Raw genomic sequence first — 72,089 nt, forward strand, 5'->3', positions numbered from 1 at the left:
TTTCGTGGGTTGCTTCTTTGTTTTTTTAACTGTTTCCTTTCTGTGCAGAAGCTTATGATCTTAATGAAGTCCCAAAAGTTTATTTTTTCTTTTGTTTCCTTTACCTTTGGAGACATATTTTGAAAGAAGTTGCTGTGACCAGTGTCGAAGAGGTTACTGCCTATGTTATCCTCTAGGATTCTAATGGATTCCTGTCTCACATTGAGGTCTTTTATGCATTTCAAGTTTATATTTGTGTATGGCATAAGAGAATGGTTGAGTTTCATTCTTCTACATGTAGCTGTCCAATTTTCCTAGCACCATTTATTGAAGAAACTGTCTTTTTTTCCACACTGTATATTTTTTCCTTCTTTGTCAAAGATTATTTGACCTTAGAGTTGAGAGTCCATATCTGGGCTCTCAACTCTGTTCCACTGGCCTATGTGTCTGTTTTTGTGCCAGTACCATGCTGTCTTGGTGACCATATCTTTGAAGTAAAGCTTAAAATCAGGCAACATGATGCCTCTAGTTTTGTTTTTCTCTTTCAACATTTCCTTAGCAATTTGGGGTCTTTTCTGATTCCATATAAATTTTAGGATTGTTTGCTCCAGCTCTTTGAAAAATACCAGTGGAATTTGGATTGTAATGGCATTGAAAGTATAGATTGATCGAGGCAGTATAGACATTTTAACAATGTTTATTTTTCTGATCCATGAGCATGGAATGGTCTTCCATCTTTTGTGTCTTCTCCAAATTTTTTCATGAGTATTCTGTAGTTCCCCAAGTACAGATCCTTTTCCTCTTTGGTTAGGTTTATTCCCAGGTATCTTATTGTTCTTGGTGCTATAGTAAATGGAATCAATTCTCTAATTTCCCTTTCTGTATTTTCATTGTTAGTGTATAAGAAAGTCACTGATTTCTGTACATTGACTTTGTATCCTGCCACATTACTGAATTGCTGTATGAATTCTAGTAGTTTGGGGGTGGAGTCTTTTGGGTTTTCCATATAAAGTATCATGTCTTCTGTGAAGAGAGATAGTTTGACTTCTTTATTGCCAATCTGAATATATTTTATTTCTCTTTGTTGTCTGATTGCTGTTGCTAGGACCTCTAATACTATGTTGAGCAAGAGTGGTGAGAGTGGGCATCCTTTTGTGTTCCTGTTCTCAAAGGGAAGGCTGCAAGATTTTCCCATTAAGGATGATATCTGCAGGGTGCCTGGGTGGCTCAGTGGGTTAAAGCCTCTGTCTTCGGCTCAGGTCATGATCCCAGGGTCCTGGGGTCGAGCCCCGCATCAGGCTCTCTGCTCGGCAGGGAGCCTGCTTCCTCCTCTCTCTCTCTCTGCCTGCCTCTCTGCCTGGTTGTGATTTCTCTCTGTCAAATAAATAAAATATGAAAAAAAGGATTATATCCGCTGTGTGTTTTTCATAGATAGATTTTATGAAGTTGAGGAATGTTCCCTCTATCCCTATACTTCAAAGCATTTTAATCAGGAATGGAAACTGTATTTTGTTAAATAATTTTTCTGCATTAATTGAGAGGACCATGTGGCTCTTCTGTTTTCTCTTCTTGATTTGTTCTATCATATTGATTGATTTGCAAATGTTGAACCACCCTTGCATCCCAGGGATAAATCCCACCTGGTCATGGTGAAAAATCTTTTTAATGTACTGTTGGCTCCTAGTAGCAAGGATCTTGTTGAGAATCTTGGCATCCATATTCATCAGGGATATTGGTCTGAAATTTTCATTTTTGGTGGGGTCTTTTCCTGGCTTGAGGATCAGGGGACCCATTGCTCAGACTCTTCATAAAGAGTCTGGAAGTTTTCCTTCTGCTTCAACTTTTTGAAACAGCTTTAGGAGAATAGGTATTATTTCTTCTTTGAAAGGGTAAACCTCTTATACTGCTGGGGAGAAAACAAGCTGTTACAGCCAATTGGAAAAACAATATGGAGGTTCAACAAAATATTAAAATACAGGTACCTTAAGACACAGTAATTGCAATTCTAGGTTTTTATCCAAAGGTAAAAAACATAGTGATACGAAAGGGCACGTGAACCACAATGTTCATAGCAGCAGTGTCCAGTATAGCTAAAATATGGAAAGAGTGCATATGTCCATTGACACAGGAATGGGTAAAGACGATGTGACAGATTGTATATCTATATCTATATCTATATCTATGTCTATATCTATATCTATCTATATCAAAAAAAGTAAATTTTAACATTTGCACCAATGTGGATATAAGTAAAGGGGACTAAAGGGAACTAAATAAGTGAAATAAAGAAAGACAATTATCATATGATTTCACTCATAATTGAAATGTAAGAAACAAAACAGAGGATCATTGGAGAAGTCAAGGAAAAATTAAACAAGATGAAATCATACAGGAAGACAAACCATAAGCAGTCCTTAACTATAGGAAACAAACTGAGGGTTGTTGGGGGGGGGGTAAGAGGATAGGCAACTGGGTGCTTTGCGTTAAGGAAGGTACTTAATGTAATGAGCACTGGGTGTTATATGCAACTGATGAATCACTAAACTCAGACTCTTAAACTAATAGTACATTATAGGTTAATTAATTGATTTCAAATAACAAAGAATCAGGAAAATAAAACCTTGAAAGAGAAAGAACTTACTGTCACTAACACTAGGGTTACTCAATTGCTGATATTACAGGATAGATATTTTTAGGCAACAATCATAAAATCCATCTGTTAAGCAGCTATAAATACTCTTGGAACAAATGGAAAAGAAAGAAATGTAGAACTGAATAGAACTCATCAAAACAAACCAATACAAATACAGAAATGAAAAATATAATAGATGAAATTAATAAAGGAATCTCTCTGAACAATCTTAAAAATAGGTAACACTTATTTATTACTTCTTTGTTTATTGAAAGCACAAATGAGCTACCTTCCTTCTGTGTAATACCCAACACCATGAATAGTCTCCTGAGGTTGTCACCAAGGGGCGCTATGCACCTTCTTAGTACTGGCAAGTCCTGAAACCAACTGAAATGGTTCCTCCTGACTGGTCCCTGTGCACCTGTTAACTGCTTGAGTGAAAGGTGATAGCAGCTGCTTCCTCCCAGAGGACAAACTCAGAGCTCTTGACCACCCAGACTTCCTCTTGTAGGGGGGAAGCTATTAGCTGGGCTGAGGACCTAGAATCAAAGGGCATTATGGAGTCATATTTACATAATGCACTGCCAAACACACCCCTTTCCCCAAAAGCTCAGGAGGAGTTTAAGGACACATCCCATAAACCAGTAGACAGCTGTAAGGTCGGGGATCTGTGGAAAATCCATACCATGGCTGGACTCCTCTATTCCAGCTCCCCTCTTCACCCATTGCTCAGTTTCATGGAGATTTCAGAGGTCAACCTTTGGAAGGATCCCTCTGACTTTATTCTCCATTCCTTACATTATATTAGAGACACATTCTCAGGCTATGGTGACTTGGGGGATCTCACTGACTGTGTTCCCCAGGAGGGAGAATGACTCTCACCTGTTGCTCTAGCGCTGGAGCAGTTACAAATGTTCACTAGCCATACTGCCAGCAGAAGCCTGCTCAAGTCCCCAGGACATTGATTTAGGATATAAGCAATAAACACTCCTGGACTCCCACCAGGTTTTCAGGTTCCCTCTTTGGGAGCAAAGCTCCCCTCACCATTCATGTGCTTTAGCCTGAGGACAAGGCTGAACACCACAGGTGGCTACCCTCAGAGTGGTGTCTCCTGTAGTAACAGACCCAGATGAGAAAAAAAGATAAAACTTTTTTCACCAAGTGTGGGTAAAGTGTGATCATGTGATATTGGTATCCCATGACCAGACACCTGACTTCTCAGGATACACTAAATATTAACAATCCATTTAGAGATGAGGATAAGATAGGTCTGAACTGATTAACATTCATGTTTGAGTCTTAAAGTGGAGAAGAAATATGAATGTCATGGCAGGAACTGGTACACAAAAGCATAATTCAGTTATTTTGTATTAGAGAAGCAACACTATCTGCTAAATCAGAGCTAAGAATTTTTTTTTTTAAAGATTTATTTATTTGACAGATAGAGATTACAAGTAGGCAAGTAGGCAGAACGGCAGGCAGAGAGAGAGAGAGGAGGAAGCAGGCTCCCAGCCAAGCAGAGAGCCCAATGCGGGGCTCGATCCCAGGACCCTGGGATCATGACCTGAGCCGAAGGCAGAGGCTTTAACCCGCTGAGCCACCCAGGCGCCCCCAGAGCTAAGAATTTAAGTCAAATACATTTCCTCAGAAAAAAATCTCCAATATTCTTTGGCAGTTCATTTTGTGTCTTATAAAGTTTTTTTTTTAATTAGTTTCCATTTCAATGCAAAACAAGTATATTGCATACTTTGTAAGACAAATGAACAAATATAATTTTTTGGTATTGATTATTCTCTAAAGGTCTACATGAAAAATGTCAACCCAAAGAAGGTATGTCGAAGTTCTAAAACACAGGACTCAATAATATGACTTTATTTGAAAATAGGATTGCTGTAGATGTAATTAGTTAAGTTGCTAGCCTCATAATCCAATGTGACTGGTGTCCTTATAACTTTTCATCCATATAGAGATGAGAAGTCTCCATTGGAAGAAGGATCAGTGATTGAAGTTTGAGCTGCAAGCCAGGGAAGGCTACAAATTGTCCTCAAACCTCTGAAAGCATGAAGGAAGGGACAAGGAAGGACTCCCTTACTAGTTTCAGAGGGGACCAGTCCCTACCTTTTGGATTTTGGACTTCTAGCCTCTAGAGGAGGAATATCATACATTACTACTGTTAAGGTACCTAGTTTGTGTGTTTTGTTATGGTAGCACTAGGACAGCAATACACCTAATGTCAATGTACATAAATATGGAAGTGTCCATAAGTGAAGAAATACAGATTGAAAATGAAATTATTTTTCATTTATAAAATTGGCAAATATTGTTTCAGACTGATGTATTACGTGCTATCTTGTATGGAGTAATAGGAAATTTCACAACAGTCATATACATTGATGGTGAAATGAAAAATTGGTGAATCAATTTTGAAACTTAATTTTCAAAGCTTTTTAATCAAATATTAAATAAATAAATGGTTTGAGTCATTATTATATTTTACAAACAATTATTAAAGAAAATTACAGAACTAAGACACTTAATGAATATATAAGTATGTTGTCAGAATAGTTGATAATGACAAATAACTGAAACTGATATGAATGTTTATCATTGGAAATGTGGTTAAATTATTGTAAATCATCCTGTGGAATAAATGAACTATGAATCCAAGTCATAGAAACCTGCATGTACTTTTGAGCAAAGATCACAGATTATATTTTATGTGGATATCCTGGTCATGGTCTAGTGAAACATGAAGACAAGACCTCATAATGTAGTAATTTTATATATATATATATATATATATAGAGAGAGAGAGAGAGAGAGAGAGAAAGTGAGAGAGAGAGCGATACTTCAACACATCCTTTAAAGTATTCAGGAAGGAAGTGGAAGTGGAACAGAAGAGTGGGTTTTCAGTGGATGACATCATATTAATTTTATGGAACACTTAGACAAATGTAACTAAATATCAATTCTTGTACTGAGATAATTTACAAAAATTAGATTTACAAAATTTTAAATATATCACAGAGTTAATACAAAATAATTCTCATAAGAATAAAACAATTATTAAAGGGTAAATTAGTATCCACATAAGTTATCAAGGACAAAAGACATGTTGTCCCCGACAGCACAACATTCTTTTGGCAAAGACAAACATGAAGACAAGACAGGCACTGTGGGGGCTGGAGAAGCTAAGAGGAAACCCTGACAACAAGAGCAATAACCAAGTAAGTCAATCTATATGGGTAACCCAATAGAACTATTGCCAGGAGGGCACGAATGAACTTCTCTGGAAAAATTCAAGCATTGAGCTTAAATCAAGTAAATTAGGTTCCAGTAGTGAAACCAGGGACAAGGAAGAATCAAAGTCAGATAATTAGATAATTCTGAAATACTGCTTAACATAAATATTTCACTTAGCTGTCTATCTGGAGGGTGTTGATGACCTGGAAATGAATGAACTTCTCTGGAAAACTTCAAGCCTTGAGCTTAAATCAAGTAAATTAGGTCTCAGTAGTGAAACCAGGGATAAGGAAGAAGCAAAGTCGGATAATCAGATAATTATGAAACATTGCTTAACATATATATTTCAATTAGGTGTCTACCTGAGGGTGTTGATGAACTGGAAAAATGAATAGCTGAACCTAAGAGAACTGACCTGAACATTCTCCTGTCCTTAGTGTTGACATCAGAAAGGTCCACCTGGGAGAGTGTAGATGGCGGGGAAGTAGGACGAGGTGCCGTTTCAACCTGTACACTAAAGTGAGCTGATTACCTACCAAAGAACTCTGACCACCCATGAAATCAGCCTGAGATCAGAATTATACACTTCTGGATCTCTACAGGAGCAGAAGACACCAGTGGCAGGTAAAGCAGAGTGGGAACATCAGACTGACAGTGGAAGATAAACAAAAGTGGGAGGGAGCCACCAGAGGTGACCGATTGGAAAGTAATACCCCAATACGAGAGTGCCCTGCATCTGGGGACCAGCATTAACTTGGAGTCTGGTTGAAAGCCCTCAAAAAAAAAAAAAAAAAAGGAACAAAGGATTGTGGGGGAAATAGTGGGAATCGGGGCAGTTAGGGACAGGGACCTAACTCCCCGGACCCAGGACAGCCTCTCCTGGCGCTAAGCCAGAGAGAGTCTGGCAGAGAAATCAGGTCTCAGTCCCTGAGCTGCCAGTGCGCATGAGCCACCAGCGCACCAGAGAATGAGTGGGGTCCGGCTCCCATGAGGGGCTGGGAGCCTGGCCAGATGGCAATCCTGAAACTCGCGCCTCCCACACCCTCCCCTGGGAGAGGTGCTCATAGGTGCTAGCCTAGAGCTCTGGCATCCAGAAAAACCAGACATTCCCAGCCTGGGACAGCAGGAAAATCTCAGTGTGTGATCTCTGCTTAGAACATCTCTGGCAGTCTGGAGCTGCCCAGACAGCCGCTGCTGCCCTGGTATTGGGTACAACGAGGAGCTCCTGCATCCCCAGGGACCGTGACTCAGAATCTACTCTGCCAGCAGCTCTGCAGAGCATTCTGAGGCTTCTCTCTGAGAGGGAGGTCTGGGTGAAATTTTCTCTCCTCTAAACCTCCAAAAACCATCAAAAGCTGTCAAGACGAGAGAAAACAGATGAAAGAACATAAAAACCTCCAGAGAACAAAAGCCTGAAAAAAAAAAAAAAAACGGTTTCCTCAGAGCCCACCACCTTGAGGGGGCCAGGAGGACCTAACTCAGGGAACATCATTGTCTGAAAACCCATGTGGCAGGCCCCTCCCCCAGAAAAACAACCAGGAAGGAAGAAAAAAAAAAAAAGAAGACGATGAGAGAACAACACAACTACTTCATAAATACAACTTTTATTTTTAACTCTTTAACAATATTCTGCTTCTTTTTTTTTACATACATACAGATAATTTTTTTTATTTAATTAATTTATTTATTTTTATTTGCTTATTTACAGCGTAACAGTGTTCATTGTTTTGGCATCACACCCAGTGCTCCATGCAGTACGTGCCCTCCCTATTACCCACCACCTGGTTCCTCAACCTCCCACCCCACCCCACCCCCTCCCACCGCCCCTTCATAACCCTCTGGTTGTTTTTCAGAGTCCATAGTCTCTCATGGTTCATCTCCCCTTCCAGTTTCCCTCAACTCCCTCTCCTCTCCATCTCCCCATGTCCTCCATGTTATTTGTTATGCTCCACAAATAAGTGAGACCATATGATACTTGACTCTCTCTGCTTGACTTATTTCGCTCAGCATAATTTCTTCCAGTCCTGTCCATGTTGCTACAAAAGTTGGGTATTCGTCCTTTCTGATGGAGGCATAATACTCCATTGTGTATATGGACCACATCTTCCTTATCCATTCATCCGTTGAAGGGCATCTTGGTTCTTTCCACAGTTTGGCGACTGTAGCCATTGCTGCAATAAACATTGGGGTACAAATGGCCCTTCTTTTCACTACATCTGTATCTTTGGGGTAAATACCCAGCAGTGCAATTGCAGGGTCATAGGGAAGCTCTATTTTTAATTTCTTCAGGAATCTTCACACTGTTCTCCAAAGTGGCTGCACTAACTTGCATTCCCACCAACAGTGTAAGAGGGTTCCCCTTTCTCCACATCCTCTCCAGCACACGTTGTTTCCTGTCTTGCTAATTTTGGCTATTCTAACTGGTGTTAGGTGGTATCTCAATGTGGTTTTAATTTGAATCTCCCTGATGGCTAGTGATGATGAACATTTTTTCATGTGTCTGATAGCCATTTGTATGTCTTCGTTGGAGAAGTGTCTGTTCATATCTTCTGCCCATTTTTTGATATGATTATCTGTTTTGTGTGTGTTGAGTTTGAGAAGTTCTTTGTAGATCCTGGATATCAACCTTTTGTCTGTACTGTCATTTGCAAATATCTTCTCCCATTCCGTGGGTTGCCTCTTTGTTTTGTTGACTGTTTCCTTTGCTGTGCAGAAGCTTTTGATCTTGATGAAGTCCCAAAAGTTCATTTTTGCTTTTGTTTCCTTGGCCTTTGGAGACTTATCTTGAAAGAAGTTGCTGTGGCTGATATCGAAGAGGTTACTGCCTATGTTCTCCTCTAGGATTCTGATAGATTCCTGTCTCACGTTGAGGTCTTTTATCCATTTCGAGTTTATCTTTGTGTACGGTGTAAGAGAATGGTCGAGTTTCATTCTTCTACATATCGCTGTCCATTTTTCCCAGCACCATTTATTGAAGAGACTGTCTTTTTTCCATTGAATATTTTTTCCTGTTTTGTCGAAGATTATTTGACCATAGAGTTGAGGGTCCATATCTGGGCTCTCCACTCTGTTCCACTGGTTTATGTGTCTGTTTTTATGCCAGTACCACGCTGTCTTGGTGATCACAGCTTTGTAGTAAAGCTTGAAATCGGGTAACGTGATGCCGCCAGTTTTCTTTTTGTTTTTCAACATTTCCTTAGCAATTCGGGGTCTCTTCTGACTCCATAAAAATTTTAGGATTATTTGCTCCAGCTCTTTGAAAAATATCGGTGGAATTTTGATCGGAATGGCATTAAAAGTATAGATTGCTCTAGGCAGTATAGACATTTTAACAATGTTTATTCTTCCAATCCAAGAGCATGGAACAGTCTTCCATCTTTTTGTGTCTTCTTCAATTTCTTTCATGAGTGTTCTGTAGTTCCTCGAGTACAGGTCCTTTACTTCTTTGGTTAGGTTTATGCCCAGGTATCTTATGGTTCTTGGTGCTATAGTAAATGGAATCGATTCTCTAATTTCCCTTTCTGTATTTTCATTGTTAGTGTATAAGAAAGCCACTGATTTCTGTACATTGACTTTGTATCCTGCCACGTTGCTGAATTGCTGTATGAGTTCTAGTAGTTTGGGGGTGGAGTCTTTGGGGTTTTCCATATAAAGAATCATGTCATCTGCGAAGAGAGAGAGTTTGACTTCTTCCTTGCCAATTTGGATACCTTTTATTTCTCTTTGTTGTCTGATTGCCGTTGCTAGAACTTCTAATACTATGTTGAACAAGAGTGGTGAGAGTGGGCATCCTTGTCGTGTTCCTGATCTCAACGGGAAGGCTACAAGCTTTTTCCCATTGAGGATGATATTTGCTGTGGGTCTTTCATAGATAGATTTTAGGAAGTTCAGGAATGTTCCCTCTATCCCTATACTTTGAAGGGTTTTCATCAGGAACGGATGCTGGATTTCATACAGATAATTTTTTAACCTATTTACCATCACCCTGAGATGTCCAGTACATCAAATTCTTAATAATCTTCTAACCTGAACTTTTTGTTACATACACCCGTGTTTTTCTTTTGCTTTTCTATTTTTAAAAATTTTTTTAAATTTTAACTTAGTTTAGTCTAGTTTATTCTTTTTTAATTTTTATTTTCTACTATACATATAGAGTTAAACGTCAAGGTAATCCCCTTTCCCCAATCAATGCTACCCCTATAGGCAAACCAGCTTTTAATCCCCCTTTATCTTAGGAAAGTTGAGTCCCTTAACAAAAACATCAACATCCAGGAAGAATCAAAATAACCTTCCTTGCTCACACTGAGAATTTATAACCACTCTCCCATTTTTTTCTTCTGCCAGTGTTTCTGTGAATTTGTGTTTGTCCTGATAGTATATAAATCTTATACTTGGGGTACTTTCTGATGAGGTTCTTCCCTTTTTTTGCTTATATAGATATATATTTTTTTCTCTTGTCATATACTTTTATCAGCCTTTTTGTTTGTCTGTTTTTGTTTGTATACTTCATAAATCTTATCTTGGGGCCCATTTGGGCTGAGCCTTCTCTTCTATCTTCCGTTTTGTTCTTTTATCTATCTATATCTCTTTCTTTTTTCTTTCCTTTGCTTTTTTTGGTCTCTTTCTTCTCTATTTCTTTTTCTTTTCTTTTTTCTCTCATTTGGGTGGGGAACCCTGATTGCACAGAAGTGTTCCAGGGTGCATCTTGACTTCACCACAATCGATAAGTTCAGGTGCATCTGTTCAGTCATCTCTTACCAAAATGACTAGGAGGAGGAATACCCAACAGAAGAAAAATACAGAGGATGGACCTTCTGCAACAGAGCTAATGGCTATCGACATAGACAATATGTCAGAAAAGGAATTCAGACTAACAATTATCCAGGCAATAGCTAGGTTGGAGAAAGCCATGGATGATTGATTAGGGCAGAATTGAAGGCCACCAGGAATGATGTTCACAATGTTAGGGCAGAACTGAAAGCCACCAGGGGTGATGTTCAAAATGCTCTCAATGAGCTCCAATCTAATCTAAATTCTCTAAAAGCTAGGGTAACTGAGACAGAAGATAGAATTAGTGATTTTGAGGACAAACAGATAGAGAGAAAGGATCAGGAGGAAGCCTGGAACAAACAGCCCAGAAGCCACAAAAACAGAATCAGGGAAATAAATGATGTCATGAAACGTTCCAATGTCAGAATTATTGGAATCCCTGAAGGGGAAGAAAAAGAAAGAAGTCTAGAAGATATAGTGGAAGAAGTTGTCTATGAAAATTTTCCCAATCTCACGAATGGAAACAACGTTCATGTCCTAGAGGCAGAGAGATTTCCTCCCAAGATTTTAGAGTCTTGAAAGTCCTCATGACACCTTATAGTTAAAATGAGGAATTATGTTTCATGACAGACCCTCTTAAAAGCAGCTAGGACAAAGAAGCTCCTTACATACAGAGGAAAGCCCATTAGAATAACGTCAGACCTTTCCACAGAGACTGGGCAAGCCAGGAAGGGCTGGCAAAATATATTCAGAGTACTGAATGAGAAGAACATGCAACCAAGAATACTCCATCCAGCAAGACTGACATTTAAAATGGATGGAGAGATAAAGAGTTTCCAAGACCGTCAAGGCTTAAAAGACTATGCAACCACCAAGCCGACACTGCAGGAAATATTAAGGGGGGTCCTATAAAAGAGAAAAAAATCTTAAGAATATCATTGAACAGAAATATAGAAACAATCTATAGACAGAAAGACTTCAAAGGCAGCACGATATCAATAAAAATGTATCTCTCAATAATCACTCTCCATGTGTATGGCCTAAATGCGCCCATAAAACGACACAGGGTTGCAGATTGGATAAAATGACAGGACCCGTCCATATGTTGTCTACAAGAGTCCGATTTTGAACCTAAGGATACACCCAGACTGAAAGTGAAGGGATGGAGAAACATCTTTCATGCGAATGGGCCTCAAAAGAAGGCCGGGGTAGCAATTCTCATATCAGATAAATTAGATTTTAAACTAACGACTGTAGTCAGAGATACAGAACAACACTACATCATTCTTAAAGGGACTATCTGCCAAGATGATCTAACAATTGTGAATATCTATGCCCTGAATATGGGAGCACCCAATTACATAAGAAAACTATTAATCAAGATAAAGAGTTATATTGATATGAATACAATAATAGTAGGAGATCTTAATATGCCTCTCTCAGAAATACACAGATCATTGAAGCAGAAAATTAATAAATAAATAAGAGCATTGAATGAAACATTGGACCAGATGGACCTCATAGACATATACAGAACATTCCACCCTAAAACAACAGAATACTCATTCTTCTCAAGTGCACATGGAACCTTCTCCAGAATAGACCACATCCTGGGTCACAAAGCAGGACTCAACCGATACCAAAAGACTGACATTATTCCCTGCATATTCTCAGATTACAATGCTTTGAAACTGGAACTCAATCACAAGGAAAAGGTCAGAAGGAACTCAAACACCTGGAAGCTAAGGACCACCTTGCTTAAGAATGCTTGGATCAACCAGGAGATGAAAGATGAACTTAAACAATTCATGGAAACCAATGAGAATGAAGACACTTCGGTCCAATACCTATAGGATACAGCAAAGGCGGTTCTAAGGGGGAAATACATAGCCATCCAAGTCTCCCCCGAAAAATTGAAAAATCCAGAATACACCAGCTGTCTCTACACCTTAAAGAACTGCAGAATCAACAACAAATCAAACCAACTCCACATGCAAGAAGGGAAATAATCAAGATTAGAGCAGAGATCAATGAGGTAGAAACCAGAGATACAGTAGAACGTATCAATGAAACTAGAAGCTGGTTTTTTGAAAGAATCAATAAGATCGATAAGCCATTGGCCACACTAATCCGAAAGAAAAGAGAGAAAGCCCAAATTAATAAAATTATGAATGAAAAGGGAGAGATCACAACTAACATCAAGGAAATAGAAACAATCATCAGAAATTATTATCAACATTTATATGCCAATAAGCTAAGCAACCTAGATGAAATGGATGCATTCCTGGAAAACTACAAACTCCCAAAATTGAACCAGTAAGAAATTGACATCCTGAATAGATTGATATCTAGGAACGAGATTGAAGCAGTGATCAAAAACCTCCCAAAAAACAAGAGCCCAGGACCTGACGGATTCCCGGGGGAATTCTACCAAACTTTCAAAGAAGAAATAACACCAATTCTCCTGAAGCTGTTCCAAAAAATTGAAGCAGAAGGAAAACTTCCAGACTCTTTTTATGAAGCCAGCATTACCCTGATCCCCAAACCAGGCAAAGACCCTACCAAAAAGGAGAATTTCAGACCAATATCACTGATGAATATGGATGCAAAGATTCTCAACAAGATCCTAGCAAACAGGATCCAGCAGCACATTCAAAAGATGATCCACCATGACCAGGTGGGATTCATCCCTGGGTTGCAAGGTTGGTTCAACATTTGCAAATCAATCAATGTGATAGAACACATCAATAAGAGAAGAGAGAAGAACCACATGGTTCTCTCAATTGATGTAGAAAAAACATTTGACAAAATCCAGCATCCGTTCCTGATGAAAACGCTTCAAAGTATAGGGATAGAGGGAACATTCCTGAACTTCATAAAATCTATCTATGAAAGACCCACAGCAAATATCATCCTCAATGGGAAAAAGCTTGTAGCCTTCCCGTTGAGATCAGGAACACGACAAGGATGCCCACTCTCACCACTCTTGTTCAATAGAGTATTAGAAGTTCTAGCAAAAGCAATCAGACAACAAAGAGAAATAAAAGGTATCCAAATTGGCAATGAAGAAGTCAAACTCTCTCTCTTCGCAGATGATATGATTTTTTATATGGAAAACCCCAGAGACTCCACCCCCAAACTACTAGAACTCATACAGCAATTCAGTAACGTGGCAGGATACAAAGTCAATGTACAGAAATCAGTGGCTTTCTTATACACTAACAATGAAAATACAGAAAGGGAAATTAGAGAATCGATTCCATTTACTATAGCACCAAGAACCATAAGATACCTGGGAATAAACCTAACCAAAGAGGTAAAAGACCTGTACTCGAGGAACTACAGAACACTCATGAAAGAAATTGAAGAAGACACAAAAAGATAGAAGACTGTTCCATGCTCTTGGATCAGAAGAATAAACATTGTTAAAATTTCTATACTGCCTAGAGCAATCTATACATTTAATGCCATTCCAATCAAAATTGCACCGGTATTTTTCAAAGAGCTGGAGCAAATCATCCTAAAATTTGTATGGAATCAGAAGAGACCCCGAATTGCTAAGGAAATGTTGAAAAACAAAAAGAAAACTGGCGGCATCACGTTACCCGATTTCAAGCTTTACTACAAAGCTGTGATCACCAAGACAGTGTGGTACTGGCATAAAAACAGACACATAAACCAGTGGAACAGAGTGGAGAGCCCAGATATGGACCCTCAACTCTATGGTCAAATAATCTTCGACAAAACAGGAAAAAAATACAATGGAAAAAAGACAGTCTCTTCAATAAATGGTGCTGTGAAAACTGGACAGCAATATGTAGAAGAATGAAACGCGACCATTCTCTTACACCGTACACAAAGATAAACTCGAAATGGATAAAAGACCTCAACGTGAGACAGGAATCTATCAGAATCCTAGAGGAGAACATAGGCAGTAACCTCTTCGATATCAGCCACAGCAACTTCTTTCAAGATATGTCTCCAAAGGCCAAGGAAACAAAAGCAAAAATGAACTTTTGGGACTTCATCAAGACCAAAAGCTTCTGCACAGCAACGGAAATAGTCAACAAAACAAAAAGGCAACCCACGGAATGGGAGAAGATATTTGCAAATGACAGTATAGACAAAAGGTTGATATCCAGGATCTATAAAGAACTCCTCAAACTCAACACACACAAAACAGATAATCATATCAAAAAATGGGCAGAAGATATGAACAGACACTTCTCCAATGAAGACATACAAATGGCTATCAGACACATGAAAAAATGCTCATCATCACTAGCCATCAGGGAGATTCAAATTAAAACCACATTAAGATACCACCTGACACCAGTTAGAATGGCCAAAATTAGCAAGACAGGAAACAACGTGTGTTGGAGAGGATGTGGAGAATGGGGAACCCTCTTCCACTTTTGGTGCAAATGCAAGTTGGTGCAGCCACTTTGGAGAACAGTGTGGAGATTCCTCAAGAAATTAAAAATAGAGCTTCCCTATGACCCTGCAATTGCACTGCTGGGTATTTTCCCCAAAGATACAGATATAGTGAAAAGAAGAGCCATCTGTACCCCAATGTTTATTGCAGCAATGGCCATGGTCACCAAACTGTGGAAAGAACCAAGATGCCCTTCAACGGATGAATGGATAAGGAAGATGTGGTACATATACACGAATAGAGCTACATTATGATCCTACAATTGCACTACTGGGTATTTACTCCAACAATACAGATGTAGTGAAAAGAAGGGCTGTCTGTACCCCAATGTTCTTAACAGCAATGGCCACAGTCACCAAACTGTGGAAAGAACCAAGATGTCCTTCAATGGATAAAAGGAAAAGGAATATGTGGTCCTTATATATTACGGAGAATTGTGTCTCCATCATAAAGGGTGAATACCCAACTTTTGTATCAACATGGACTGGACAGGCCTGGAAGAGATTATGCTTAGTGAAATAAGTCAAACAGAGAGTCAATTGTAATATGGTTTCACTTATTTGTGGAGCATAAGGAATAACACAGAAGACATGGGGACCTGGAGAGGAGAAGGGACTTGGGGGAAATTGGACGGGCATACCATCCATAAGAGACTGTGGTCTCTGAAATACAATCTGAGGTTTTTGGAGGGGAGGGTTTGGGAGGTTGGTTGAGCCTGGTGGTGGGTATTATGGAGGGCACATATTGCATGGAGCATTGGGTGTGGTCCATAAACAACGGATTCTGGAACACTGAAAATAAATTAAAAAAATAAAAATTAAAAAGAAAGAAAGGGAGTTTAAATGCTCCATGATGATCACACCCACTGAAGCAGACACTGCTATTTTTATTTCTGATTATGAGTCAGATATTTTCCTAATTTATCACCTGGTATTGTGAGAAATGTCTTAGTTTATTTTTGAGATTATTACTTTTCTCCTAAAATACTACAAAGACTTTGAGTGACTCCAGAATACTAATGGCTTTTTAGAGCAGAAAATAGCTTGCCATCTCTCAGAAAACAGCTTAAGGCTGATAGCACAGAGCTCTATGTGACACCCCAGCCCTGTCACCACACTGGTGCCACTGGAGACAGTTTTTAAGGACTATGTCAGTGCGAGACACTGTCCTTCCACATACCCACATATGACTTTATAATTTTCCTCTGGATTTATGACGTGAGAGAAGACTTCCACTAAGAATATCACCTTTTTATGAGTAAAAAGAACACAATCAAGGTTATTGAAGGGAAGGGAAAGTTTCAGGCTTGGGGTTAGATTATGGATGAATTGGAAGCAGGACAAGGAGGTGGAGAACACCCTTTTCTCCCAATTCACCTTTCAAGTCTTCCAGAAAAGAAACTCGATTCTGGGGTCACCAGAGTTCTGGGGCAGCTAATTTGGTGAAAGGCCACACCCAGTCATTCAGTGTCCCAAAACTGTGCATCCATTGGTCCGTGTGAGATCTGAACATCTCCCTCATTCTTAGTGTCCTCTAGGGGAGATTTCCCCCTAAGAAATATCCCCCCAGAAAACATCATGTAGATCCTGGGACAAGGAGAGAGAGTAACCTGTTTTGCATGAAATACCTTCTCCTTCTAAGCAGTCTGGAGAAGTGAAAAGTCCCCAAGGAAACCACATTCTGGCTCAGGAAACTGAGGAAGCCACATCACGTGAGGATTCCCAACATAGCCAGGCCTGTGCTTCTTCCCAGGTACCTCACTAAAAGCTCAGGTCAGAGAAATTGATTCTTCCTCCATGGGGGGTGCACAAAAAGCAGTGTCTCAAGAAGAATTTTATGTCCCATAATAACACCTGTCTCTCTTTTGTTTTTTGGGGGAAGATTCTCAGATTGTGTTAGCCCAGGAGCCATCACTGTCAGTGTCTCTAAGAGGGACAGTCACACTCATCTGTAGTCCTAGATCTGTGTTAGTCCCTGAAATTAACTGCCCTAATTGGTAACATCAGACTCCAGGCTTGGCTCCCTTTATCTGACAGACAAACAACCTATTCTGGCGTCCCTGAACACTTACCTGGATTCATCCCTGGGAACAAAACCACCCTTACAATCACTAGGACTACACCTGATAATGAGGCCATTTATCACTGTATGCTGTATACTGGGAAAGAGCAACTAGGACCTCTAATGTTCTCACCATGGCTCAGCCTTTAGGGACAGAGGAAAATTTGAGGGGATGAAACATAAAACACCCCCATGAGAAGGGATGTCCCTTGGCACTATTCTCCAGTCAAGTGGCTCATTGTCATGTGCCCCATCCCCTATATCCCAGAGTGTGTCCATCTCTTCAGAGAGACCCTACAAGACTGGGATTCCTCTCTCTAATTCTGCTTAGATGGATGGGAAGAGGACTCAGGTCCAAAATGTATCCACCAACATGGAAACTCAGTGACTTCACTACTGTTTGTGTGATGTTTCTCATTCAAATGTGTCAACAAACATACCCTCAGAAGTAGATTGCAATACAGGCCTCAAGAAGCAAGAAATGTCTCAAAAATACAACCTAACCTTACACCTCAAGAAGCTAGAAAAAGAACAGGAAGGAAAGACTAAATTCAGCAAGAGAAGATAAATAAAAAATAATTAGATCAGAAATCAATGATGTTGAAATAAAAAAATACAGTATGACAATTTAACAAGGCAAGGAGCTAGTTCCTTGAAAAAATTAAGAAAATTGATATATACCTAGCCAGAATTACCAAAAAGATAAGGCAAAGGAACCAAATACATAAAATCATGAAAGAAAGCAGATGACAGAGCCAACACTTCAGAAATACAAGGAATTATAAGAAATTATTATAAGCAAGTATATGCCAAAAAGTTAGGTAGCCTTTCTTGAAGAAAAGGATGCATTCTTATAAACATAAACTACTAAAACTAAAAGGTGAAGAAATATAAACTCTGAATAGACCCATATGCAGGAAAGAAATTGAAGCAGTAATCAAAAATGTCCCAACAAATCAGAGTCCAGAACCAGGTGTTTTCCCAGGGGGAATTCTACTGATCATTAAGGAAGAATTAACACCTATTCTTCTGAAACAATTCCAAAAAATAAAAATGGAAGGAAAATGCCTAACCCATTCTATGATGTCAGTATTACCTTGATCCCCAAACCAAAGACCCCAATAAAAAGGAAAATTACAGGTCAATATCCCTGATAAACAGAACTGCAAAAATGCTCACCAATATACTAACCAAAAGGATCCAATAGTACATAAAAAGGATTATTCACTGGGACCAAGTGGGATTTATTCATGGGTGGAAATGGTGGTTCAACATCCACAAGTCAATCAATGTGATACACCACATTAATAAAAAAAAAAGGGCAAGAATCACACGATCCTCTCAACAGATGCAGAAAAAGTGGTTGACAAACAGCATTTTTTTTCTTGATTAACATTCTCTACAGTATATGGAGACAGGGAACATTCCTCAATATCATAAAAACCATATATGAAAATCCCATAGTGAATATCATTCTCTTCTCAATGTGGAAAAACTGAGTGGTTTTCCCCAAGGTCATAATCATGACAAGGATGTCCACTCTCACCATTGCTTTTCAATGCGATAGTGGAAATCTTAGTCTCAGCAATCATACAACCAATAGAAATAAAAGGCATTAAAATTGGCAAGGAAGCAGTCAAACTTTCACTTTTCACAGATGACCAGATACTCTCTGTTGAAAACCCAAAAGATCCACCCCAAAATTGCCAGAACTCTTACAAGAATTCAGCAAACTAGAAGGATATAAAATCAATGACCAGAAATCAGTCACATTTCTATAGACTAATTATGAGACAGAAGACAGGAATGAACGAATTGATCCCATTTACAATTGCATCAAAAAACATTAGATATCTATGAGTGAACCAAACCAAAGAGGCAAAGTATCTATACTGGGAAAAAAAAAACTATAGAAAACTCATGAAAGAAATTGAGGAAGACACAAAGAAATGGGAAAACAGTCCATGCTCATGTACTGGAAGAGCAGGTACTGTAAAAATATCTGGGCTCCCAAGAATGTATACATTCAATGCAATCTCTATAAAATACCATCAGCATTTTTCAAAGAGCTGGGTAAAATTTATATGGAAAGAAAAAAGAGTAACCAGTTAGCCAACGGAATGTGATGTGATGAGCACTGGGTACTGTACGCAACTAATGAATCATTGAATGGTATATAAAAAATAATTATGTACTGATGTTTTCTAATTGAATTTAAATTAAAACAAAAGAACAATGCTGGTGGCATCACAATTCCGGATTTAAAACCATCTTACAGAGCTGTAATCACCAAGCTAGTGTCATACTGGCACAAAAACAGTTACATAATCAATGGAACAGAATAGAGAACCAGACGTAGACCCTCAACTCAATGGGTAACTAATCTTTGACAAAATAGGATAGATAGAATATACAAAGTGAGGAGGAAGACAGTCTCTTTCAACAAATGATGTTGGGGAAAATGGACAGCCACATGCAGAAGAATGAAACTGAACCATTTTCTTACAGTATACAGAAAAATAAACTCAAGTGGATTAAATACCTAAAAGTGAGACAGGAATCCATCAAAATCCTAGATGAGAAAACAGACAGCAACCTCTTTGACCTCGGTCATAGCAACTTGGTGTATGCATGCATATATGTATATAATATATAAATCTTATATATATATATATCTATTAACTATATGAGTCATATACATAGCATATATATTTATATATATAAATTATATATAAATATTATAAAATAAAAATATAAAATAAATATAAATATATAAATTATACAAAACAAATATATAAAGTATAAATTTTTATATGTATATATACATATATATGTGTGTGTGTGTATATATATATATATATATATAGAAAAATTACTACAACACATCCTTAAAAGTATGAACAGTTATCCATTTGGGAAGGAAGTGGAACAAAAGAGTAGATTTTCAGTGGACAGCAGCATATTAATTTTATAGATCACTTATAGAAAAGTTATTAAATATCAATCTTTGTCTCAGATCATTTACAACATTTGAGGAAAACATCTGAAATATTTCAGAGTTAATACAAATTAATTATTATACAAATATAATAATTATTAAAGCATAAATGAGAACCCACAGAAATAATCGAAGACAAGAAACATGTTGTCCAGTGACAAAAACAGATATAAGAACAAGATATATGCCATGGGAGCTGGTGAACCTAACAGGAGACCCTGACAACAACAATAACCAAATAAGTCAACCTGTTAAGTCTAACCCAGGTAGAGTTATCACTAGGGAGGAATCAATGGGCTTCTCTGTTGGTCTTAAGCATTAAGCTTGATTCAAGTGAATTATGTCCCATTAATGAAACCAGGGACAAAGCAGAAGCAAAGTCAGATTATCAGATACTCCTAAAATATCTCATGACATAAATATTTCCTTATATTTCCACCTGAGGGTATTGATGCCCTGGAAAAATGAATGGTTCAACCCCAAAGCTGACCTGATCACTCTAGTGCCCTGGGTGTTGACATCAGAAAAGTCCACCTGAATGTTCCAGGACTTCTGGGGAGTATGACATGGGCTGGGGTGCATGGTGTCTGATATCATTAGGGGATAGTGATTGACTGCTCCTGAGATATCAGTAGTCTGCCTTTTGGTCAGAAAGACCAGGAAAATATATCACTGGCTCTTGCACATTTAGGAAGCAGAGTCCTCACAGTGGGTGACTATCCCCAGAAGCAACATGAACCCTCAGAACTGAATCACGCAGCCCTCATATTTTGATTCCAAAATGCCAATCAAATTTATAACTCATCCTGAGAAAACACCAACCCTGAACCTCATCAACCCCCTTAATCCTCCTGCCAGTTCTCTTAACTACTCGGCTCTTCTCTGACTTCTAAGTCTTTCTATTCCTCAGCAGAACACAAGGAAAAAATATTTGACACAGTGTCTTTTCTTTTTTTTTAATTTCACTGATTTCCTTTTTAAGTGACTAATATGCTCAACGTGGGGCTCTAACTCACAATCCTGAGATCAAGCACTGTGTGTTTTATCAACCGAGCCAGTCAGGTACACAGTATCCTTTTCATTTCTGATCATGAGTCACACTTGTCTCTATTTGTCATATCCAGTGTGGACAGTTGTTTCAGAATTTCATGGTGACACTCTGACCTTTCCTCCTCAAAGCCTACAGTTACATTGAAGGACTTCATGGATTAGACAGCTTCTTAGAACAATGTTGGTCTCTGCAGCCTGGAAGGTCACTCAGTACATGCACAATGAGCCCTGCTATGCTTCCTCAATTTTGCCAGAAAAAGGTTTATGCACTAAGTCAGAGGAGACCCTTTTCCTTCACCCTCAAGATAGGTACTCTGAGATTCCCAGTGGACTCACTATTGGAGGAGTGACCACTAAGATCCAGCAAGGAGACAATCAGGGATGTCACTGGGGAGAGCAGAAAGTGTGCCCAGGTCTGGGATGGATTCAGAATGAACTAGAAGCAGGGATAAGATTCAGAAAGTACACCCATGTCCTCAGTCTTAGCCTTTCCAGAGAAGAGACTTGGCTGAAGTCATCCGGGATGTTTAAGGAGCTGACTAGGCAAATGATGTTATCACTGTTACCGAGTATTCCAGTAATCCTGCAATCATTGATTTGTGTGAGTTCCCAGCTGATGCTTCTTTCAAATTCTCCTGCAGGGGACAGCAGGGTGACCCTGGGGAAGGAAGAGAGGGGAAGTTGATTTGTATGAAGCATCTTCTCTTCTTAATGGGTTAGAGAGGCATGAAAATGCCCAGGGACACCATACTCTAGCCCAGGAGCCTGAGAAGGCTGCATCCTGTGACAGTCCCCTCCATGGCCTGGATAGTACTTCTTCTTGGGCTCCTCACTATGGCTCAGATCAGGGGAGGGTACTCTTCATCCTTGAAGGGTACCTAAAATCAAGGTCTTGGGGTGACCCTTGTCTCCAATAATAAAACTTGTCTCTCCTCTTTGTTTTAGGAGTGATTCTCAGAATGTGGTGACCCAGGAGCCATCACTAACCATTTTTCCGGGAGGGACAGTCACACTGATCTGTGCCCATAGTTCTGGTTTAGTCTTTATGGATCACTACCCGAGCTGGTACCAGAAGACCCCAGGAGCCTCCTCACACGATTATCTACAGCACAGTCAGCTGCCCCTCAGGGGTCCCTGACTGCTTCTCTGGATCCATCTCTGGGAACAAAGCCACCCTCACCATCACAGGGGCCTAGCCTGAGGATGATGCTGACTATTATTGTGTTCTGTGTTTTGGTGGTTATACTTACACAGTGATTTAAATCAGTGGGGAAGTGCAACCATAACCTTCTCATGGGTGGCTCCCTGGCCCCATTCTCCTCTCCAGTGATTCCTGGTCATATGACCAATTCTCAGCTTTACCAGGGTGTGTCCATCTCTCCAGTGTGACCCCCAAATCCCAGGCTTCAGCCCTCCTTCTCTGATTATAGCTATGGGGAGGGGGCTCACATCAAAAATATATCCACAAACAGTGAAATTTAGTGAGCTCACTGCTCCTTGTGAGATACTTCTTATTCAAATGACATTAAGTATCATGTCCTCATTCAGTAATTTGATGATAGAGACCAAATCATATGGAACATGTCTTCATCTGGATAGACATGAGGTGGATCCATAGCCCATGTGCTGTTCTGTTCCACACAGCAGATGCTTCTAGTCAGTGCACTGTGAAGATGATGAAGGAGAAGAAACATTTGGAACAGTTCATTTTAAATGCTATCTGAGAGAGTTCATTCTCTTCTGATGTCAATGCCCCACAATTTTTATTTCTTCTAATTTGGGTCATCGCTTAATTAACTATGGCAGTGTTTACTTTATTAACAGTGTAATTTAAAAACTTCTTGAAAAGTTAGTATCAAATATGTGCCATATTTGTAAAATTGCCATTATTTTTTTCTTAATTTGGAAAGCATGTGCTCTTTGAGAAATTAGAAAATCCATCTACATGAGAAAGTCGGGTCACAGCAAGGCCATATAAGCCATTCTTTGTGGACTGACAGTGAGCTAAATGTTAGTCCTGCCCCAACATCATTTCCAGCCAGAGCCAAGGTTTGGCCAGTTGACAGAAGGGGGCGCTGAGTGCCTTTCCCAGTATCTGCTCAGTGAGGGATCCCTGTTCTGTAATCCCGCAAAGTCACCAGGCTGAGGAATTAGCATCTGTGTGTACTGCTGTTGGCTTAGCCAATGGAGCCCATTTGGCTGGGCAGAGGGTCATGCTCATTGGTCCATTGTCCCAGATCCCAGCCGCTGCTTCCTGCCTGGTGCCTTCCAGGGGAGAAACTCTGAGGCTCATCCTCAGGCTCTAATCTAAGAACCAAGGATAGAACAGATTCTCCAGGAGCAAAAATTTCATGTAAGTAGTCCTCCCCTTTTGGTCACTGGAGAAGACAAAAGAGGCCTGCCACTCACCCCTAGCTCGGCACTCAGACACCTCTGTCGCCAAGGCCTGGACATCTGTCCTCATCATGCTCCTTTCTCACTGCTCATGCACAGAGAAGCCTCGGAGAACAGAGTTTGACATGTGTCATAATCAGACGACAAAAAGGGACGAGAAAATGATGTGATCCTCAGAGGGGACTGCTGGTGAAGGATCACTGGGGAAGGAGCTGGAGTTGGAGGGAGATCCTGTAGCTATAGGTCTGATCCCTGGAAGGAAACATGGAAGTGTGGCTCGGGTAGGAAGAGTCTGGGACCACAGGTCTGTTCACGTCAACAGGAATGTGGAAGGTCCTGGCACCTGAGGGGCATTTGTGGAGACTTCTTCCCCCAGGGAAAGCCAGACTCAGTGATCCCTAAGCTCACTTTTGCCTGCAACCAACAAAGGAGCAGTGGGGCTGTCAGTTACCTAGGGTCCTACCTATAGGGTTTCCTGGGAGGGAGAACTGAGACCTTCACCTCCAGGGGCACTACAACTGACTTTTGCTACTGTCTGCCATCCTCAGGACAAAGGCTGTGCTATCCTGCATCTGCCTCCTCTTCCACGTGGACTCCAAATTATGTGAAGCTGAGGTGTCTCTGGGCATTCGAGGCTTTGTCCCATGCAGATCTCTGCAGGCACAGAGACCGGTGCCTCTGCCTCAAGCCACCTGCCTGAGAGGGAAGGGTCTGTGGGAGAGCCACCCCTCTTTACAGTCAGGTAAGGGGCCACAGTGCAGTCCTCAGAGCCTGGAGTATCAGTCACTGCAGCCCTTCTTGTCTCTGAATTATTATAAATTTTCCACACTTTCACACCATGATCACCATGTGACACAGGACAACACACACATCACCTGCCCCCCACCTGCTCTCTCGCCTGATCTCACCCATGTAAGTTAGGGCATCCCCATCTCTGTGGGTATCGCCCTCCAACCACCTGACACTCTCTCCTCCCTCTCCCACAGCCTAAGGTATAGTCATTCACCTCTTGTGTCCCCTCTGAGGACTTGTGACTTTTCCCTCTTTCCTCTGTTCTCATCTTCCTCCGGGGGGATCTGGGTCCGCATTTGAGTCTGGATCCATGTGTTCCTCCACTAATACAGGAATTCTGCTCATCTCTGGGCTGCAATCTGAGGACGAGGCTGACTATTACTGTGCTCTAGGTCACTGGACTGGGTACACTTATACTCACTCACAGTGTCTCAGACAATGAGGCAATGAGACAAAACCCCTGGGCACAGAGAATGTGGCTTATTTTCAGTGAGAAAATTAAGTAGAGGCACATGTATCCTTTTTCCAGGGTCCTGATCCTAGTCTGTGCTGACTCAGCAGTCCTCAGTATGTGAGACCCTGCATCGGAAGCTCACCATCTCCTGCCCTAGTATCATCTCCAAATCAGGTATGGTTTCCTGTGAACTGCTACAAACTGCTCCCAGGAATGACCCCAAACACCTCATCTATGGTAATTACTATTACCATTCACTCTCGGGGGACAGAGATCCATTCTCTGCCTCCAAGTCTGGCAGGCTGGGCTTCCTCATCATCAATGAACTCAAGGCTGATTTTTACAATTCGATGTGGGTCAGGGTTCTCAGTGCTAACACGATTCTCACGCCCATGGGAAACTGAGTCATATTCCTAGTTACTCCTCTGCCAAAAGCATGAACCACACAGCACCTGGCTACTCAGCTCTGGCTTTGATTTTTCTTATTCTTTTTCTTACACTCTTGTCCTGTTTCCATCAAGGGACACTGTCTGGGGTGAGGTTCTTTCTCTTCTTCTATCCTCAGAGTCACTCAGGCCAGCCCATTCCTACACAAAGAGTCTCAAAGGAAATAGAAATTCCCTGTCCTCAGGAACTGGGACAGTTTCCTTCTCAGCTCACGTGCATTCAATAATTTTCTTCTGATTTCTCAAAAAATGAAACTTTCTGTGGGCTCTGAGTCTCTGTGGGCCTCAGCACCATCCTTGCCTGGCTTGGTGGGTATGTCAGCTCTGTTTGCCTCTGGAACCAAGATTACTTTAGCTATAACCAGAGGACCAGTTTGTTCATTTTCTGGTGTTTGCAGGAAATACTTAAAATGATTCCAAAGTAAAAATGTTAAAATGTAAACAAAGAAAACAAACTAAGAAAACAAAACAAAACAAAATGATAACATTCTAGAGAAATACCTGCAGTTGAATGTTTACAGAACCTATTCATAACACAAAACATGAAAGCAACCAGAAATCTGCATGCTGATTTTATACCAGTTTTTATATAATGACTAAGCCTTGAGGTAACAAATATATCCTCTAATTATGTTGCATATTCATTCACTGGGATCTTAATCAAAATTTAAAATTAAGTAACTTTCGAGTTAAAAAAATATACATGGATTTTAAATACATATTTCTCAGGGAAGAAGAACATATAAAAGGTTCATTCTTATCATTGTTATTATATTACATTTTGGAAGAGCAGGAATCCAGAAGTGTTAGAAAGGTTAATGATTGACAGGAGGTAGAGGAAGGTGGAGGAAGAGGGTGAATGTGTGAAGCACAGTAATTGTATTTATGGTGGTGTCACTCTTGTACGTGACACTGTGATGATGGTCACACTACACTGCTGCATTGTCACAGCTCACTAAAATCTAGGGCAGAGTAACAGTACCTTAGTGCATGCATAAAAGTCATTTAGGAGATGGGTTGTCCATGATGGAGTGCATAGTGTGACATTATACCATCTGCTGCTACAAATTTGTGAACCAGCCTCACAGAAGGGGTGGGACAGAAAGGTCCTGACCTGAGGGACTTTGGAAAGGAGGTCCAAAGAGAAAACTGATTGTATAAGAGCCTCTTACTCCACGTGAGGCAGTTGTGTCCCATGGAGTAAGTGATCAATAATTGTGATGTTTCTGATTTTTGCTTGCAATTGAACAATGATGTCAATGGTCAGAGATGGTGAAAGCCAGTGTTCTCCGTCCAGGAAGGGAAGTTCAAGTTTTGTGTGGGTCTCACCTTCTCCATAGCCAATGACATGGTCAGATTCATGCTTGTGGTTTTCTTTATGGTTGTAAGTCACACTTCAGCTACAACCATCAAGAAATTTTGAACAATAAAGATCTATTACTTACAAGACCTGGAAATTACACAGCAGACCTTGGGCCACAGATGGACATCATAGGCAGAGGAAAAGCCAGCCTGAGCCCTCCCACCAGGAATGTGGAAAGAGACTCAGCTGACAGAATAAGGAGCTGGGGATGTGAGACGCAGCGAGAGACAGAGAGACCAACTTTCTAGGGTCCCACACTGAGTGTTCACAAGGGAAGGTGTGCTAGTGTACCTGGTGCACCACCCACAGCAGTGACTCTGACCAAGTCTGGGTCGGGGGTCACTTCCATTGGTATTTCTTCTGTCAGTATCTGTCAGTACCTGATTTTCCTCAGACCACTCATCTGACAGTATCACATGCTTGTGTTCCGTTAAGATTTAGAGAAATCCATCGCTAGTGTAGTCTCACTCTGTTAATGTTGCACTGGATAAATTTCATACTCAGAGATAAACGGCTCTTAGTGAAGAATTTGAATGAGGATAAAAAAATTGATTCAGACCATGCCCTCAGGAGAGTGCAGAATGACTCATTGGTGCTTCTGGTCTGAGTGTTTCAACTTGAGGTTGGGAGTCAGGCCCCTCTTGCAGGTTGGAATTGTGTTTTCTATTCTAGGATCAACCACCAAATATGAAAATTAGAAGTAATGCTATTTACAATAGTGTTAAAAATATGAAACACATAAGGATAAATCTGAGAGAATTTGAAAATTTTATGGACTAAAAACTAAAAAGAAAATAATAAGAAACATTAAAGATATAAGTAAACTACAAATACATCTTTCGAGTGGGTCAAATATTCAATGTGGTGGAGATAACAATTCTCCCAGAACTGACTGATACCTTTGTTGCAAAAACTTCTAGTAAATGCACTTGAAATGGTGGGGAAGTTCAGAAAAAAAATAGAAACACTAAAAAATTCTGTGACTGGATTTCAGCTCAGGGAGAATCCTGCACTCTGTCCACAGGACCTGCCTGTGGCTGAGGAGAAGGAAGCTCAGGAAGTGGTTTGAAGTCAGAGGAAGAGAATCTAGGTGTGGCATGGGCACACCGCTTCTGCCTATGACATAGATGGGTAGTGGACCTGCTGTCTTGAGGGCTGATTCACAGAGTGTGGGTGCAGAAGGCCTGGGAGTGGGGTCCCTGGGCACTGAGCCTGTGCAGACACCCACAATATGCATCTGTGTTGATAGTTCTGTTCATCACTTCAACTTGTTGAAGGACACTGTGACTTGAGACCTGTTGGAGAATTGCAACCAAAAGGGCACTTTACAGGGGCGCCTGGGTGTCTCAGTGGGTTAAAGCCTCTGCCATCCGCTCAGGTCATGATCCTAGAGTCCTGGGATTGAACCCTGCATAGGGCTCTCTGCTCAGCAGGGAGACTGCTTTCCCCTCTCTCTCTACCTTCCTCTCTGCCTACTTGTGATCTCTGTCTGTCAAATAAATAAAGTTTTTTTTAAAAAGGCACTTTACTAAGAAAGGCACGATCTGATTCAGAAGCTCTGACTCTACTTCCAAGTGATCCAAATCGAACCTGCACCCATAATTCCTGAGAAGACTGTCTGAAGAAACTGATCATAGAATAGATCACCTCCAACAAATACCTTGGGCTATGTTAAAAAAGAATGAGGTTGTATCCCTACAACATATGGGGTGTCATTTGCCTGGAATTGTGTGTGGGTACGTAGTGGGAAGTATGCTTATTGGGGAAATCCTGTGTTCCCTGACATAGGCTTCCTCAAGACTCACATTCTTATGACTTCTGTTGAACTCAGGATTCAGATTCCCCTGTTCCCCAACACTTATCACAGATTATTTCAGAGAAAAGGACCCAGGAAAGGGCCAGAAAGTTGGAGCTTATGATATAGATATGGAGTAGAGAAATAGACTGAAACAACTCTGCCTTAGTTGTGGGACCTAAGGAACAAGAGTGTGGATTGTCTACACCACATTCTGGATTCCCCTCCTCACTGTATGTAACACAACACAGGTAAGGGATCCTGATGCTCATGCACATGGAGGCATCCCTCCCCAGGTGTGTCTCATTCCCTCCACTGTGTGGACCCTGCTCCTGGATCACAGCACCTCACCCTGCTGACTCAGCCTCCCTCAGGGACTGGGGTCCCAGGACAGGAAGTCATTTTCTACTGCCCTGGAAGAAGCAACCACCGTGTGGCTCAAAGGTGAAATTTTCACTCCTCAACACTTGAGATATGTCCTCAAAACTTTGGACCCATAACAACCACCACATACTCTTGGGATAGTGGTTCTCTTTATTGTTTCCATATCACTCTTTATTGCATCTTAAGGATGAAGCTGAACACCACCAACCAGCACAATGAAAAGGTCCCAGTATTCTTCCTGTGCCTCAGGCATGGGGAGGAGTGAGATTCAAGCTTCATGAGCACAACAGCCAATTTCATCTCTATATGCAGACAATGTTAGGTTATTTCTCCTTTTTTTGTCAGTGCTTCCTCATCTAATCAAAAGAGGAAATGAAAAATTAGTTTATATCTGGGCTTCTATGAGTCCCATCCCCACATCCATACATACAGTGAGTGCAGGTACAGCTGGAGATTACTCTGTTTATACTCAGATTTAAGTCGTCTCATACTCAGTAGTTCAAACCTTTCTGCAACCTTGTTGGCAGTCCCAAGTTTTGTTCTCTGAATCCTCAAGTGATATAGGCTTTGGATAAAGTGAACAGAGTCCCCAAATCTCCCCTCTCCATATAGTTTTTCTTTTTAAAGATATATTTGTACTTATTTATTTGTTTGTTTGTTTACAGAAAGTGATACTGTGAGGGGAGGGACAGAGGGAGAGAGAGAATACCAGCAGACTCTCATGACCCTGAGATCATGAACTGAGCTAAAATCGAATACTAGACACTCAACCAACCGGGCCACCCAGCACCATTCTCATATTTTATATCAGACTGGGTTCTGGCTTCCAGGCTCTGCAGACACATCCATCCATAATTTGAGGGTCTGAGCTCCAGAAATTTATCATCTACAGCAGAAGAAGCAGCAGTACACGGATGAATATTATGGCCTGGCAACAAAAGCATCCAGATTGAAGCCCTAAACACATATAAGAAATGTGATCTGGACCTGGGAGTTTTTGTTTCATTTTCCTCCCAGTTAGAATCTCTGGCTTCAGGTCTATAAAGGAATGAATCCAGAAGGTCTCTTACTTCCTGTCCTGAGATGAAGCTGACCTCTGAGTGCAAGCATGGGACACTGTGGCCACAATATTCCAGATGAATGAGGACTCAAGATTCAGTCTCCCTCCACTTCCTGTGTGTCCTTCACTCTCCAGTTAGGTACTGCACCTAACTACACCTCATCTACAAACTGTCCTCATCCTCTCAATATATACCCCAAATCTAGTCCAGCTACACTTTGTGATACTGTCTCACACTGACAGAAATTCCTTGATGCCAGAGTGGGTACAGGAGCCACTTGAGGATTTGACAAGAAGACTCAGATGAATACTGTGAAGAATACTCCAGATGCTTCACTGAACATGAATGAGGAAGAGGGTAGAAGGAGATCCATGGGAACAGATGCAGCTGCTGGAGGAGATTGGGCTGACTCTGCAAGTTTGGGGAGGAAGGAGATACTGAAGAACGGAGTCTGATTTTAAGGCTACATTTAGGAACTGGATGGAATATGAGTGAGCCCTTGGGGAGAAGCATTGTGGGTAAGGGTGTAGAGATGAGTCCCCAAGCTCACCCCTATGTGCAAAGTATCAACAGCCTCAGTGTTACCACGGGTCATTCCTCTCCAGATTACAAGGCGGCGGGGGTGGGGGGCATCTTGCTGGGCTCGTTCAGATAGTTATCCAAGATTTCCTTTCTCATGACCCTCTTTTCCTCATGCTGATTTCCACATCGGGATAAAAAGCCTCATTATTCCCACATAACACATCCTTACAAGATCTCCAGAATGAGAGAGCTGTCTTCCTGGACTCATTATGTAGGAATCCCAGCCTTCTGGAGGACTCTGGCAGAAAATACACACCAACTTCTTTGATATCCCCATGGTGATATCAGAAAGGTAATTGTCTGATTTCTTGGGTGAAACACAAAGCTCATCCCTGGAGTTGGAGCTGGGGTCAATCCCGTGTTGACGTGGCTTGGAGACGTGGGCCCAGATAGGAGAGGGAAAGGTCCTTACCATAGACATCACTCATCACTCCACCAACGCTGACCTCCACCCTCATCACTAGTTCATGTTAGCAATGTGCACTGAGAACTAGCCAGGGGACAGGGACCATGGGTTGCTTTCTCATAAAGTGGTATTTCCTACACCCAGACATTTCTAATCTCTTTCAAAACATAAGACATCTCATGAGCACCTGTGGTTTTCTCTTACATCTATCCCCCTATCAGATGAGGACCAGTCTCAGAGGTCCAGCACAGATCACTCTTAACATATACTCCATGAAGGGTCCCCTTCTTCTGCCATTCCAGTAAGTGATCTTCCAGGTCACCTCAGAGTCATTGATGAGCATCTATACCTCACAGGAGGTGCTCTCATACTCACCTTCTTCTATGTCCTGGGAGTAGGAATGAGAGTTAGCCTGACTCAAAGAGCCATATATCTGAGTCTCATACAAATAGACAATGGGCAAGTGTGAAATATTGAACTCATATATTAGTGAAGATACCAATAAAATGGTGATGCTTAAAAAGCAGGCAAAAAAGTCAAAGTATGTGCACTTCACCACGGAATAGGTTTTGAAGAAATATTTTGTTATGTTGGAGATACACTGCTAATTTTAACAAGTGAGAAATCACATAAGAGGATAAAAAAGTTTTTCCTCCATGGATAGGGACATGCCTTTATGGGGGCAAGTCAGTGCTCTTCACTTAATTCTGACCTAAAAGGAATCTGTGTAGAGACACCACCTCAGCTCTGACCCAACCAAGAGGGCCATAGACAAACTCATCCTGAAGAGTCTGAGTAGAGCATGCAGTCTTCCCTGAGGTGATAGGAGGTGACATAGGGAACAGCTGGGCTGGCCCTAATGCAGGGGACAGTGGGCACAGGGGTGAGGAGGCAGAAGCTATGTTTGATGGGCTCTGGTCCCCTGTCATACAATGGTGTGTCCGAGGCTGGACACCAGGGGACGCTCAGGGCCCATTTCTGAGGGTTCACAGTGAGTGATCAGCACTGGGACCTGCCACCTGGCACTGCTTGTGACTTCAACTCAGGGTTCACATCTGTGACCATCCCGCCCACATCTTCAGGCAGAGGAACCTGACCCAAGGCCCTAAGGAGTCAGAAAGTTGAGGATCTCATTTGCATAGATAGGCCCTCCCTCTCCCATACAATGAAGAGGGGTAAAGATTAGGGGAGGCTCTGTTCAGCTCTAGGGCCACAGAAGGCAGGATCTGCAATGACCTCCACTATGTCCTGGTGCCCTCTCCTCCTCACCCTCCTCGCTCACTGCACAGGTGACTGGATGTGGGGACAGAAGAAGGGGCCCTGGGAATACATATATTGTCCCATTTCCTCCTCTTATCTCTATACTCCAGCATCATTCTCTCTGTATCTCTCCCCCTTGCAGGGTCCTGGGCCCAGTCTGTGCTGACTCAGCCACCTTCCATGTCTGGGTCCCTGGGCCAGACAGTCACCATCTCCTGCACTGGAAGCAGCTCCAACATTGGGAATAATGCTCTTAGCTGGTACCAACAGCTCCCAGGCACACCCCCTAAAACTGTCATCTATTGGGATAATAGCAGACCCTCTGGGATCCCCAATCGATTCTCTGGCTCCAGGTCTGGCACCTCGGGCACCCTGACCATCACTGGACTCCAGGCTGAGGATGAGGCTGAGTATTACTGCTCAGCATGGGACAATAGTCTCAGTGCTCACACAGTGCTCCAGACCTGTGGGGAAGTGAGATAAAAACCTGCCCTCTTCACAGTGATGGGATTTCCTTGTGCAGACACCACCTTCTGCCTCGACCGCTGCTTCCCTCTTTGTTTGACCTAAAACTGGGGTCTGAAACCTGCCCCTGTGAACTTTATTTAGTATGTATCCTCATCTTCTCAGTTCTGTTTCTGAAGCCTGTCCATGTAGACACCTTCTGTTTTATGCAAACTGAACCTTAATTTCTGGATGCTGGGGCAGGTTATTCCAGGAACAGACTCCCTGAAGATTATGCTAATGATTGAGTATTACACCACTGCCATAGTGTAATACCACAGCTTCGATGGCTAAATCAATGTATCATTATTTTCTCACAGTTCTGGAGGCTGATTGTCCAAATTCAAGGTGTTATCAGTTTTTTTTTTTTAGGTCCTCTCTTTGGTTTGCAGATAGTCAAGTGCTTTTGGGTCCTCACATAGCCTTTCCTCTGCATGCTCAAATCTAGAGTCTCTACCTCTTTTTATAAAGACACCAGCCCCATTTATTAGGACAGCAGCTTTATAACCACATTTACCCATAATTACATCCTTCAGTGCCTTGCCTCCAAACTTGACAGTATGAGTTAGGGTTTCCATATCAGATTTTGAGAAGACACAGTTAAGTTCATATCAAGGGATGAGGACAGACACCAGGACCACAGAGTCCACCTGTGCCTGCCTCAGGGTACCCAAATGTCCAGATCCTCACTACATTCAGACTTGGGTCTAGGAGCTCAGCTCACAGTGCAGGAAATACAGGGTGGGTCCCTATGCTCAGAAAGCTGACATTACCTAGGGGAAGAGAGAGTACACACAAGAAAATATATTGTGTCTCAAACTGACTTCCCACATGGGGAAGAATTGTCTCTGCAGTTCCAGGTAACAACCACAGAACAAAGCTTCTGGATGAGAGAAACTGGCCCTCCCTGGCCCACAGATCAAGAACCCTAGCTTTCAGGATGACTGTCCCAGATCACTCCACCATCTTCCTTGACAATATGGTGACTAGGGAGGGGATTGCCTGATTGGTTTGGGTAACAGAGGAAATGTTTTGTAGGACAGGACTCACTGACTAACCATGTATCTGAGAGACTTGGGTTTCAGTTAGGAGAAGAAAATCATAGTAGTTTCACCAAATAGCTCCTGACCATCTGCATTCTCTTCCTTTCACCTTTCTTCTTTTTTTTCAGACAAATTAGATTTTATTTATTTTTTTTATTATATTTTGTTCACCCTCTTTGAAATTCGGGTTGGGATATAGGCTGTGGACTGTGGTATCTGGGGTAGAGGAAACAGGCCTGGCTGTTCCCATCCAATAAAACTACACATTGTCCCCCTGAGCAGTCTGTTGTCTCTGCACCCATTCAATTTCAGGGCAAAACACCCTCACTTCAAAGCACAATGTGCTATCTGAAGTTAAGGCAGTCTCACGAGGGGTAGAAAGCAGAAAAATGTTGCTCATAGGATTACCTCCTAAGTTCCCAGAAACCTCAGTGTGGCCACTTCCAAACACACCCACCTGGCTCCTCTCCTCCACCAGTCCCTCTGTCAGGTGAGGACCAGACTCAGGTACAAGTACAGAAACCACTTCTTTTGTCCACACACTTTGTACAGGCCTCCACCTGCTCCGAGACTCCCTCGGTCACCTCTCTGTCATTGCTGAGTTTCCCAACCTCATAAAGTCCTGGTTACAGGGATAGAAATCTCAGTCTGTCTGACACTGATTCCACCATGACTTTGCCCCTCTGGGACACAAAGTCAAATATTAAGAGTTGCAATTGAGCTCTCCTGGTTTTTCCCCATCTTGGGCTCTCCTTGTCGGTGTCTTTCCAGAATGCTCCCTTTCTATTAATGTTATGTTATATCTTCAGGTCTCGTGTCACTTATTTTTCCAAGTTCTAGTCTCTTCCTTATATTTTCAAACCCTTTCCACCATTCAGATCATGATCCCAAACAATCACCTCCTGTCTATTGCCACACTATAAGCACGTGTGGGGTGGATTTCAGAAAAAAGTTTACTTCCTAGGAATCACTCCAGGACCTAAGAAAAGTCATCCTGAGGTTAAATATTTCAGACTCAGACAAAACAGTGTGACTAGACTGGGTAGACTGGGTAGAAAGATACCTGGGATATTTCAGTCAATATCCTCCAAATATGACTGATTATAATTTTCAAATTATTACACTCATGACTCTCTTATAAATAGAGTATCAACATGGGTCACAAAATTTGACTCTTATTTTACTGATGGAGCTACAAAATTTGACTCTTATTTTACTGTTGGAGCCAGAAATATTTTTTAAATACAGTAATTATATTCCACCAAGATATTTCCAAAAAAAGGATAATTTCTGTGTTGAAGTTGAGCTCTTCCATGTTTTAAAAGTCAGTAAATTATGAGCTTTTCACTTGATGGAAGGACCACTGGGTTTTGAATGTAAGTGATGAATCATGAAACTCTATCTCTGAAACTAATAAAAAGTTAAATAAATGAAAATAATAAAAGTTTATAAGTAAATTAAAAAATAAAATTTGAAAAAAATGAACTTTGGATTTATCTCCTCTTGTGAGAAAAATCAGATGATTTCTTCATGTGAAATGTTAAAGGAGGCAATCTAGACGTTAGAATGCTCCATGTTAAACTTCCCATCTGATCTCCTCCAAAGGGAAACTATTTTCCCTCCATTCACATGCCCCTCAGTTTTCCCTGCTTCCCTTTTTCCATTTAGCTCTGGCCTGTCTTCCTTTCCAGGAGCCTCCACACATCATGGGCAATCCCATGAGCAAGTGATCCAGTGAGCAAGCCCATTGACCTGATGAACCAAAGCCCACCTTGCTAGGCTCATTGGGCCCTTCTCTGGCTGAGTCTCCTGTTTCTGAATGTTCATGCCTTTGTTGCTAAGGTTCCTCTTCCCCTGGGTCATGTTATTCATCTCTGTCTCCCTCTGTTTACACCCACCAAGTGGACACTTCATTTAACCCAAGGGACCTTTGAGTCATGTCCTTGACCCCTCTTCTTTCCCCTCTTCTCTCCGGTTCCCTTTTCCTGGGATCCCATCAGGCTCCATACCCTGATCCATGGGTGCAGCAGTACAGTCTCTGGTCTCTATGCATCCAGTGGTAATGGTGAGGTAGGGAGGTCTCTATTTGCCTCCCCCACTCTTGCTTCTTCTTCAGTGGAAGGCCCATGAGGCAGGGGGTGAAGCTTGTCAGGCTCAGACTGGCTTCCACTGACAACCACTGCAGCTAACACCAGGCAGGGGCCGAATAAATAGTTACCATTGCAGACATTTCCCTAACCACCCAGGCCACGTGACGCTGGGCCAGGATGGGGACCTGAAGGGGGGAAAGTCAGCTGTGTACATGTTCCTTTCACTGCCCCCACACTGAGAGGAAAGAATCAGCTCCACTCTCAGGCCTCTGAGCTATGATGATTTGTTTGCCCTGGGCCCAAAAGGGGGCACGTTTGGCCTGTTCTGTGGTCCTCACACAGCTGCTCAGTGAGGACCATTCAACCAAGGGAAACTGTGCTTGGAGGCTGGGCCCTGTGCTCCCTGATGGGGATTCAGTGGCTGTAACATCTCTGGCCTTGCTGAGGCCCCTGAGTAGGGACCTGTGTGTGATCGCAGCAATCTCCCCAAGGCTGAAGCCAACCGCTATCATTCTCAGTGTGTGGTGTGAGCTGAGCTCCAGCACCAGAGCTCAAGGAGGGGCTAGGCAGTCATTGGATGGACCCCATGTGCATGGACAGCCCCTCCTGTGACAGAGGATGGAGGAGGAAAGGAGATGGGGGATAGTGACCCAACTGTGGTGACTGGAGCCTGTGTCATGGCCTGGATTTTTAACCCTTTGTCCTAATCTGTCACTGCACAAGTATGGATTGACTTCAGGGACACAGACCAACTTATCAGCCTGTCAGCCCCTCTGGCTTAGAAGTTTGGATAAATTTAATCTGGTCCCTGATGAATCACCCTTAGATGTGTTTGCAGGTTCCGTGTCCCAGTCTATGCTGACTCAACCACCTTCTCTCTCTCTGCATCCCTGGGGTCATCAGCCAGATTCACCTGCACCATGAGCAGTGTGGGGACTTCTGTCTTACCCTGGTTGCAGCAGCAGCCAGGAAGCCCTCCTGAGCATCTGCTGAGGTGATACTCGAACTCAGCATTTCTCTGAGATCCACAGCCACATCTCTGGCTCCAAAGATGCCTTGGTCATCTGCTCATCTCTGGGCTGCAGCCTGGGGATGAGGCTGAGGATTACTGTGCTACAATTCCTGACAGTGGGAGCAGCTTTCATTACTCACAGTATCTCATATAATGAAGAAGTTGGTCAAAAACCTCTGGACCCAATAATCTTGTTTGTGAAACTCTTTTCAGTAAAGAAACTTACCTGAAGAGACATAGCAGGGTCGTCTCTTCTGCATGATGATCTATCATTCAGCAGGGAAAGATAGTGTCATATAATGCATGTAGAGTGGACAAATGGGGAGATCCCAGGAGGACACAGACAGTTGATGTATCAGAGCCTAACTACACATCATCACTTAATCTGGAGAAGATGAACAGGAATAAGTACTGCGTCTACAACTGAACATTCACAATACAGAAACATTCATCCACAATCAGTTTCACTATCTCATTCCATAAAGTGTGACCTAGTGTCACTGCTAATGTATTGACAACTGATACACTGATGATAACCCTGGTCACAGACACACATTTCTCCCTCTGAACCAGCTACATGTGAACTTGGACCAGATCCTAGAGACTCTCCCTGACAAACCCCCACGTTCCCTCCTGCTCTTCTCCTCTCTCCTCCCGCATCACTCAGTCTTCAGTCTGTCCCTCTGGTTTTTCGGTCTGAACTACATCTCCATGTCAGGATTTCAGGGAAAACTGGAAATGATTGTGTTATAGATTCCATTCTCCAGGGTCCATATCTAGGGAGAAGAATAACCAGAAAATCATTCTGCATGGAACCCTTCATATTCTTCATCTTGTTTCTGTCACTCAAGAGGACCTGGACTTCTGATCCAGAAAATTGTAAAAGGGTCTGCTCTCAATTTAGTCCTTACTGCCTAAATAAATCCTTCCCTGTGGAGAACATAGGGCCCCAGGCTCAGTGTTGGTCCCCTGGAGCCTAAGGCACATGTTAATATGGGACATAATCCCCTGTTTTCTCAAGGCTGGGTGTCACACCCTCAGTCATCCCCCTGACACCTTGAAAGAGGCTGGAATTCTGCTGAGAGAATCCTCCGTTCTGACAACGGGCCACAGGGCTGTGATATCAGGGACATGGTTCTTCTTATCTCCAGCTCTCCTTCACTCAGATATGGGAACTTGGACAGAAACTTCAGTCTAGTTGATCTTGGGTAATAGAACTTCATTTGTCAAGGGTGGTTGAGTGAGCAATTGTTCTGTCTTGAACATGCTGAACACAAGGCACAGGGAGTACAGCTATGCCCACCCCTGTGTCCAGTCTGATCCCAAATCTTTCCTTCCTGGAGGCTCTGTCTGTGTTTGGTAGTTCGGTCTCTGAGATGGCTCTGAAGTTTATAGAAACAGCTTCTGGGGATTCACTGGGGCACCACATCATCTTTTTTGCTGCAGGACCAGATTTTAGGATCAAGTTTATAGGCTCCTACTCAACTGAAAACAGAAGGCAATTATTTTCCCCTTTTCCCATCCATGCTTTTAACCATAAATTCCATCCATTTTCTCTCTGTGACAGATAGAGATCTGACAGAAGTACACTAGTCATTGTACTTGTACCATCTCATTGTCATCATCCCTGAGTTTAAATCAATCTGACTGAGGTAAATTTGGATAAACTAACCTGCATCCATTTCGAGTGCACAGCTGGCAAAGTGGTTACTAATAAATAAAATGTGTCACTGCATCTCTGTCACATCAGCAGTGTCACTCCTCCCTTATAGGACCTCCCACAGGTTTGTCCCTTGTACTCTGAGGTCAGTGCCACACACACTCATGTGGCAGGGCTTCTGCGCACTCGTGTCTGTGCCAGGAGGACACATCTTAGGAGGGAATCACCGCCCAGAGCGCCTGGAGAACTATTGTTAGGAGCAGGTGGAAACGGTGACAGGTGACAAAGATGTTCAGTGAGTATCACCTCTAGGAATGCATGTCAGGGTTTCTACACACAACCTGGAGACAAGTGCTTTCCATCTCCTCAGTGCTTCTGCTGGAAACCACGGAGGAGTCACATAAAAGAAAAGGGTCAGCATCTTCCACCCAAGGGGCCATGAGTCCATGTGGACCTGTCATTGCATTGAACTTCATCCTGATCTAAGGGGAGTTTGTGCAGAGACAGTTTGAGTTCTGATCCATAAGAGCTATGGACAGACTCACTCTGAGGTTCTGAGTCCAGTATAAAGTCTGTCCTCTGATGATGGGAGGACACATAAGGGGAGGCCTGGCCTGTCTCTAATGCAGTAGACAGTGGTCAGTGTAGTGGGAATGCCACTCTCTGATGAGCTCTGGTCAACGTATTACACAAGGATGTGTCTGAGTCTGGACACCAGGGGGTGCTTGTGTCCCATTTATCAGGGCTCAGATGTGGGACCTGCCACCTGGCCCTGACTGTGCCTGGGCTCACAGCTGGAACATCCCCACACCTGGTCCCACACCCATGACATCCTCAGGCAGATGGACTTAACCCAGGACCAGTGAGGGTTCAGAGACCTGGGAGTCTTATTTACATAGATGGGCCCGCCCACTCTCACAGGATGAAGAGGGAGAGAGAACTGAAGAGGCTCTGCTCAGCTGTGGGGCACAGAAGGCAGGATCGGTGATGACCTCCACCATGGCCTGGTCCCCTCTCCTCCTCACACTCCTCGTTCACTGCACAGGTGACTAGATGTGGGTATAGGGGAAGGGTGCCTAGGAGGACATGTGAGGTCCTGTTTCTCCTCTTGTCTGCAGAGGGTCTGCATCACCCTCTCTGTGTTTCTTCCCCTTGCAGGGTCCTGGGCCCAGTCTGTGCTGACTCAGCCACCCTCCGTGTCTGGGACCCTGGGCCAGAGGGTCACCATCTCCTGCACTGGAAGCAGCAACAATATTGGAAGTTATTATGTAAGCTGGCAACAACAGCTCCCAGGAACAGCCCCCAGAGCCGTTATCTATGGTAATACCAACCGACCTTCAGGGGTTCCAGATCGATTCTCTGGCTCCAAGTCTGGCAGCACCGCTACCCTGACCATCACTGGGCTCCAGGCTGAGGACGAGGCCGAGTATTACTGTGCGGCATGGGACAATAGTCTCAGTGCTCACACAGTGTCACAGGCCTGTGGGGAAGTGAGACAAAAACCTACTTACCCATTTGCAAAGTGAATCAACACCCCAGAAACTGTCTGCTTAGTCTCCCTCTGTGATTCTCCTTATTCTTTCATTGACACCCTGGCCCAGGTTGATCCTGAGGCACCTCCTGGGAATGGTGGCTGCTTCTCTCCTTTCTCCCCTCACAGTCACTCAGAGGAACCCATTTGTAGACAAAGGGCCTCAAAGGAAATATAAAGTTTTTCCTCATGAGCTGGAACAATTTACTTCTAAGCTAGTGTACGTTCATTTATCATCTTCTGATTTTTCAGTAAATGGAAGTCTTTCAGGTCATGATGCCAGCATGGTCCCTCAGCACTTCTCCTGCTGTAGCTCTCGGTGCAGCTGGCATCGTTACTGGTTTAGCTTTAACCAGATGACTGGTTCTGCTTAGTATTTGTTGTTTGTATGGAATCTATAAAAAAATGCCAAACTCAAAATTATAAAAGCCAAAGGGGGGAAACACACACACACACACAAGAAAACCCTTCTAAGGAAAAACCATCATGTGGATGTTTATGGAAACTGTTCATAATCTCACCTCGAAGCAGTCAAAATCTGCACACTAATTTTCATACCAGCTTTTCATAAAATGACCAAGGCTTTAAGTAACAAATTTGTTCTCCAATATGTCGGGATATCAGTCAGAATGTAAAGGAAATACTCTTTCAATTCTGGAAATATGCATGAATTTTAAAGGTCTATTTCTTAGAAAAGAAAAACATCTAAAAGGCTGCATTATTTATAATTGTGGTTGTATGACATTTTGGATGAGGCAGGAATTGAGAGGCAGTAAAGAAGCCAGGGATTGACAGGAGGTGAGGATGGAGGAGGAGGGTGCATGTGTGAAGCAGCGACTGTATTTGTGGTGGTTCCACTCTTGTGCAGGGCACTGTGATGGTGGCTGCACTGTGTGGCTGGTTTGTCACAGCCCAGTAAGCTCTACAGCATAGTGATAGCATCTTAGTGCATGCATAGAAACCCATTTAGGAATCTGGGGTCCATGACAGAGGGCACAGTGTGACTTCATCCCGTCCTCTGCTCTACAAAGGTATGAACCTGCCTCACTGAAGGGGGAGGGGAGCAAGGTGTGGACCTGAGTAATTTGAAGGGTGTTTTTCAAAAGGGGAAAAAAACTGCACACGAGCCCCTTATTCCCACTGACAGAGTTGAGTCCCATGGGGTGAGTGGTCAGTAATGTGATGTTTCTGAGCTGTGCCCGGAATTGAACAAATAAGTCAATAATTGCAGATGGTGGGAACCAGTGTTCGCCCTTCAGGAACAGAAGTTCATGTTTTGTGCAGGTTTCATCCTCTCCATAACAAGTGTTGTGGTTGGACCCGCTCTTGTGGTCCTTATTATGACTGCAAGACACCCTTCTGCTATAACACAGGAAACTTTGAAAAATGAAGGTGTATTATTTACAAGACCTGGAAATTATACAACACAAATGGGGCCACAGAGGTCATGAGTGGACAAAGCTAGCTTGTGCCCTCCCCACCAGGAGTGTGGACAGAGACCCAGGTGACAGAGGAATGACCTGGGGTGAGACACAGAGATCAAGACACAGAGAGACAGAGAGACACCAAACCTCTAGGGACCCACAGTGTAGTCCCTGGGTGAAAGTTCACTGATGTCTTTGTCTTTCTGCTCCCAGCTCTGGGGGTAGTGCTGACACCCTGCCTCACTCTAATAGTGGAGAAGCATGGAGTCATGCAGACACTTGGAGACAGCTCTCAGGGAGGAGACACAGCAGGGGATTCTGAGTCAAATGAGGCTATGAAGCTGCAGCCTAATTAAGGCTGAGTGTACCTGTCTTCTGCGGAGACTGGTCAGAGGAGCCACACACTGGAGACAAGCGTGGGGGACTCTGCTCTGGGTTCCTGTTCCCTCATGTCTGTCAGTGGGGACCATGGTTGAGGCAGCAGGGGCACTGTGATCCTGTCCCTGGGTCTATCGTGTGATGGCAGCTGTGGAAACAGCTCCTGCCTGAGTCTAGGCCCAGGGCCAGTTGCTTTCATCTCAGGACCCCTAGAGCTCATGTGGGTCCTCAGAGTCCCCTCCCCATGACAGACACCAAGAAGAGGAAGTAGGGGTGCAGGTTACAGACCAGAATTCAGTGCTCCTCCCCCTGGGGACTGAAGGGGATGAGAGAGAGCCTGCAGCTCTGCCTCCCCATGACTGAAGTTCCTGAGGATGTGCAGGTGGGTGAGAAGTTTGGGTTCTCCTTGTTCCCATTTCTTCATGATGCCCACTGTCCCAGGTACTTCAGCCTGACCTTGGACATTCACATTCATGCTCCTAAATGACTCCTCCTGCCCCTGGGGAGTGAAGATCTGCAAACATCACCACCAAACTCATCTTCATTGTCTTCAGCCCTCCCAGGAACATTTCTGTGGGAAAGACAAAGGGGTTGGTCTTATCTTATTCTTTCACTCAGCTCATCACGTGGGAGCCTGAGCAGAAGGTAGGACATCTCTGACACACATGCTGCAGGAATGATGAAGGGACTGAATATGGGATCCGGCCTGGACTCATAAACTCTGCTTCCAGAACCCTGTCACCCACTCTGTACACGGAGACCATGTCCAGGTTTCTGTTCCAGGCTCCAGTCCCTCCTACATGTCCACACCTGCCCCAGAGACTGGCCACCCCATCTGGACACCAGCATCAGGTGGTGGTCATTGCTTACTGCCACTCAAGGTCAGGGTCCACCATTTCCAAGCTTTAAATTCTATATTTCTGCTTGTTTCCAAGATCTTCAACTCTTTCATGAACAGAGAAGCATCTTACTATCTAATTTTCCACTGCAGTAAACAGCAGCCCCACCCAATGGGTCAGTCAAAGCAGAAGCCCCCAGTTCACAATATACTCTTCCTCCTTCTCTCCCCAAGTTCCCTCTGCTCCACAATCCTGAGCATGTCCTTTGAGCACAGTTGCCTTCATCCCTGCCTCCTGTTTCCTGCACCAGTTGTTCTTCCCAGAACACATAGGGTCTTCAGTCCTGCACTGTTGTGTCCATCTTCCCATTCTGGGTTCACATTGTCACCAGATGGATTTCCTTCTATGAAATTGCCATGTCTCATCCTGGCTTGAGTATATTCATGGCCTGGCTTGAGTTTTCCTTCTATGACTCCACGTGCAGGACATGGTCACTCCTCTCTTGAGATGAACTTGGAAGACTCTTCCTTGGAGGAGCTCTCTCAATGTCCCAGGGGGTGAGATAATCTCACTCTTTTGTATGGTTTCAGTTTTCTGGACATTCCCATCCTCCCAGGAGTGCTTATTTCTTGAAGAGTTACCCTCATGTTGGAAGCTTCTCAGATTGCACCCATTGTATTCATGTTCTTTCAATCAGACCCAAAATAGTGCTTCGCACAGTTGTTGGGGTCATTGTCGAAGACTGGTAACAGATCTGGATGTCAATCTCAAGACCCTGAGGCTGCTGTAGCCAGGAATGCAACCAGCAGGGGGTGTTGTGAATCTCCCTGGGCCCTGCAAGGGAACCCTGACAGCTGGGGAAACCCCTGGCTTCAGGTTTGGGCAGAGGCTCCTGTGGACGATTCTGTGGGTGTCCCCACAGTTGCTCCCTCCATCCCCTCCTGAGTCCCACTCACAGCAGGCCTTCCCTTAGACTTTTTGTCCTTAGTTCCTATCTCTGCTACTGAATCACTAATCAAGTGGTGTCTGTGAGGGTCTGGAAGGGGAGGCAAATTTGCATTAAAAATCATTTTCATTTCCCTGGGAGAAGTAGGGAGGATAAGACAAGCCTGTGACAGGCCAGCTCCACTGTGGGTTCCAGGGGCTGTGTCACCATAGCCAGGACTCCTTTCCTCCTCTTGATCTTCTCTCTCTGTTCAGGTAGGGACATCATCTGACTTCTCAGGGAGACTTCCAGATACTATTAATGCCTAAGCATCAGAAACTTCCAGCAAAAATGCCCCATCACCAATGAGAGACTGCCTTTGAAGCCTCTCTGTCCCAGTCTGTGCTGATCCAGCCACTCTCCTTCTGGGCATCTCTAGGAACAATAGTCATATTCATCTGCACCCTGAACAGTGACATCAGTGTTGGCAGCTATATGATATACTGGTACCAGCAGTAGCCAGGGAGCCCTCCCATGTTTTCCCTGTACTAATACTCAATCTCAGACATGCAGTGGGGACATGGGAAGAGAGAGATCAAGAGGAGGAGTGGAACCAACAAGGGAGAAGACTGATGCTCCCCTCTCTCTCACTTGGAAGGGCTCTGAGCCTGCTCTGGCAGGACTGGGAGCAATGACCTTTCCAAGTTTGTGACTCTATTCCACTGTGAGCCTTTAACCCCCTGGAGAAACTAGATGCTGGTCTCCCTCAGCCCCTGGGGAAGCCAAGTCATTTCCTCCTTCTTCCTGTGACTAGAACCATCACCAACCCAGAGTGATGCAGGGATTAGACATGGGGGGGTGGTGGTGGCAGAAGCATATTTGCATGAACATATATTCCTAAGAACAAAGGAGAAGAATGACCGAAACTCGGTGTTCCCAGTCCCAGAGTGGGTCTCAGGAGGCTGTGGCATTATGTTTCCTGCATGGCTCCATGTTCCTTTGCAACATACAATCCGCATGAAATCACTCTGTTACCCAAGTGCAGCTCACTGAAGAGTGCCTTCCCTCACTGCAGGTGGTGTTGTCATCTGAGTCCTACCTGATGTGGGATTCCAGAAGAGTCACCTGCTCCCTTCTTGGCATCTGGAGCAGCAGGAACACCCAACTCAGCACAATTAAGATCCCTGTCCAGCTAACTAAATATCAGGGAGCACAGTGGGGAACAAGGTTCTTCTGATGGAAGGACGTGTTGTGCAGTGTCTTGAGAGGAGTAAGGGCGTGGAACTCCCACAAAATGGAAGACACAAGGTGGGTGACAGATGTCAATTTTCTCAACTCACAAGGGCATCTCTGAGCTGACAATTTCTTGACCAGTGCCTGGATCAATCTCCTTCTCCTCTTTCTCCTCCTCCTCCTCCTCTTCCTCTTCGTCCTCCTCCTCTTCCTCTCTCTCCTCCTCCTCCTTCTTCTTCTACTTCTTCTTAAGATTTATTCTTATTTATTTATTTATTTATTTGGGAAGACCGGAGGTGAGGGCAACCCTGAAGTCAGGGCCTGAGCCAAAATCACATGTCACACAGTTAACTGACTGAGATTCCCAGGTGTCCTAGTGACTAGGTCAATTTTCTTGCTGGTTCTCTGTGCTTGTCTAGCTTCCTCATGCCCTCAGCCATTCATTCCACCACATTCCACAGATTCCTCAGACAACTTCCCTCTGGAGAAGCAGGGACTATATGTTGGGAACTTACAATCAAGTTAGGCAGAGGGAGTCCTTTCTCTATGCCTTAGATGTTTCTCCCTCCTCCTACACTTCCTTGGTTCACCTTCTTCCTGCACCATGTCATCACTAAAACTCTGATAGCCTACCCGAAAGAGTAATTGAACAGTCCCTATCCCACTCTATATCTCAGTGGATGGAGCAGGGGTGTCTACCTTCACTTGGAATTCCTTGAGGGACCTCTCTCCCCTTTTGCCAACATTTCAAGTCATAGCTCTTCCCTGGACCATGTTCCTCTCGATGCCTTCCGAGAATCTGTTCCTTATTTCTGTTTCCACCTTCCCGTTCTCATACCTACCCTTGTCCATGACCAGAAAGAGATATGGGACCCACACGTGGAATCATATTTGGTCACAAACCACTACTCCAAACAGTGAAGATGCATCATCCCATGGGGGCCAATGTTCTGGAGATCCAAATCTTCCTCAGTGTCCTTATTCAGTTCCTTCCTCACATGGGGATCTCAGAGGTGGGCCAGACACACTGATGCAGGCTCAGGGGACATCACAGGAGAATCTAAACCCACAACAACTGTCAAACTGTAAGACGAGTCCATGTGGAATTACTACAAGATGTGAACCACCTTGGTACTCCGAGAAGGTTAAGCCTTTTACTTGGTTCAAGGTGATGGTAGACTGATTATGACCCAAGCTCCTTGAAGAGGTAAATCCCAATGTCAGGTAATCCTGAAATACCTGCTAACATAAGCAGTGTGCAATACACCATGTATTTAGCCATCCAGAGATCCAGAGATCATTACTGACCTGGGAAAAATTCTGTCAGCCTGAACACCACAGAGGGCACGTTTTCATTCTTCTGCCCTGGGCAGTGGCATCATTCTACATCCAATTACAAAAGTCTGGACATCTTTCCAAGAACACTGGGCGGTGTCAGAGGCCCTGGAGAACTTGGTGTCTCAGCCCAGCAGGTGCCGCTGTGGGACTGGGCTGGTGAGGACAGGCTTCTGGTCCAAGGTAACTAGGGAAATACTCTTAATAATTCTTGCAAACTTGGCAGGCAGTGTCTTCACTGAAGTGTGACTGCAGCCCCTGTGTCCCCGCAGCTACATGGGGACTCAGTTCTGACTCACTCCCTCCTTCCTGCCTCATTCTCCACCCCAAGGCATCCTTGCCCAGGCTGGTGCTTAGACTGACATTGAAAGGCCCACACCTGGAGAAGTTGCATCATGAAAATAACTCACCTGCCATGCTACCTGGGTATAGAACAAAGCATCTATGGGCAGGGGAGGGGGGATGCCAACAGTGTGGCCTCAGTCAGCAAAACACCAAGGCTTCTCTGTCCTGCCCTGCTTCTTCTATCACCTCCTTCCTCATAGACCAGGAGTCCCCTTTAAGCCTGAAGAGAAAAATATCCTGGGGTGGGGGACGCATTTGCCCTACTTTGCTCCCAAACAAAAGCCCATTCTGTCTGTCACATTATACCCTCCAGCTTTCCTTCCAGGGTCCTGTCAACTGTGCTATCCAGGGCACTGGGGGCCTGGTTGGGGGGGGGAAATTTGTATATATGTCATATTTATTATAAATTATAAGTAAATATTACATTTTAAAAATTGTATATAATATGTAAACATATAAGCATATATTAAATGTGTACAATATATTGAATGAATATAAGTATCATTATATTATATTCTGGTAAATATAGATATCATATCTAATATAAAATACAGTAGATTATATATAAACATTTTTACCATATGTATGTTACAAGTTGCATGGTGCATAAACATATCATATATTACCAGTTTTACATTTAAGTACTATAAGTTATATATAGAGGTAGGGAGAAGAAAGCGACGTTACTGCGTGAGGGAATTAATGTGAATTTGTTCCATCCTGAGTTAAATTTGGAGGCAGAGCCAGGTGTGTACACACAAAGGAATCTGTATTTGCAGCAAATAAGGAAATCACAGGGAATTCTTGTACAACTTTGACTCTGAGAACAGGAGAGAGTCAGTTCTTTTTTTTTTTAACTGTAGAAACTATTTTTTTTTATTAATTTCTTTTCAGAGTAACAGAATTCATTGTTTATGCACCACACCCAGTGCTCCATGACATACGTGCCCTCCATAATATCCACAACCTGGCTCCACCAACATCCCACCCCCGCCCCTTCAAAACCCTCAGATTGTTTTTCAGAGCCCATAGTATCTCATGGTTCATCTCCCCTTTCAGTTTCCCTCAACTCCCTTCTCCTCTCCATCTCCCTATGTCCTCCTTGCTATTTGTTATGCTCCACAAGGAAGTGAAACCCTATGATAATTGACTCTCTCTGCTTGACTTATTTCACTCAGCATAATCTCTTCCAGTCCAGTCCATATTGTTACAAAAGTTGGGTATTCATCCTTTCTGAAGGAGGCATAACACTCCATAGTGTATATGTACCACATCTTCCTTATCCATTTGTCCGTTGAAGGGCATCTTGGTTCTTTCCACAGTTTGGCGACCGTGGCCATTGCTGCTATAAACATTGAGGTACAGATGGCTCTTCTTTTCACTACATCTGTATCTTTGGGGTAAATACCCAGTAGTGCAATTGCAGGGTCATAGGGAAGCTCTATTTTTAACTTCTTGAGGAATCTCCACACTGTTCTCCAAAGTGGCTGCACCAACTTGAATTCCCAACAACAGTGGAAGAGGGTTCCCCTTTCTCCACATCCTCTCCAACACATGTTGTTTCCTGTCTTGCTAATTTTGGCCATTCTAACTGGTGTAAGGTGGTATCTCAATGTGGTTTTAATTTGAATCTCCCTGATGGCTAGTGATGATGAACATTTTTTCATGTGTCTGATAGCCATTTGTATGTCTTCATTGGAGAAGTGTCTGTTCATGTCTTCTGCCTATTTTTAAAATATCTTTATTTTTTTATTATTTATTTGACAGACAGAGATCACAAGTAGGCAGAGAGACAGGCAGACAGAGCAGGAGGGGAAGCAGGCTCCCCGCCAAGAAGCAGAGAGCCCAATGCAGGGCTCGATCCCAGGACCCTGAGATCATGACCCGAGCTGAAAGCAGAGGCTTTAACCCATTGAGCCTCCTGGGCACCCCCTGCCCATTTTTTGATATGATTATCTGTTTGGTGTGTGTTGAGTTTGAGGAGTTCTTTATAGATCCTGGATATCAACCTTTTGTCTGTACTGTCATTTGCAAATATCTTCTCCCATTCCGTGGGTTGCCTCCTCGTTTTGTTGACTGTTTCCTTTCTGTGCAGAAGCTTTTGATCTTGATGAAGTCCCAAAAGTTTATTTTCACTTTTGTTTCCTTCGCCTTTGGAGACATATCTTGAAAGAAGTTGCCGTGGCTGATATCGAAGAGGTTACTACCTATGTTCTCCTCTAGGATTCTGATGGATTCCTGTTTTATGTTGAGGTATTTTATCCATTTCGAGTTTATCTTTGTGTACTGTGCACAGTGCTCCACTGTCATGAGGAGGTAAGACAAAAACCTGCTGCCTCCATAGTGATGGGTTTTCCTTGTATCGTTCTGATCTTTTCCCATGACAGATGCTTCCCTTTTAGCCTCACCTAAAAATTGGGTCTGAGCCCCACGCTAGCAAACTTTCTTTAGTATGAATATTTTTTCCACTCAAGCCTTTCACTATAACTTGTCCTTGTAGATGCACATCTGTTTTATGCAAACTGAGCCCAAATTCCTGGATGCTGGGGCAAGTTGCTCCATGGTCAGATTCCCTGAGAATTGTGCTCCTCAGCTAGGGCTGCCATAGCATAATGCCACAGAATGGGTGGCCAAAACAAAAGATTGTTATTTTCTTATATTTCTGGGGCCTGAACATTCAATTTCCAGGTGGTGCCAGAGTTGATTTTTCCTGATGTCTCTCTCCTTGGTTTGAAGATGATTGTGTTTTTCCTAGGTTCTCACATAACTATTCCCCTCCATACTCACATCTGAGACTTTACCTTTTCTTACAAATGCACCAGCCCTACTGATTAGGGCACCACTCTTAGGACCTCATTTTCCCATAATTACATTCCCCATTGCCTTATCCCCTAGCAATCACAATATGGTTTAAGTTTTCTCTATAAGATTTTGAGGGGACACAATTCAATCTATATCAAGGGGTCAGGACATACACTAGGAAGACAGAGTCTTTCTGTGTCTGGTTCAGGATAGTCAAAAGGCCAGATGACATGTATGCACAACATTTATTGAACCCTACTACAGTCCAGTCTTGTGTCTGGGGGCTTAGCTTACAGGGTGGAAAAGAAAGGAAGGGTCTCCATGCTCAAAGTACTGATACTGTTTAGGGGAAGATACAGGACACACACACAAAATACCTTGTGTCTCACAATGACTTTCCACGCAGGGGCAAATGTCTCTGCATTCCCAAGTGACATCCACATAACAGAGCCTCAGAATGAGAGAGACTGCCCTTCCTGACCCACTGATCAAGAGCTCCAGTTTTCAGTATGACTGGACCAATATCCTCATCTTCCCTGACACCATCGTTGTGACAAGGAAGGTTGATTGGTTTGGGTAATACAAAGTCTATCTGGTAGAAACTGGACTTAGTCCCTGACTTACCATGTAGCTGGGAGATTTGGTTTCCAAAGAGGAGAAAAAAAATGATGGGAATTTCACCAAACAGTTCCTCAACCTGTGCATCCACTTCCTTCAACTGTCTTCAAAATTCATGTTAGGACACAGGACACTGGAATCTGTTAAGAAGTCACAGGTCAGGCTATTCCCATCTCATAAACCTACAGCTTTGCTCCCAGATAAGTCTGATGTCCCTGCACTCAATCAATTCCAGGATAAGGCATACTCACTCCCAGTCACAAGGTGTTGATCCAAAATGCATTCTGTCCCATCAGAGGGACAAAATAAATAAATAAATAAAAAATCCTCACACAGTGGCCTCTTCCCAGAGAAAAGAAGGTCAAGGTGCTTCCAGAAATCTCAATGGTGTCCCTTCCACACTGGTTCATACATTAGACCCTCTATTCCACGTAATTCTGCCAGGCAGTACCAGACTGAGGGGCCAGTACAGGAAACACTCCATTTGATCACACACTCCAGACAGGCCTCACCTCCTCCCAGGATCATTTGGTCACCTCTATGTAGTTGTTGAGTGTCCACACCTCACAGGATCCTGGTCACAGGGAGTGAAATCACGGTGTGCCTGACTCTTATTCCACTGTGACTTGCCTCTCTGGGACACAGAGAGAGCTGTTAAGAGTCACAACTAAATGATCCTGGTTTTCCTCTGCTTTGGACATCTTTGTCAGTGTCTGTCTGAAGTGTTCTTTATCTATTAATGTTATGTTATGTCTTCAGGTCTAGGATCATTTCTTTTCCCAAGTTCTACTCTCTCCATTGTGTTCTCCTCTTTTCACCAGTCAATTTATAATCCCAAGTAAAGACCTTTCATCCATTGCTTCAATGAACTGTGTGGGATGTCGATGTCAGAAAAAACACAGGATCAGTGATGAGTTTACTTCCCAAGAAATCAAGCCAAGACCTAGGAAAAGTAATACTGATCTTAAGGATTTTAGACTCAGTCACAACAGTGTGGCTAGACAGGGTAGAAGAATCCCGTTTTTTTTTTTTGTTTTTTTTTTTTTTTTTTCAGTCAATAACCTCCCAAACTGTCCGATTGTATTTTTTCAAAAAATTGCACATGTCTCTCATATAAATAGATTATAAGCAAGTTTCAAAAATTTATTCAATTTCTATATTACTCATGATTCCAGTAAAATGGTAAAGGGTTTTACATAGTATTTTCAAAACATGGTACTTAGATTTCACCAACATATGGCCAAAAAAGGACACTTTCTGTGATGGAGAGTTGGTTTATATTATAAGAGTAATAAAAATATGAGCTTTAGGTTGATCTGCTCCTGCGACAAATATTACTTACATGATTCCATGTTAAAATGTTCAAAGGAGGCCATGTAGATGTTAGATTGCCCCATACTAGCCTTCCCATCTGATATCTCCTAAAAGGGATCTATTTTCTCCCCACCCAAGTGCCCCCCACTGCTTTTCCTGGTCCCTCCTCTGCCATATAGATCCACCCTGCATTCTTTTCCTGGAGCCACCACAGCCACGCTAAAAGAGTGAGCAAGCCCATCATCCTGACCAAAGTCCATCTTCCTGGGATCCTCAGACCTTTCCCTGCCAGAGTCTCTCACTTCTGAATGCTTGTGACCTTGTTCCTGGGGGTCGTCTTCTCCTGGGCCATGTTATTCATCTCTGGATCTCTCTGTTTATACCCATCAAGTGGACTCTTTACATCTTCAACTGAACCCAGGGATCCTCAAATCACATCTCCTCTTGTCTCTGATTCCTTATCTTGGGAACCCAACAACCTTCACCTCCTCATCTATGTTTATAGCAGTGGACTTGCTGGTATCTCTGACTCCAGTGGTGAAAGTAGGAAGGGAGACCCACTGTTTGATCTCTCTGTTCATGTTTCTTCTCCAGGGGAAGCTCCATGAGGCAGGTCAGACTGTCTGCCAGGACACATGGTGCTGGGACACAATGGGGGCCTGAAAGGAGGAGATTTGCCTATTCACGTGTTCCTGTCTTTGCCCTGAGCCTGAGAGCTAGGGGGCATCCATGAGGGAGAGCGTCCCCATGGGAAAAGGAAACAAGTGTAGACTCACCCTATGTGCGACTTCCAGTGCAGGCAAACAAATGTCTCTTTATTACAGTATGAGAAAAAGGGGAAAATCACTAATAAATATTCTAAATCAGGAGCACCTGTGTGGCTCAGTTGGTTAAGTGTCTGCCTTTGGTGCAGGTCATGATCTCAGGGTCCTGGAATCAAACCTGTGTCATGCTCTCTGCTCATCAGGAAGTCTGCTTCTCCCTCTCACTCTCCTTCTGTGCATCATCACTCTCTTTCTCAAATAAATAAATAAATAAAAATCTTAAAGAAATAGAAATAGAGTCAAATTTACTGCATGTTAACAAACAAAACTAATATAAAAAATGAAAAAAACATTTTTTCAATGGAACAAAAATATGTGAATATATTAATTAACAGTAGAATTAAATGATTTGCTGAAATGACAGAAAATACATGTTATGAAACAAATGTATTACCTATTTTTTAAAAAATAAAAGAAACGAGGAGGAGGGATTAAGATGGCAGAGAAGTAGGAGAGTTTCTTTCAACTGGTCACCTAAAGTAAGCTAAATATCTACCAGAACACTCTGAACACCCATGAAATCAGCCTGAGATGTAAGATTATTCACTTCTAGATCTCTATGGGGAAAGAAGACATCAGTGGAGAGGTAAAGCAGAGTGGGAAAGCTTGGACTGATATTGGAGGAGAATCATAAGGGAGACAGAGCAACCAGAAGCGACCTATTAGAAAGTAATACCCCGAAATATAAATGCCCTGTGGTTGAGGAACAACTTGGAGCCTGGTTAAAAGTACTCAAAAAGAGCAAAATGGAATTGCTTGGTCATTGGCATGGGCGTAAGCCCACAGAACCAGGACAGCCACTGTCAATGACCACCCATGCCAGAGAGAGTCTGGCAGGGCTCCCAGTTGTGATATTCCAGGGCTTTCTGGGGCTTGCAGCACTTCTTGAGCTGGGAACATTCCTGCCCATGCCTGAGAGAATGTTGTGTGAACTCCAGTTGGGGCCTCTGCCGGCAGCCTTCTGCAACCTGAGTGGTTGTGGGGTCTGAGCACACAAAAGGCATCCACCATAAGGGGCTCCCTGAACTAATGATGCTCATGGTTTTAGTGGGACAGGGGCGCAGAGAGAAGCAGTGACCTTGGGTGACCACTTGGACAGTGACTGGCGGAGTTTGCAGTGTTCAGTGGAGTCTGTAGAGGGAGAGTCTGTGTCTTCTGGAACACCTAGAGGGGAACAGTCTGAGGCTTCTCTCTGAGGCAAGGTCTGGGTGCAGGCAGATTCTTTGCTCTGACCCTCTGAAAAGCCACACAATGCTGCCAAAGACCAAAAAGCTCCAGAGAACTGGACCAGATGGACATCACAGATATATTCAGAACATTTCATCCCAAAGCAACAGAATACACATTCTTCTCTAGTGCACATGGAACCTTCTCCAGAATAGATCACATCCTGGGTCACAAATCAGGTCTCAACCGGTATCAAAAGATTAGGATTATTCCCTGCGTATTTTCAGACCACAATGCTCTGAAGCTAGAACTCAATCACAAGAAGAAAGCTGGAAAGAACCCAAATACATGGAGACTAAACAGCATCCTTCTAAAGAATGAATGGGTCAACCAGGAAATTAAAGAAGAATTGAAAAATTTCATGGAAACAAATGATAATGAAAACACAACAGTTCAAAATCTGTGGGACACAGCAAAGGCAGTCCTGAGAGGAAAATATATAGCGGTACAAGCCTTTCTCAAGAAACAAGAAAGGTCTCAAGTACACAACCTAACCCTACGCGTAAAGGAGCTGGAGAGAGAACAAGAAAGAAACCCTAAACCCAGCAGGAGAAGAGAAATCATAAAGATCAGAGCAGAAATCAACGAAATAGAAACCAAAAAAACAATAGAAAAAATCAATGAAACTAGGAGCTGGTTCTTTGAAAGAATCAATAAGATTGATAAACCCCTGGCCAGACTCATCAAAAAGAAAAGAGAAAGGACCCAAATCAATAAAATCATGAATGAAAGAGGAGAGATCACAACTAACACCAAAGAAATACAGACAATTATAAGAACATACTATGAGCAACTCTACGCCAACAAATTGGACAATCTGGAAGAAATGGATGCATTCCTAGAGACATATAAACTACCACAACTGAACCAGGAAGAAATAGAAAACCTGAACAGGCCCATAACCAGTAAGGAGATTGAAACAGTCATCCAAAATCTCCAAACAAACAAAAGCCCAGGGCCAGACGGCTTCCCAGGGGAATTCTACCAAACATTTAAAGAAGAACTCATTCCTATTCTCCTGAAACTGTTCCAAAAAATAGAAAGGGAAGGAAAACTTCCAAACTCATTCTATGAGGCCAGCATCACCTTGATCCCAAAACCAGACAAGGATCCCACCAAAAAAGAGAACTACAGACCAATATCCTTGATGAACACAGACGCAAAAATTCTCGCCAAAATACTAGCCAATAGGATTCAACAGTACATTAAAAGGATTATTCACCACGATCAAGTGGGATTTATTCCAGGGCTGCAGGGTTGGTTCAACATCCGCAAATCAATCAATGTGATAGAACACATTAATAAAAGAAAGAACAAGAACCATATGATACTCTCCATAGATGCTGAAAAAGCATTTGACAAAGTACAGCATCCCTTCCTGATCAAAACTCTTCAAAGTGTAGGGATAGAGGGCACATACCTCAATATTATCAAAGCCATCTATGAAAAACCCACCGCAAATATCATTCTCAATGGAGAAAAACTGAAAGCTTTTCCGTTAAGGTCAGGAACACGGCAGGGATGTCCATTATCACCACTGCTATTCAACATAGTACTAGAAGTCCTAGCCTCAGCAATCAGACAACAAAAAGAAATTAAAGGCATCCAAATTGGTAAAGAAGAAGTCAAACTATCACTCTTCGCAGATGATATGATACTATATGTGGAAAACCCAAAAGACTCCACTCCAAAACTGCTAGAACTTGTACAGGAATTCAGTAAAGTGTCAGGATATAAAAATCAATGCACAGAAATCAGTTGCATTTCTGTACACCAACAACAAGACTGAAGAAAGAGAAACTAAGGAGTCAATCCCATTTACAATTGCACCCAAAACTATAAGATACCTAGGAATAAACCTAACCAAAGAGACTAAGAATCTATACACAGAAAATTATAAAGTACTCATGAAAGAAATTGAGGAAGACACCAAAAAATGGAAAAATGTTCCATGCTCCTGGATTGGAAGAATAAATATTGTGAAAATGTCTATGCTACCTAAAGCAATCTACACATTTAATGCAATCCCTATCAAAATACCATCCATTTTTTCCAAAGAAATGGAACAAATAATCCTAAAACTTATATGGAACCAGAAAAGACCTCGAATAGCCAAAGGAATATTGAAGAACAAAGCCAAAGTTGGTGGCATCACAATTCCGGACTTCAAGCTCTATTACAAAGCTGTCATCATCAAGACAGCATGGTACTGGCACAAGAACAGACACATAGATCAGTGGAACAGAATAGAGAGCCCAGAAATAGACCCTCAACTCTATGGTCAACTCGTCTTCGACAAAGCAGGAAAGAATGTCCAATGGAAAAAAGACAGCCTCTTCAATAAATGGTGCTGGGAAAATTGGACATCCACATGCAGAAAAATGAAATTGGACCACTTCCTTACACCACACACGAAAATAGACTCCAAATGGATGAAGGACCTCAATGTGAGAAAGGAATCCATCCAAATCCTGGAGGAGAATGCAGGCAGCAACCTCTTCGACCTCAGCCGTAGCAACATCTTCCTAGGAACAACGGCAAAGGCAAGGGAAGCAAGGGCAAAAATGAACTATTGGGATTTCATCAAGATCAAAAGCTTTTGCACAGCAAAGGAAACAGTTAACAAAACCAAAAGACAACTGACAGAATTGGAGAAGATATTTGCAAACGACATATCAGATAAAGGGCTAGTATCCAAAATCTATAAGGAACTTAGCAAACTCAACACCCAAAGAACAAACAATCCAATCAAGAAATGGGCAGAGGACATGAACAGACATTTCTGCAAAGAAGACATCCAGATGGCCAACAGACACATGAAAAAGTGCTCCACGTCACTCGGCATCAGGGAAATACAAATCAAAACCACAATGAGATATCACCTCACACCAGTCAGAATGGCTAAAATTAACAAGTCAGGAAATGACAGATGCTGGAGAGGATGCGGAGAAAGGGGAACCCTCCTCCACTGTTGGTGGGAATGCAAGCTGGTGCAACCACTCTGGAAAACAGCATGGAGGTTCCTCAAAATGTTGAAAATAGAACTACCCTATGACCCAGCCATTGCACTACTGGGTATTTACCCTAAAGATACAAACATAGTGATCCGAAGGGGCACGTGTACCCGAATGTTTATAGCAGCAATGTCTACAATAGCCAGACTATGGAAAGAACCTAGATGTCCATCAACAGATGAATGGATAAAGAAGAAGTGGTATATATACACAATGGAATACTATGCAGCCATCAAAAGAAATGAAATCATGCCATTTGCGACGACGTGGATGGAACTAGAGCGTATCATGCTTAGTGAAATAAGTCAATCGGAGAAAGACAACTATCATATGATCTCCCTGATATGAGGACATGGAGAAGCAACATGGGGGGTTAGGGGGATAGGAGAAGAATAAATGAAACAAGATGGGATTGGGAGGGAGACAAACCATAAATGACTCTTAATCTCACAAAACAAACTGGGGGTTGCTGGGGGGAGGTGGGATTGGGAGAGGGGGAGCGGGCTATGGACATTGGGGAGGGGAGGCGAACTATAAGAGACTATGGACTCTGAAAAACAACCTGAGGGTTTTGAAGGGTCAGGGGTGGGAGGTTGGGGCAACCTGAGGGTTTTGAAGGGTCAGGGGTGGGAGGTTGGGGGAACAGGTGGTGGGTAATGGGGAGGGCACGTTTTGCATGGAGCACTGGGTGTTGTGCAAAAAGAATGAATACTGTTACGCTGAAAAAATAAATAAAATAAAATCATGTGGCAGAAAAAAAAATATTAAACATATATATATTTGACTCAGTATTATATTTTTAAAAAGTACATATTAAAGAAATTTATCTAAGACACTTAATAATGAATATTCAAGTATGTCTAGTTTAGAGTCATTCATAATGAAAAATAATTGAAACCAAAATGAGTTCTTTTCATTGGAAAAATGGGCAAATTATACCAAATCATCCCATGGAATACAGAAGAACTCTCAATCAAAATGAGACAGATCTGGAGCGCCTGGGTGGCTTAGTGGGTTAAGCCTCTGCCTTCAGCTAAGGTCATGATCTCCGGGTCCTGGGATCTAGACCTGCTTCAGGCTCTCTGCTCAGCAGAGGGCCTTATTCCCCCTCCCCCTCTGCCTGCCTATCTGCCCACTTGTGATCTCTCTCTCTGTCAAATTAGAAACAAAAAACAAAAAACAAAACAAAAACAAAACAAAACAAACTTCAAAATGAGACAGATCTACATGTATTGTTAAACAAAGAGCACCAATTTAATATTATTTGGAAATGCTAGTCACAGAACAATGGAACACAGAAAGCAAGATCTTGTTATATAATACTACTAATAATATATATTGTTATAGAATTATAAATGTATCAATTCATTTTATATATAATGTAAACATGCATATATGTATATAATATATAAATCTTATATATTAAATACATAATTAATATATAACATATATACATAATTAATACATGTATATATACATAATATGCATATGTATATATATATTACTACAGCACATCCTTTAAAGTATGAACAGTTATCCATTCGGGAAAGAAGTGGAATAGAAGAGTAGATTTTCAGTGGACAGCATCATATTAATTTAATAGATCACTTATAGAAATGTTATTAAATATCAATCTCTGTCTTAGATAATTTACAACATTTGAGGAATGCATCTTAAATATATCAGAGTTAATATAAATTAATTTTTATAAAGATATAATGATTATTAAAGCATAATTTAGATACCACAGAAATAATCAAAGACAAGAAACATGTTGTGCTTGAGAGAATATTTGCTTGATAAAGACAGATATAAGGACAAGATATATGCAGTGGGAGCTGGTGAACCCAACAGGATACCCTCACAACAACAATAACCAAATAAGTCAACATATAAGGGTAATCCAGGCAGAATTATCTCGAGGGTGGAATCAATGGGCTTCTCTGTTGGTCTTAAGCCTTAAGCTTTATTCAAGTGAATTACGTCACATTAATGAAATCAGGGACAAAGCAGAAGCAACGTCAGATTATCAGGTACTCCTAAAATATTTCGTAACATAAATATTATCCTTATATGTCTATTTGAGGGCATTGATGCCTTAGAAAAATGAATGGTTCAATCCTAAAGGTGACCTGATCATGCTAGTACCCTGGGTGTTCACATCAGAAAAGTCCACCTGAAAGTTCAGAACGTCCTTCCAGGTGTGCTGGGGAGTGTGACATGGGCTGGGGAGGGGGGCATAGTGTCTGAGGTCAGCAGAGGAAACTGGTGGGCTGCTCTTGAGAGATCAGTGGTTTACCTTTTGGTCAGGAAGACCAGGAAAATCTATCACTGGCCGTTGCATATTTAGGAAGCAGAGTCCTCACTGTGGATGACTGTCTCCAGAAGCAACATGAGCCCTCAGAACTGAATCACATACGCCTTATATTTTACTTCCAATATGTCAATCATATTTATAACTCATCCTGAGAAAAAGAACCAACTCTGAGCCTCATCAACCCCCTTCATCCTCCTGCCAGTTCTCCTAACTACTAGGCTCTTCTCTGACTTTAGGTCCTTCTAATCCTCAACAGAACACAAAGGGAAAGGGATTTGAAAATGCACCTTGATAGTCACATCCACTTGTTTACACGGTGTCCTTATATTGTTTTTAATTTCACTGATTTCCTTTTTAAATAAGCATTATGCTCACTGTGGGGCTCTAACTCACAACCCTGAGATCAACCATTGTGTGTTTTATCAGCTGATCCAGTCAGGTACATAGTATCTGTTTCATTTATGATCATGAGTCACACTTGTCTCTATTTGTTATACCCAATATGGACAGTTGTTTTAGAATTTCATGGTGACTCTCTGACCTTTCCTCCTCAAAGCCTACAGTTACACTGAAGGACTTTATGGATGAGACAGCTTGTTAGAACAGACGATTTTGGTCTCTTCAGCCTGGAGGGTCACTTATTATATGCACCATGAAGCCTGCCATGCTTCTCCATGTTTGCCAGGAAAAGGTTTAAAGGCTAAGTCAGAGGACACCCTTTTCCTTCACCCCCAAGATGGGTACTCTGAGATTCCTAGAGGACTTACTGTTGGGGGGTAACCACTATGATCCAACAAGGAGACATTCAGGGAGAGCAGAAAGTGTTCCCATGTCTGGAATGGATTTGGAATAAACTAGAAGCAGGGATAAGATTTGGAGAATACACCTATGTCCTCTGTCTCAGCCTTTCCAGGGGAGACTTGGCTGAAGTCACCTGGTATGTGAAGGAGCAGACTAGGTGAATGATGTCATCCCTGTCAATGAGTATTCTCGTCATCCTGCAATTTTTGGTTTGTGTGAGTTCCCAGCTTATGCTTCTTTCAAATTCTCCTGCAGGGGACAGCAGGGTGACCCTGGGGAAGGAAGAGAGGCGAAGTTGATTTGCATGAAGCAGTTAATGGGTCAGAGAGGCATGAAAATGCCCAGGGACACCATACTCTCGCCCAGGAGCCTGAGGAGCCTGTGTCCTGTGAGGGTCCCCACCATGGCCTGGACTGTGCTTCTTCTTGGGCTCCTCACTTACGGCTCAGGTCAGGGGAAGGTACCCTTCATCCTTGAGGGGCACCTAAAATCGAGGTCTTGGGGGGTGACCTTTTCTCCAATAATAAAACTTGTTTCTCCTTTTGGATTTAGGAGCAGATTCTCAGAATGTGGTGACCCAGGAGCCATCATTGACCATTTCTTTAGGAGGGACAGTCACACTTACCTGTGCCCTTAGTTCTGGCTCAGTCTCTACAGGTCACTATCCAAGCTGGTACCAGCAGACCCCAGGCCAGCCTCCTCGCATGATTATCTACAACACATACAGCCGTCCCTCAGGTGTCCCTGACCGCTTCTCTGGGTCCATCTCTGGGAACAAAGCTGCCCTCACCATCACAGCGGCCCAGCCTGAGGATGAGGCTGACTATTACTGTGTTCTGTATATTGGTGGTTATACTAACACAGTGATTTTAATCAGTGGGGAAGTGCAACCAGAACCTCCTCATGGGTCAAAACTGCTCAGTCTTAGAGGCGGGAGAGTAAGTGAGGGTGGGGGATAGTCAGCAACACCATGGGAAGGAAGGCTCCCTGGCCCCATTCTCCTCTCCAGTGGTTCCTGGTCATATGCCCAATTCTCAACTTTACCAGGGTGTGTCCATCTCTCCAGTGTGACCCCAAAAGTCCAGGCTTCATCCCTCCTACTCTGTTTATAGTTTTGGGAAGGAAGTTCACATCCAAAATATATCCACAAACAGGAGATTCAGTGAGCTCACTGCTCCTTGTGAGATACTTCTTATTCAAATGATATTAAGTATCATGTCCTCATTCAGTAATTTGATGATGGAGACCAAATCATATGGAACATCTTTCATCTGGATAGAAAATGAGGCAGATCTATAGCCCAGGGACTGTTCTTTTCCACATGGCAGATGGTTCTAGTCAGTACGCTGTGAAGATGATGAAGGAGAACCATTTGGAACAGTTCATTGTGAATGCTACTTGAGAGAGCTCATTCTCTTCTGATATCAATGCTCTACAATTTTTATTTCTTCTAATTTGGGTCATCACTTAATCAACTATGACTGTGTTTACTTTATTAACAGTGTAATTTAAAAGCTTCTTGAAAAGTTAATATCAAATATGTGCCATATTTGTAGAATTGCCATTATTTTTTTCTTAATTTGGAAAGCATGTGCTCTTTGAGAAATTAGAAAATCCATCTACATGAGGAAGTCGGGTCACAGCAAGGCCATATAAGCCATTGTTTGTGGACTGACAGTGAGCTGAATGTTAGTCCTGCCCCAACATCATTTCCAGCCAGAGCCAAGGTTTGGCCAGTTGACAGAAGGGGGCGCTGAGTGCCTTTCCCAGTTTCTGCTCAGTGAGGGATCCCTGTTCTGTAATCCCCCAAAGTCACCAGGCTGAGGAATTAGCATCTGTGTGTACTGCTGTTGGCTTAGCCAATGGAGCCCATTTGGCTGGGCAGGACCAGGGTCCTGCTTACTGGTCCATTGTCCCAGATCCCAGCCGCTGCTTCCTGCCTGGTGCCTTCCAGGGGAGAAACTCTGAGGCTCATCCTCAGGCTCTAATCTAAGAACCAAGGATAGAACAGATTCTCCAGGAGCAAAAATTTTATGTAAGTAGTCCTCCCCTTTTGGTCACTGGAGAAGACAAAAGAGGCCTGGCCACTCACCCCTAGCTCGGCACTCAGACACCTCTGTCGCCAAGGCCTGGACTTCTGTCCTCATCATGCTCCCTTCTCACTGCTCATGCACAGAGAAGCCTCAGAGAACAGAGTTTGACATGTGTCATAATCAGACGACAAAAAGGGACGAGAAAATGATGTGATCCTCAGAGGGGACTGCTGGTGAAGGATCACTGGGGAAGGAGCTGGAGTTGGAGGGAGATCCTGTAGCTATAGGTCTGATCCTGGAAGGAAACATGGAAGCGTGGCTCGGGTAGGAAGAATCTGGGACCTTAGGTCTGTGAATGTAACAGGAATGGGGAAGGTCCTGGAAACTGAGGGCATTTGTGGAGACTTCTTCCCCCAGGGAAAGCCAGACTCAGTGATCCCTAAGCTCACTTTTGCCTACAACCAACAAAGGAGCAGTGGGGCTGTCAGTTATCTAGAGTCCCACCTGTAGGGTTTCCTGGGAGGGAGAACTGAGACCTTCACCTCCAGGGGCACTACAACTGACCTTTGCTACTGTCTGCCATCCTCAGGACAAGGCCTGTGCTGTCCTTCATATGCCTCCTCTTCCACATGGACTCCAAATTATGTGAAGCTGAGGTGTCTCTGAGCATTCGAGGCTTTGTCCCTTGCAGATCTCTGCAGGCACTGGGTGTTGTGCAAAAACAATGAATACTGTTAAGCTGAAAAAATAAATAAATTAAAATAATAAATGTAAAAAAAAGAATAAACTTTTTAGATTAGAAAAAAATAATAAAAATTTATAAATAAATTAAAAAATAAAATTTGAAAAAAAAGGACTTTGGATTTATCTCCTCCTGTGAGAAAAATCATTAGTCTGATTTCATGGGAAATGATAAAGGAGGCCATCTAGATGTTAGAATGCCCCCTGCTGGACTTCCCATCTGATCTCCTCTAAAGGGAAACTATTTTCCCTCCATCCACATGCCCCTCAGCCTTCCCTGCTCCCCCTTTGCCATTTAGCTCTGGCCTATCTTCCTTTCCAGGAGCCTCCACACATCATGCTGAACCAGTGAGCAAGCCCATTGACCCGGCCAAACAAAGACCACCTTGCTGGGCTCCTCAGGCCCTTCTCTGCCTGAGTCTCCTGGTTCTGAATGCTCTTGCTCATTCCCTTGTTCCTGAGATTCCTCTCCCCCTGGGTCATGTTATTCATCTCTGTCTCCCTCTGTTTATACCTACCAAGTGGACTCGTCATCTAAACCCACGGGACCTTTGAATCATGTCCTTGCCCCCTCTTCTCTCCTGTTGTCTCAGGTTCCCTTTCCCTGGGATCCCATCAGGCTCCATACCCTGATCTATGGGTGCAGCAGTACAGTCTCTGGTCTCTCTGCATCCAGTGGTGAAGGTGAGGTAGGGAGGTCACCATTTGCCTCCCCCACTCTTGCTTCTTCTTCAGTGGAAGGTCCATGAGGCAGGGGGTGAAGCTGTCAGGCTCAGACTGGCTTCCACTGACAACCACTGCAGCCAACATAAGGCAGGGGCCCCCAAAATAGTTACCATTGCAGACATTTACCTCACCACTCAGGCCACATAAAGCTGGGCCATGATGGGGACAAAGGGGGGAGAGTCAGTTGTGTACATGCTCCTTTCTCAGCCCCCACACTGAGAGGAAAGAATCAGCTCCACTCTCAGGCCTCTGAGCTGTGATGATTCCTTTACCCTGGGCCCAAAAGGGGGCGCTGTTGGCCTGTTCTGTGGTCCTCACACAGCTGCTCAGTGAGGACCATTCAACCAAAGGAGCCTGTGCTTAGAGGTTGGGCCCTGTGTTTCCTGATGGGGACTCAGCGGCTGCGACCTCTATGGCCTTTCTGAGTCCCCTGAGTAGGGAACTGTGTGTGATCTCAGCAATCTCCCCAAGGCTGAAGCCAACTGCTATCATTCTCAGTGTGTGGTGTGAGCTGAGCTCCAGCACCAGAGCTCAAGGAGGGGCTAGGCAGTCATTGGATGGACCCCATGTGCATGGACAGCCCCTCCTGTGACAGAGGATGGAGGATGAAAGGAGACCGGGGGTAGCGACCCCACTGTGGGGACTGGAGCCTGTGTCACCATGGCCTGGATTTTTAGCCCTTTGTCCTAATCTGTCACTGCACAAGTATGGATTGACCTCAGGGACACAGACCAAGTTATCAGGCTATGTCAGCCACTCTGGCTTAGAAGTTTGGATAAATTTAATCTGGTCCCTGATGAATCACCCTTAAATGTGTTTGCAGGTTCCATGTCCCAGTCTATGCTGACTCAGCCGTCCTCTCTCTCTCTGCATCCCTGGGGTCATCAGCCAGGTTCACCTGCACCATGAGCAGTGTGGGGACTTCTGCCTTGTCCTTGTTCCAGCAGCAGCCAGGAAGCCCTCCCGAGCATCTGCTGAGGTAATACTCAGACTCAGCCTTTCTCTGAGATCCCCAGCCACATCTCTGGCTCCAAAGATGCCTTGGTCATCTGCTCATCTCTGGGCTGCAGCCTGGGGATAAGGCTGAGGATTACTGTGCTACAATTCCTGACAGTGGGAGCAGCTTTCATTACTCACAGTGTCTCACATAATGAGGAAGTTGGTCAAAAACCTCCGGACCCAATAATCTTGTTTGTGAAACTCTTTTCAGTAAAGAAACTTACCTGAAGAGACATAGCAGGGTCATCTCTTCTGCACGATGATCTATCGTTCAACAGGGAAATATAGTGTCATATAATGCATGTAAGAGGGGACAAGTTGGGAGATCCCAGGAAGAAACAGACAGTTGATGTATCAGACCTTAACCACACATCATCACTCAATCTGGAGAAGATGAACAGGGATAAATACTGTGTCTACAACTGAACATTCACAGTACAGAAACATTCATCCACAATCAGTTTTACTATCTCATTCCATAAAGTGTGACCTAGTGTCATTGCTGATGTATCGACAGCTGACACACTGGTGATAACCCTGGTCACAGACACACATTTCTCCCTCTGAACCAGCTACATGTGAACTTGGACCAGATCCTACAGACTCTCCCTGACAAATCCGCACATTCCCTCCTGCTCTTCTCTCTGCTCCCACATCCCTCAGGCTTCAGTCTGTCCCTCTGGTTTTTCGGTCTGAACTACATCTCCATGTCAGGATTTCAGGGAAAACTGGAAATGATTGTGTTATAGATTCCATTCACCAGGGTCCATATCTAGGGAGAAGAATAACCAGAAAATCATTCTGCATGGAACCCTTCATATTCTTCATCTTGTTTCTGCCACTCAAGAGGACCTGGTCTTCTGATCCAGAAAATTGTAAAAGGATCTGCTCTCAAATTAGTCCTCACTGCCTAAATAAATCCTTCCCTGTGGAGAACATAGGGCCCCAGGCTCAGTGTTGGTCCCCTGGAGCTCAAGGCACATGGGGATATGAGATTCAATCCCCTGTTTTCTCAAGGCTGGGCTGTCACTCCCTCAGTCATGCCCCTGACACCTTGAAAGAGGCTGGAATTCTGCTGAGAGAATCTTCCGTTCTGACAATGGGCCACAGGGCTGTGATATCAGGGGCATGGTTCTTCTTATCTTCAGCTCTCCTCCACTCGGATATGGGAACTTGGACAGAAACTATCAGTCTAGTTAACCTTGGGTGATAAAATTTCATTTGTCAAGGGTGGTTGAGTGAGCAATTGTTCTGTCTTGAACATGCTGAACACAAGGCACAGGGAGTACAGCTATGCCCACCCCTGTGTCCAGTCTGATCCCAAATCTTTCCTTCCTGGAGACTCTGTCTGTGTTTGGTAGTTCGGTCTCTGAGATGGCTCTGAAGTTTATAGAAACAGCTTCTGGGGATTCACTGGGGCACCACATCATCTTTTTTGCTGCAGGACCAGATTTTAGGATCAAGTTTATAGGCTCCTACTCAACTGAAAACAGAAGGTAATAATGTTTCCTTTTTTCCTTATCCATGCTTTTTTTTAAAGATTTTATTTATTTATTTGACAGAGAGAGATCACAAGTAGACAGAGAGGCAGGCAGAGAGAGGGAGAGGGATGCAGGCTCCCTGCTGAGCAGAGAGCCCGATGCGGGACTCGATCCCAGGACCCTGAGATCATGACCTGAGCCGAAGGCAGTGGCTTAACCCACTGAGCCACCCAGGCGCCCCCATTATCCATGCTTTTTAAAATATTTTATTTATTTGACAGAGAGAAATTACAACTAGGCAGAGAGGCAGGCAGAGAGAGAGGAGGAAGCAGCTCCCCATGGAGGAGAGAGCCCGATGTGGGGCTCGATCCCAGGACCCTGGGATCATGACCTGAGCCGAAGGCAGAGGCTTAACCAACTGAGCCACCCAGATGCCCCTCCTTATCCATGCTTTTAACCATAAATTCCATCCATTTTCTCTCTGTGACAGATAGAGATCTGACGGAAGTACACTAGTCATTGTACTTGTACCATCTCATTGTCATCATCCCTGAGTTTAAATCAATCTGACTGAGGTAAATTTGGATAAACTAACCTGCATCCATTTCGCGTGCACAGCTGGCAAAGTGGTTACTAATAAATAAAATGTGTCACTGCATCTCTGTCACATCAGCAGTGTCACTCCTCCCTTATAGGACCTCCCACAGGTTTGTCCCTTGTACTCTGAGGTCAGTGCCACACACACTCATGTGGCAGGGCTTCTGCGCACTCGTGTCTGTGCCAGGAGGACACATCTTAGGAGGGAATCACCGCCCAGAGCGCCTGGAGAACTATTGTTAGGAGCAGGTGGAAACGGTGACAGGTGACAAAGATGTTCAGTGAGTATCACCTCTAGGAATGCATGTCAGGGTTTCTACACACAACCTGGAGACAAGTGCTTTCCATCTCCTCAGTGCTTCTGCTGGAAACCACGGAGGAGTCACATAAAAGAAAAGGGTCAGCATCTTCCACCCAAGGGGCCATGAGTCCATGTGGACCTGTCATTGCATTGAACTTCATCCTGATCTAAGGGGAGTTTGTGCAGAGACAGTTTGAGTTCTGATCCATAAGAGCTATGGACAGACTCACTCTGAGGTTCTGAGTCCAGTATAAAGTCTGTCCTCTGATGATGGGAGGACACATAAGGGGAGGCCTGGCCTGTCTCTAATGCAGTAGACAGTGGTCAGTGTAGTGGGAATGCCACTCTCTGATGAGCTCTGGTCAACGTATTACACAAGGATGTGTCTGAGTCTGGACACCAGGGGGTGCTTGTGTCCCATTTATCAGGGCTCAGATGTGGGACCTGCCACCTGGCCCTGACTGTGCCTGGGCTCACAGCTGGAACATCCCCACACCTGGTCCCACACCCATGACATCCTCAGGCAGATGGACTTAACCCAGGACCAGTGAGGGTTCAGAGACCTGGGAGTCTTATTTACATAGATGGGCCCGCCCACTCTCACAGGATGAAGAGGGAGAGAGAACTGAAGAAGCTCTGCTCAGCTGTGGGGCACAGAAGGCAGGATCGGTGATGACCTCCACCATGGCCTGGTCCCCTCTCCTCCTCACACTCCTCGTTCACTGCACAGGTGACTAGATGTGGGTATAGGGGAAGGGTGCCTAGGAGGACATGTGAGGTCCTGTTTCTCCTCTTGTCTGCAGAGGGTCTGCATCACCCTCTCTGTGTTTCTTCCCCTTGCAGGGTCCTGGGCCCAGTCTGTGCTGACTCAGCCACCCTCCGTGTCTGGGACCCTGGGCCAGAGGGTCACCATCTCCTGCACTGGAAGCAGCAACAATATTGGATATTATTATGTAAGCTGGCAACAACAGCTCCCAGGAGCAGCCCCCAGAACCATTATCTATGGTAATACCAACCGACCTTCAGGGGTTCTAGATCGATTCTCTGGCTCCAAGTCTGGCAGCACCGCTACCCTGACCATCACTGGGCTCCAGGCTGAGGACGAGGCCGAGTATTACTGTGCGGCATGGGACTATAGTCTCAGTGCTCACACAGTGTCACAGGCCTGTGGGGAAGTGAGACAAAAACCTACTTACCCATTTGCAAAGTGAATCAACACCCCAGAAACTGTCTGCTTAGTCTCCCTCTGTGATTCTCCTTATTCTTTCATTGACACCCTGGCCCAGGTTGATCCTGGGGCACCTCCTGGGAATGGTGGCTGCTTCTCTCCTTTCTCCCCTCACAGTCACTCAGAGGAACCCATTTGTAGACAAAGGGCCTCAAAGGAAATATAAAGTTTTTCCTCATGAGCTGGAACAATTTACTTCTAAGCTAGTGTACGTTCATTTATCATCTTCTGATTTTTCAGTAAATGGAACTCTTTCAGGTCATGATGCCAGCATGGTCCCTCAGCACTTCTCCTGCTGTAGCTCTCGGTGCAGCTGGCATCGTTACTGGTTTAGCTTTAACCAGATGACCGGTTCTGGTTAGTATTTGTTGTTTGTATGGAATCCATAAAAAAATGCCAAACTCAAAATTATAAAAGCCAAAGGGGGGAAACACACACACACGCACAAGAAAACCCTTCTAAGGAAAAACCGTCATGTGGATGTTTATGGAAACTGTTCATAATCTCACCTCGAAGCAGTCAAAATCTGCACACTAATTTTCATACCAGCTTTTCATAAAATGACCAAGGCTTTAAGTAACAAATTTGTTCTCCAATATGTCAGGATATCAGTCAGAATGTAAAGGAAATACTCTTTCAATTCTGGAAATATGAATGAATTTTAAAGGTCTATTTCTTAGAAAAGAAAAACATCTAAAAGGCTGCATTATTTATAATTGTGGTTGTATGACATTTTGGATGAGGCAGGAATTGAGAGGCAGTAAAGAAGCCAGGGATTGACAGGAGGTGAGGATGGAGGAGGAGGGTGCATGTGTGAAGCAGCGACTGTATTTGTGGTGGTTCCACTCTTGTGCAGGGCACTGTGATGGTGGCTGCACTGTGTGGCTGGTTTGTCACAGCCCAGTAAGCTCTACAGCATAGTGATAGCATCTTAGTGCATGCATAGAAACCCATTTAGGAATCTGGGGTCCATGACAGAGGGCACAGTGTGACTTCATCCCATCCTCTGCTCTACAAAGGTATGAACCTGCCTCACTGAAGGGGGAGGGGAGCAAGGTGAGGACCTGAGTAATTTGAAAGGTGTTTTTCAAAAGGGGAAAAAAACTGCACACGAGCCCCTTATTCCCACTGACAGAGTTGAGTCCCATGGGGTGAGTGGTCAGTAATGTGATGTTTCTGAGCTGTGCCCGGAATTGAACAAATAAGTCAATAATTGCAGATGGTGGGAACCAGTGTTCGCCCTTCAGGAACAGAAGTTCATGTTTTGTGCAGGTTTCATCCTCTCCATAACAAGTGTTGTGGTTGGACCCGCTCTTGTGGTCCTTATTATGACTGCAAGACACCCTTCTGCTATAACACAGGAAACTTTGAAAAATGAAGGTGTATTATTTACAAGACCTGGAAATTATACAACACAAATGGGGCCACAGAGGTCATGAGTGGACAAAGATAGCTTGTGCCCTCCCCACCAGGAGGTGACAGAGGAATGACCTGGGGTGAGACACAGAGATCAAGACACAGAGAGACAGAGAGACACCAAACCTCTAGGGACCCACAGTGTAGTCCCTGGGTGAAAGTTCACTGATGTCTTTGTCTTTCTGCTCCCAGCTCTGGGGGTAGTGCTGACACCCTGCCTCACTCTAATAGTGGAGAAGCATGGAGTCATGCAGACACTTGGAGACAGCTCTCAGGGAGGAGACACAGCAGGGGATTCTGAGTCAAATGAGGCTATGAAGCTGCAGCCTAATTAAGGCTGAGTGTACCTGTCTTCTGCGGAGACTGGTCAAAGGAGCCACACACTGGAGACAAGCGTGGGGGACTCTGCTCTGGGTTCCTGTTCCCTCATGTCTGTCAGTGGGGACCATGGTTGAGGCAGCAGGGGCACTGTGATCCTGTCCCTGGGTCTATCGTGTGATGGCAGCTGTGGAAACAGCTCCTGCCTGAGTCTAGGCCCAGGGCCAGTTGCTTTCATCTCAGGACCCCTAGAGCTCATGTGGGTCCTCAGAGTCCCCTCCCCATGACAGACACCAAGAAGAGGAAGTAGGGGTGCAGGTTACAGACCAGAATTCAGTGCTCCTCCCCCTGGGGACTGAAGGGGATGAGAGAGAGCCTGCAGCTCTGCCTCCCCATGACTGAAGTTCCTGAGGATGTGCAGGTGGGTGAGAAGTTTGGGTTCTCCTTGTTCCCATTTCTTCATGATGCCCACTGTCCCAGGCACTTCAGCCTGACCTTGGACATTCACACTCATGCTCTTAAATGACTCCTCCTGCCCCTGGGGAGTGAAGATCTGCAAACATCACCACCAAACTCATCTTCATTGTCTTCAGCCCTCCCAGGAACATTTCTGTGGGAAAGACAAAGGGGTTGGTCTTATCTTATTCTTTCACCCAGCTCATCACGTGGGAGCCTGAGCAGAAGGTAGGACATCTCTGACACACATGCTGCAGGAATGATGAAGGGACTGAATATGGGATCCGGCCTGGACTCATAAACTCTGCTTCCAGAACCCTGTCACCCACTCTGTACACGGAGACCATGTCCAGGTTTCTGTTCCAGGCTCCAGTCCCTCTATGTGTCCACACCTGCCCCAGAGACTGGTCACCCCATCTGGACACCAGCATCAGGTGGTGGTCATTGCTTACTGCCACTCAAGGTCAGGGTCCACCATTTCCAAGCTTTAAATTCTATATTTCTGCTTGTTTCCAAGATCTTCAACTCTTTCATGAACAGAGAAGCATCTTACTATCTAATTTTCCACTGCAGTAAACAGCAGCCCCACCCAATGGGTCAGTCAAAGCAGAAGCCCCCAGTTCACAATATACTCTTCCTCCTTCTCTCCCCAAGTTCCCTCTGCTCCACAATCCTGAGCATGTCCTTTGAGCACAGTTGCCTTCATCCCTGCCTCCTGTTTCCTGCACCAGTTGTTCTTCCCAGAACACATAGGGTCTTCAGTCCTGCACTGTTGTGTCTATCTTCCCATTCTGGGTTCACATTGTCACCAGATGGATTTCCTTCTATGAAATTGCCATGTCTCATCCTGGCTTGAGTATATTCATGGCCTGGCTTGAGTTTTCCTTCTATGACTCCACGTGCAGGACATGGTCACTCCTCTCTTGAGATGAACTTGGAAGGCTCTTCCTTGGAGGAGCTCTCTCAATGTCCCAGGGGGTGAGATAATCTCACTCTTTTGTATGGCTTCAGTTTTCTGGACATTCCCATCCTCCCAGGAGTGCTTATTTCTTGAAGAGTTACCCTCATGTTGGAAGCTTCTCAGATTGCACCCATTGTATTCATGTTCTTTCAATCAGACCCAAAATAGTGCTTCGCACAGTTGTTGGGGTCATTGTCGAAGACTGGTAACAGATCTGGATGTCAATCTCAAGACCCTGAGGCTGCTGTAGCCAGGAATGCAACCAGCAGGGGGTGTTGTGAATCTCCCTGGGCCCTGCAAGGGAACCCTGACAGCTGGGGAAACGCCTGGCTTCAGGTCTGGGCAGAGGCTCCTGTGGACGATTCTGTGGGTGTCCCCACAGTTGCTCCCTCCATCCCCTCCTGAGTCCCACTCACAGCAGGCCTTCCCTTAGACTTTTTGTCCTTAGTTCCTATCTCTGCTACTGAATCACTAATCAAGTGGTGTCTGTGAGGGTCTGGAAGGGGAGGCAAATTTGCATTAAAAATCATTTTCATTTCCCTGGGAGAAGTAGGGAGGATAAGACAAGCCTGTGACAGGCCAGATCCACTGTGGGTTCCAGGGGCTGTGTCACCATGGCCAGGACTCCTTTCCTCCTCTTGATCTTCTCTCTCTGTTCAGGTAGGGACATCATCTGACTTCTCAGGGAGACTTCCAGATACTATTAATGCCTAAGCATCAGAAACTCCCAGCAAAAATGCCCCATCACCAATGAGAGACTGCCTTTGAAGCCTCTCTGTCCCAGTCTGTGCTGATCCAGCCACTCTCCTTCTGGGCATCTCTAGGAACAATAGTCATATTCATCTGCACCCTGAACAGTGACATCAGTGTTGGCAGCTATATGATATACTGGTACCAGCAGTAGCCAGGGAGCCCTCCCATGTTTTCCCTGTACTAATACTCAGTCTCAGACATGCAGTGGGGACATGGGAAGAGAGAGATCAAGAGGAGGAATGGAACCAACAAGGGAGAAGACTGATGCTCCCCTCTCTCTCACTTGGAAGGGCCCTGAGCCTGCTCTGGCAGGACTGGGAGCAATGACCTTTCCAAGTTTGTGACTCTATTCCACTGTGAGCCTTTAACCCCCTGGAGAAACTAGATGCTGGTCTCCCTCAGCCCCTGGGGAAGCCAAGTCATTTCCTCCTTCTTCCTGTGACTAGAACCATCACCAACCCAGAGTGATGCAGGGATTAGACATGGGGGGGTGGTGGTGGCAGAAGCATATTTGCATGAACATATATTCCTAAGAACAAAGGAGAAGAATGACCGAAACTCGGTGTTCCCAGTCCCAGAGTGGGTCTCAGGAGGCTGTGGCATTATGTTTCCTGCATGGCTCCATGTTCCTTTGCAACATACAATCCGCATGAAATCACTCTGTTACCCAAGTGCAGCTCACTGAAGAGTGCCTTCCCTCACTGCAGGTGGTGTTGTCATCTGAGTCCTACCTGATGT

General features: G+C 43.7%; 1 protein-coding gene and 2 gene segments (V, D, J or C); all 3 read left to right on the forward strand.

Annotated features, from left to right (window-relative positions):
- Window positions 1-31,990: 31,990 nt before the first annotated feature.
- On the forward strand, window positions 31,991-32,588 carry LOC123953860. The segment is given in 2 exon segments: window positions 31,991-32,134; window positions 32,248-32,588. Coding segments are annotated over 2 exon segments (399 nt in total).
- A 6,747-nt stretch (window positions 32,589-39,335) lies between these two features.
- On the forward strand, window positions 39,336-39,940 carry LOC123953861. The segment is given in 2 exon segments: window positions 39,336-39,459; window positions 39,573-39,940. Coding segments are annotated over 2 exon segments (426 nt in total).
- A 19,694-nt stretch (window positions 39,941-59,634) lies between these two features.
- Window positions 59,635-63,824, forward strand: LOC123953862. The gene is made up of 4 exons (XM_046024337.1): window positions 59,635-59,790; window positions 59,894-60,279; window positions 62,438-62,463; window positions 63,665-63,824. Exons 1-4 carry the CDS (start codon window positions 59,646-59,648, stop codon window positions 63,822-63,824), a joined length of 717 nt encoding a protein of 238 aa, XP_045880293.1. The 5' UTR covers window positions 59,635-59,645.
- The last annotated feature ends 8,265 nt before the right edge of the window (window positions 63,825-72,089 follow it).

This window comes from Meles meles, chromosome 12 (genome assembly GCF_922984935.1).
Source record: "Meles meles chromosome 12, mMelMel3.1 paternal haplotype, whole genome shotgun sequence".
In the NCBI taxonomy this organism is placed as follows: domain Eukaryota; kingdom Metazoa; phylum Chordata; class Mammalia; order Carnivora; family Mustelidae; genus Meles; species Meles meles.

Excerpts from the sequence above, each read along its gene's own strand:
- LOC123953862 (XM_046024337.1), top strand. The coding sequence starts at position 59,646 with ATGAAGCAGTTAATGGGTCAGAGAGGCATGAAAATGCCCAGGGACACC. Across the intron at positions 59,791-59,893 it reads GCTCCTCACTTACGGCTCAG|GAGCAGATTCTCAGAATGTG; the intron begins GTCAGGGGAAGG and ends TTTTGGATTTAG. Across the intron at positions 60,280-62,437 it reads TCAGTCTTAGAGGCGGGAGA|GAGCCTCCACACATCATGCT; the intron begins GTAAGTGAGGGT and ends CTTCCTTTCCAG.